At 40.4% G+C, this 65806-nt stretch overlaps 1 protein-coding gene across 4 annotated transcripts; it reads left to right on the top strand.

Annotated features, from left to right (window-relative positions):
• Nucleotides 1–17123: 17123 nt before the first annotated feature.
• On the top strand, nt 17124–50802 carry WASF3 (WASP family member 3). Of its 4 annotated transcripts, none has more exons than XM_083437155.1 (9): nt 17124–17313; nt 31884–32026; nt 33137–33271; nt 36037–36190; nt 37587–37704; nt 40045–40220; nt 42375–42638; nt 43232–43602; nt 45045–50802. In XM_083437155.1, exons 2-9 carry the CDS (start codon nt 31894–31896, stop codon nt 45200–45202), a joined length of 1509 nt encoding a protein of 502 aa, XP_083293281.1. In that variant the 5' UTR covers nt 17124–17313; nt 31884–31893; the 3' UTR covers nt 45203–50802. The 4 variants fall into 4 exon arrangements, with proteins under 4 accessions (XP_083293281.1, XP_083293283.1, XP_083293280.1 ...); XM_083437157.1 differs by lacking the exon at nt 40045–40220 and adding an exon at nt 41576–41742 and having other exon boundaries at nt 17161–17313; XM_083437154.1 differs by lacking the exon at nt 17124–17313 and adding an exon at nt 17347–18164.
• Nucleotides 50803–65806: the final 15004 nt, after the last annotated feature.

Here is a 65806-nt window from a genome sequence, read left to right on the forward strand (position 1 = left end):
TGAATATTTATTATATGATTGCTGTCCAGAACAGTTGGATTTGGGGACATTCCCACAACATGTGGAGGTATGTGCCTGTAGAAGTGCATCCTCTCCAGCCAGGCCCCACTTTTTAAAGCAAAGCCCTTCGTTCCCACATCCTCCAGAATACACCCTAAGCCAACGCAATTCTATTTGCCATATGTATCTTCTTCTTCTTCTTCTTCTTCTTCTTATTATTATTATTATTATCTCTTCCATTGCAACCTTTCTAGGGTGGCCATGCATCCTACTTTACAAAGCACAGTCCTCTACTTGAGCAGAAGTCTTATCCAAGCCCAGTTTAAAGACAAAGAACTAAGAAGGGAGACAACAGGAGGGACCTTGGAGTTGCCCATCAGCAGTGAGCATCTGGAAAGCCGACTGAGCAGCACACGCATCACCTTGTCACTGTCTTCCCCACTATGGTGAGACTGCATTTCTGTTGAAATTGTAACAATTGGGATGGATTCAACTAAGTTGTTTTACTAACAGGACCCTATAAAAGGGCTTCTGCTAGTGCAACAGGACTTCCCCACCTTCTCCCCGTGTACATGCCCCATATTGGCTCTTTGGGTGTCAGGAAGAATCTCCAGAACAGCACGGGGGGAGGGGGAGAGGTTGCTTCATTGGGCAAGGAGAAATGCTTGTTTTAATTCAACGCTGAATTCCTCCATGTTTCTAAACTTGCATGCATGCATACAAATAAGCTTATGCAAAGTTCGTGCAAATCTGCACTCTCCTTTGCGTTTTTATTGGAGGAAGGTAATGCACTTTCCTCTCTCTCCAGTATCAGGTTTAAGGTGCTGGTTTTAACCTTTAAAACCCTATACAGTCTAGGACCCTTGTACCTATGGGACCACCTCTCCTGGTATATCCCACAGAGGACCTTACGGTCTTCAGATAAAAACATCTTGGAGATCCCGGGCTACAGGGAGGTTAGGCTGGCCTCAAGCAGAGCCAGGGCTTTTTTGGCCGTGGCCCTGATCTGGTGGAACGCTCTGTCACAAGAGACTAGGGTCCTGTGGGACTTGACATCTTTCCACAGGGCCTGCAAGCTGGAACTGTTCCACCAGGCCTTTGGCCAAGGCACAGTCTGACCCCCTCTCTCCTTCTGTAATCCTCATAGAACTCTAGCCCAATGGTTGCCATTAATTCGATTCTGAATTGATTTTAGAATGTATTTCAATTAATTTACTGTGTGATTTTATGTACACTGTGCTTTTTTACTTGTTGTTAGCCGCTCTGAGCCCAGCTTTGGCTAGGGAGAGCGGGATATAAATAAAATTGTTGTTGTTGTTATTATTATTATTATTATTATTACCCTTTTCCCCATTATTTTTTGTCTCTCCTGCTGCTGAAAAAGGAGGGCCAAACTAGACAGGAGTGCATCTTCGTACTTAACCTTTAGGGCTTTAAAAATGGAAATAGCAGTCACTGGGGAAGGGGGATAATAGGAGATTTCCTCCCAAATGCGAATAATAGCTTCAAAGGAACATTTTTTGGTTAGGACTGCAGCAGGGCAGGGAAGGCATTAAATCCCCCCTCGAGGCCTGCTGCGATCCTGATTATGATTACAAACACCCAACAGCTGCTACTCCTGTCTAGATTGGCCCTTAGGTTGTAAGCTCCTTAGGTTAGGGGCCTAATATAATCAACTGTTTTATATTAAGAACTGCTGTTTCTATTACTACTTTAAAGTGAACATTTTATACCATTTTATGACCACCGCTTAGAGGTTTGTTTGTTTGTTTGTTTAATTGATTGAGTGGTATATAAATGTTGCTAAATAAATAATCATTTGAAACAAACCTTGCTAAGCAAACAGATTTTGGGGGCTGCTTCTTAAAACATTGTGTACATTGATTACAGAAATATGCTCTGTACAGGATGTTTGAAGATGGCATAGAAACTGCAGCTCAGTTACTGGCCAAGTCTAGTACATAGGTCAGTTGGTTAGAGCATGGTGCTTAGAATGCCTAGTTTGCAGGTTCAGTCCCCATATGGGACAGCTGCATATTCCTGAATTGCAAGGGGTTAGACTAGATGTTCCGCAGGGTCCCTCACAACTCTACAATTCTATGATGCCTTAGAGCAGGCTGAGTGACCACTTGGCAAAGGAGTGAGTACCTGAGAAAGTCAAAGGGATCAAGAGGCTTACAAGTAAATGGCTCCTTGGGTGTACGGGATCCTTCAATAGCAGCACTGAGTGCTTACTGCTGGTCCTGGGTGGAACCTGAGACAGCAGACCATACAACCCCTCATTGAGGTCTGGTAGGTGCTAGAACAACACTCGGCTTTTACCTCCCAGACCATGGCAACCTGACATGGTGGCTTTGCTGTATCCATCTATCTCTTGACTGGCCTGCGCTGTTGACGTCTAGATCTCCACTCCACAACTTTCGCTTTGGACTATGCTCAGCTTTGACCATAGTGTCACCTAGATTCTGCCTTGCTCCTGATTTGTGTTATTGCTTTTTGGAGTTGACCTGCAGTTGACCTTGTTGTGTGGACTTGCCCCAACCAATGCTCAAGAACTGAAACATAACCTGGAGCAGGAAAGCCATCAGTTTTGCTTTATACCTACCATATGATGACTTTCCACATTATTTTCCCTCTGTTCTGCCTACATAAAACACAACTGCATTACCAATTTTCTCACAGCATTCATGGAGAAGAATGGAAAGAAAATCAATGGATTTAAGAACTAAAGTACACCGAAATGTCAATGGCCCCTTTGAGGGAAGAAAATAAGCCAGGCAGGAAGCTGTAGTGTGCAGTTGTTATTAAGATAGATTTTTAAACTGAAAATTTGGTCTTATCCTACTTGATGTTTCAGTGAACTTTCTGTTCCCTTCTTGCTTCATTTTGAGCACTACATAAACACTGACAGATGGAGACTGTCGAAAGAGTAAAGAGATCTGAGGAGTGAGGAAACTGCTAAGAAGCTGAAGAGATGGAAACAAAAGCGGTCTGTGTGTGTCCTGATTTGGCTTCAGGGAATTAACAGCTGATCCTTCACTGAATCCAAGAGCTCTGGCTGTACATACACATACACACTCTCTCGTTCTCTCTTTGTGAGAAAGTGGGAGAAATTTAGACTTTAGGACCCAATCATTGCTTGCTTAGTGCCAGGAAATACTTCACAAAGAAAGCAGTTAATCTGAGGCCATATTGTGCCTGTACATAAATTCATAACTAACAAGAAGTTCATGGTATATATGGATCACTGGAGAAAGGGTTCGACTATCCTCCACTGCTGCACCCCCAAACTGGCAGCCCTTTCTTTCAAGGGGCAGCTGCTTCCAAAAGAAGAAAACAGAATATCCATCTTGTTAAGCCAAAAGTCTCTGATTACTGTTGCATCTAAGGATGCAATATAAGATCATGCAAAACAAGAAGATAAAAACAACTAAGGCTACGTCATTCTCAACAATTTCCCCACACAAATATCTCTTCCATGAAAGGAAAAGTATCATGTGGTGTGGGGAACCTTTGGCCCTCAATTTCAGCAGTGGTCCTTCTACAAATACCCCCCTCCAATTTATTAAGTGTTATGCATTCATTTGTATACTTTCCAGTCAACAAAAGCCTACTTCTTACGCATAAGTTCTCTAGGTGTAGGATGGAAGTTTATCAAGCATCCTGCATCCTTAGGAGTTATGTCTTTCTGTGTGCACCCGAAAGTGGCTCAGGTAGCACCTTATTAAAACCAATTGGAGCATATCCAGGTAAAGCTGGGAGAGAGTCCTGTCTGAAATCCTGCAAAGACTATGACAGTTAGTGTAGCCAGTACTGAGCTAGATTGACCAAGTGTCCGAGTCAGTGTAAGGCAGCTTTCCTCTAATGTTCCTATATCTGGCTGCTTGAGGCAGAGCAGCAAAGGTCCCCCTGGCTCTCCTCCAAATCAAGGCGCAGAGAACACAGTAGAGCCAATTGGGTTATTTAGCACGTGAGAAAGACAATCCCATAAGCACTTCTCCCCTTCCCCGGCAATAAATTAAATAATTGACAATTTCCTGCCATTTCATGGCACCCAAAGTCAGGTGCCTCAGGCAGCTGCCTCACTCTGCCTATTGGTATGGCTGGCCTGTTCTCCAGTTTCACTCACTGCTCTGTAGATTAGACACTATTAGCTGAGCCAGAGATTAATGTCTCTAAAGAACACTCAATTAATCTGAGTGACAAGCAGGCATTTGTAGGGCTAGAACCTGAAGAAGAAGAAGAAGAATAGATATAATACATGTTTACATATTGGTAGTTCGCACTTTGATTGAAACCAATGCTAAATGTTATTTTTAAATGGTGGCAAAAAAAGAATGAAAAATATGCCCACAATCTTCATGTTTAATGCCTAGGAATTTGAAACATTACAACCCTTTGCACAGCTGCTTCTTAGGATCTCTCTCTCTCTCTCTCTCTCTCTCTCTCTCTCTCTCTCTCTAACTTCCCTAGAGATCCCTGGCATGTTACTGTAGGTTTCCACTTCTCGTGCAATGCTGCGAGATTTTGTATGACAAAGTGGAGATGCATCGTTTCTTTGTAATATTTTTATTTTATTTACAGATGCAGGACTTGTGGCAAACAAGCAGGCTCCTAAAAAATAGGCAGGAGATCTGCTAGGTGGACATCAGATTTCCAGAGTGTAATCTTCAATCAACTCACAGCTTTCTATTCCCCACATCTTTCCTTCCAAGTTGAAATGGCAAAACAAGCATTAAGCTATTTACCTGCCCATCCCCTTAGCTCTGAAGAGTGTCAGCATCCCAAACTCTGATGGATATTGCATCCCAAAAGAGAGAGGTGTCCCAGATCATTAATGACTATGTAGAGGTGAACAAAATCTAGGCACACCTTTGGACTGGTGTCTTTTTCTTGGGTCTAATAAATATCTGGTCCAGAACCCACTCACCACCCTTAGGTCCAGGATGCAACTGCTCTTACTGGCTTTTGTGTACAGCCACACAGTTAAATGAATGGTCAAATCAAAGGTTGCATGCAGCCAGTTGTAGTTCTGCAGCACTCTACTGGATGAGCATCACTCCGACTTCCTTCAAATTTTGTAGCAGGTGATGACCTCAAATGCACAAAGTTGATTTTGCTTGACACCACTTATTTGACCATTTTGAGGCAACTGTGGCTTGCAATTTAAGACAAAGTGGCTGACAGAACAATTCATAAAATTCCTCCCTTAACCTTCTTGTCTAAAGCATTAATACTTTTAATCTTGGAAAGCTCTCTAAAGGATGAGCTGCCAGGAAACAAGTGGAGCTACAAAGCCATTTGCACAAATTGCAGAGTTCTAAAAGACTATGCTTGACAGTAAAATTGCAGATTGTCTACCACTTCCCTTCTGCAGCTGTGAGCCATTCACTATTTAAATGTACACGGCCAGAGAAAGGATGAGAAATACAAGCAGGTAATTGCAAGAAGCTACAAAGGTTGGGCTGTGCGTATGCTGTACTGCTTGTCTTTCTTCATATAATACAAATTGTACCTATGCAATTGCAGATGGTGAACAAGATCCAGCAAGTGGCTATAAGTGTGGTGGGATTTTTGACATTTCCTCTTTGAATGATAGATCCATAAACACATAAAAAAATGCTTAGGGAACTTCGCATGAGAGGCTCACATTTGATAAATATCACTGACATGTACAGAACTACTTGTGTGGCTCTTCAGCTAGAGAGATACTTCATAATTAATAGACTATATATTACAAAGTAATAATGGCACTTAGAATTATAATAGGTCTTAGGATAATCAAAGGAAGAAGGTACTTAAAAGATAATCAAGTCCAACTCCCATAATAGGAATACTCCTCAGACATAAGTGAGTCCTGATTATGCTCCTTTCAGTGATGCTTTAAACATTATTATTATTATTATTATTATCATCTTAAGGCATAGCAATCATTTCCATGGAGAAAATCTGAATTGAGGGTAATATGCAAAGTGTGGTGTTTTGGGGGTTTTGTGCGTATGTTCCTTTGTATAGTGACAACAAAGATTGATTGTCTTGATAATGTATTAGTTATCGAGCTACAGATCAATCCAATTGTAGTGAGGAGGGGAATATTCATAGTGAAAGAACTGTCATATCCAAGCTCTGCTTGGCTTGTAATGGCCAGCCAGAAGCTGGAGGAAGACAGAATCTACTTTGATAATTCTAGTGTCCTCATGTTTCTTTCTTTTTCCATTTCCATTCTAGGAGCATGCTGGGGGAAGGAGCTTTGGATCCTGTGGATTCATCCAAGACTGGCTGGTTCAAACACTGACTGGTATTTATCGGTTCCAAATGAAGGTACAGTGAAGGCAAGAAAAAGTTTTGAAAAATAAACTAACTGAATTATTTTTTCAAACCATTCCACATTCAGCTGACCATCTGCATTCCCTTGATCTTTCCCCAGCATGCTCCCTTTTCCTCCTTTGTGTTGTCAGAGCACCAACTCCAGGGTGGGGTGGTTGAATTCCTGTACCCACTTATCTGCAAGCAAGCAAGTCCCAGTGAGCTCAGAGGGACTTACTTTTGAATAGAAGAGCACAGGCCTTCACAGTCTAGTCTTTACAGAGTGAAAAATGCTTGTTCACATACTTCAAGTTGCATCAAAGCATCAATCCATGACAGGAAGATTTTGCTTTCGAAAAGGCTGAGCTCTGTGCAAAATATTTAGTTTCATTCATTCAGTGCTCATATATCACTCCCAAGCCCCCCCCCCCCAAGCTGCAAGATAAGCTCCTTTTAACTACATCTTTTCACAATAGCCTTTTCAAAGGGCATGACAACTATGTACAATATAATGAGCTTTGGCTGCTAAACCTCCGCCGTAAATAATGATGCATGCTATAAAATCTGACCCTCATGTCATGCAAGAGGGCATGTGTTTCCAAGGGCTGGGTTAGGAAAATATGTGGCTGATAAAGCAATGTTTATTACAAATGTGGATGGTCAGCTGAATGTGGAATGGTTTGAAAAAATAATTCAGTTAGTTTATTTTTCAAAACTTTTTCTTGCCTTCACTGTACCTTCATTTGGAACTGATAAATGCCAGTCAGTATTTGAACCAGCCAGTCTTCTTCCAGTATACAGTCCATCCACAACCGCCATTCTCTGTCCCTGCCCAACAGGCACTCAACATTCTGGGGCCACAGAGCATGCTCAGTCACCAATGGGTTGGTTGGGGATGGGGTCCTTTAAAATTTTCCCCAAATATACCGTATTTTTTGCTCTATAAGACTCACTTTTTCTCTCCTAAAAAATAAGGGGAAATGTGTGTGCGTCTTATGGAGCGAATGCAGGCTGTGCAGCTATCCCAGAAGCCAGAATAGCAAGAGGGATTGCTGCTTTCACTGTGCAGCGATCCCTCTTGCTATTCTGGCATCTGGGATTCAGAATTTTTTTTTTCTTGTTTTCCTCCTCCAAAAGCTAGGTGCGTCTTGTGGTCTGGTGCGTCTTATAGAGCGAAAAATACGGTACATCTACTTCTGCAAACTTTAGTGTTCCTCCCAAGCATGCTGATGTATCTTGTTTTTCAGTGGTTCTGTTTGGGCTACAAATCTATCAGCACCCACCAGCTGAGTTTACTATTAGAGGAAATAATTAGTCAAGTATTGTCATTTACATGGTGTTTTATAGCAGGTTCCTGCCTGGCTTAAGGAGCTTATTGAATAATGACTAAACCAATCCTTATGTTGAGTAGCAAGCAGCACCTAAGAAACTCAGAAGAGAGGCAAAATGTGAGGATTCTACCATTTCACCTTAACTCCCTCTGCTATAATAGCGTGATTTATTTATTTACAAGAATCTTTATAAACCATCAATTCACAAAAAAAGTATCAGGGTAAAATAATTACAGCATCATCAAACTTTAAAACCTTAAAAATAGAATCAAGAACAAATGGCCAAAACTGAATCAAAGTAATTCTTTAAAAATTTGCTTGATGATAAAATATAAGGATTTGAGGTGCCTGTCTGCATTCAATAAACACAATGATATGGATGCATTTCTATTTATAGTTTTTGTTACAGAATTTGTGGAAGAATGATATACATTCAATAGCTATTTTTCTGGAGAGTTGTTCATTTATAATAGATCCAAGGCGTGTTGAAAAAACATTTCTTTTAACCCGGGGATAGAAAATTAACATGCCTGATTTTAAGGCTTATGCTTAAGCAGGAAAGCTTGTGAGTAGTTTGCTGCATTTGCATTAGGTGAGCCACTCACAAGAGAACAATTTTTCCTCCAAATTTTAGAAGACGGCAAAGAAAGAATGCCACTATTTCTGCTGTCTGTTCTATGGCACCTAGGTAATGGAGGTGGTACTCTCCATGGTGCTGAATAGATGCTTGTACTACTATTGAATGATCACTTGCTTGATAAATGAATGGAATGCACTTTAATCAAACACACAATTACATAGTAAAGCCTTGGTGCTGTTTTTAAGCCCCATAAGTAATTAGCCTTACTGCCATTGAAGTATTGATTTCTCAAAGGTCACCACAAATTAAAGGGATACATATAATATTGTTGTTCTCTCTTGGTTATATGTAAATAAGGATATCTGCTAATGGGTTAATCACACAGAATTTGCCACAAAGCTTAGACAAAATGATATATTCTATTGACCATAGGTGTTCACCACAGTAACAAAACACAATTTGGGGGGTGATCACCATTAAAACCATTAATTACTAATGGTAGTTCTGCTGCTGACTTCAATGGGGATATTTCATACTAATGGCTAGCCTCTGAAGCCTTGTTGAAATAAATTGACTGGAGGGCAGTAATTTCAAGTAATTTATCAGATCCAGAAAAGATGGTACAAGAAATGCCTTGATTTAGTAATGCTCTACAGTGACCGTTATCAGTATTCCTGATGCTACTCCAATAATCTTTTATCACATACCCGTAAAAATGCTGAAGCAATTTGCATATTTCCACTAAACAGAAAAAAAAATCTGAGATTTACATGGTGGATGAAGTCATATCACACAATACTTTAAGCTTGTTTGTATTTTAATGATCATTTACCACAAAGCTTTCCAAACTTTTAATGTGGGTGACATTTTTTAGACATGCAGTATTTGAATACACCATAATTCAGTTTTACTAGCAAACTGGAGGTTAAACTAACCCCTTTCCAGCCCTGGGAGGAACACAGGGAGCATTCATGTAACACACCTACAGCAGTCGACACACTAACATGTCACAACACACAGAGTTTGGAAAGCTCTGATTTACTGCATATTTTCTCAATCTCTGAGTGTAGGAAAACTGGGTGCAAATGACAAGGAACTGGATATTGCTATTGCTTTAGTGCTCTTTCAGCAACTCAGTCAGCCAGGCCTTTTGTAAAATAAAGTACCAGTCTGGATGGAGAGTGGGTTTGACCTAATAAATTGGTTTTTGTTCCTTAATCTGTTAAATGTGTGTACATTAGTCACTAAGAGAATGTAGATGGTAACACAATGTATCCACAGTGGCAAAACGTGTTATATGTTCTCTTGCAAACACCTGCTACATTGTGTACTTGCAATGCCAACAGTTTTAATTTGGTCTGAATTCAAACCGCATTCCAACAGCATGGCTGCCTCTGACAAGGCAAACTGCATGTGCATGCTTTGAATTGTTAGTTACTTATATGGTTTGGGTCGTTTCTAACTGAACACAATAAATTCCTGGAAAATTGAATGGGTCTCTGGTGTGAACTAGAAGGGTGCCCCTGTGTATCATGCAGAGCTGTACCCACACAGTTTGCCTTCAGTTAGCAAAGGCCATTGATTCATATTTATTTAATAAGATTCCAAGAGTGCCTAGGGAATATCTTTTTACACAATACTGTGTAAACCCATCAATGCACAACAACAAATTCCACCAAAGTCTTGAATACTAGTCTTATAGCTACAACATTATGCAAAGTGCTATGTGTGTAAGTATTCAGCAAATGGTGTGATTCCATCCTAACATGCTGCCTGTTGGTGTCCTGTACATGATTGGTCCCTAGTCTTGCTTCTACCACATCCCTGTACTATGAAATGCCTTTGTGCCATGCCACATCCAGTAATGTTGATTGTTGTCAGCCTAATAGTACCAACCAATGACGGTGCACCAGATATCCAGTTCTTGATGCAACAGTTATTGTTTTGCCCTATTCTAACTACTATTTTCTAGATGTGCGTTGTCAGGACGTTAGGCTATGAACCTAAACACACAAGAGGAATTCACCTAATGAGTCCTGTCAGCACAAGTCCTGTATGAGAGCTTTCACTTGTGCAATGGGTTTTTCTCACCCCAGCCCTGGGGCCCCCTAAAATTTGCTTTGGATGCATTGGGGGAACCCCCAAAACACTGTGCTAGGGGGAATCATTCTGTCTGACGAGCTTCAATGCTTGTGCTGACAGGACTTTCACTGTATTGTGACACTGAATTCCACCCTTGCATTTCTATTTACATAAGTGGGGCATGATGCCCTTTAAATATGTTTAAGAGTGAGACATTAGGTATATAAAAATTCAGTACACTATGGGGGAAAACCTACGTTGATAGTATATTGTATTTTATTATCTTTTTATTATTGTTAGTAGCTTTGGGAGCCTAGTGCAGAGGATATAAATAAATAATGATGAAATGCTTTTATTCATCCCACTAAGAACTATACAACATGCAAGAGTGTAAGTTCCCATCACAATAGACAATGTAAACATTGTAAGGTAAGGATAAATGAGTAGAATGTAGACACATTTGATGGCTAAAGATAATCTTCTGAAATTACTGAAAGGGAAGAAAATGTTTTTAGTAAGCCAGGTATTTTTCTGTTACTTGTCTCCTCCAAGTTCTAAGCAGACCCAGCCCTTCTAGAATGATTTTATTCACCTCATGGGACATCAAATCTATGCTCCAAAACTATACAGCATAAAGTAAATTGAAACAGAATTATTTTGTTTTCTAGGAAATTGCCTGATGTACAGATGATGTTGATGATGATAATAATGATAATCCGGTTTAAAAGTTAAAATTAAACAATGTGCCTTTACCCCTTCAAAGCTTTGCTCTCTGCCTGCTATTTGTGTTGTAGTTACTTTCCTTTTCAGTTTTAACAGCTACATTGTCTTATTTTTTTCTCAAATAAGGGGCTTTCTTTGCCAAAAACGTCTACCTCTACCAGATTAGCACAATTACAATTATTTTATCAGCTAAAGAAAAGATCTGTTACCCAAGACTTGACTTACATTTCTATAGCTTATTTTTCAGTTATTACGTCTTCTATTCTGCAAACAAGGAAGCCGTGTAGAGAGGTTTGTCTATATGTGCCAGCCGGCCACAACTTTCTTTGACTGTGTTGTGTTTCTGGAGCGCTCTAGAAAAAACAAACATGACAGGTTGTTATGTAGACAATCAGCACAAATTATGTTCACATTTTCATTATAATTCTTGCAAGCTCTGGATTCATGTCTGGCTGCATATGTGACATAACTTGAATAGATATAGACATATTTGAGTAATTGGTTTGAATTGCATTGTATATTGATTTGCTTCATCTTAGATATTGCCTTTCAAATTGCTGGACAGAAAAAATGAATAATATGCAGGCCTGTGTAGAAGGGAGCAGCTGGGTACACTTGCTGCGGGCCTCAGAGAGTTAAGCTGACCAGGGACCTACTGGACTTACACTGTCATGCCAAGAACAAGACTCCATGCCTTGGACAAGCTCTGCTCAGGCCAGAGAATATGCATCACTGGAACTATTACAGCATTTCCCTTAGGTGATTGAAGAGTTTGCCCTTAAATAAATGTATGTTTTTTGTATACTGAAATGTTACAAAAATAATTATTCATCTTCATGCAGACTTGATTGCCCCTGAGTATTGAATATATGAGCCTAAGGATATGTATTTTAATAAAGGGAACATATCCTAATATTTGTATCAACACATGGCCAGTTCATATAGGTATCTGGCAGAATGGCCTTTACTGGAATATCCTGCTGCCGGTTCCCATTTTGAATGATTCTGCTTTCCCAAACTGCCTGCATGTAAAACCAAAACAAGTCAAATTAATCCTGAATAAGATACTGAGACCCTGCTCCTGTTCCAGCTGTCTTTCACCCCACCCCCAGCCATCTACCACCAGCTGATTTGTGGGAAGCATTATGACTTGCGCGCGCTCTCTCTCTCTCTCTGAATGTACATTGATGCTACTTATAAGCTACTTTGGAGGGATTTTGTATTCTGAAAGGCAGAATATAAATAATTGTAATATATAAATAACCTTTGTCTCCTCTCTGGTGTGTGCAAAGGCCTGTGATCTTTATCTGCAGCCTAAAATGGTGCAGTCTGGGGAATGCCTATCTTGATTCTAGGGAATGCACTAGCTCTTAATGACCATGCAATGCTACTGCAATGTAGTGTTGTGTGACACTGTGCTCACAAGTGTTTGAAATAGTAGAGCATCATATTTTTTCGATTTACCCCTGCTTTAAGGAGAGCATCATACAAATACCAAGGTCATACCAAATCAGTTAGCTCTTTGGGTAAATTAACTTCACATTTTCTATTAGTACATATTCTCAGGGCTCATACACCCCACCCCACCCTCAAATTCTGATAAATTAGTTGGTTATAACCTATGGATAGCTCAGTTGTAGAGCATGAGACTCTTAATCGCAGGGTCATGAGTTCAAGCCCCACAGTGGGTGAAAAAATTCCAGGACTGAATTGCAGGGAGTTGGACTAGATGACACTATTGGTCCCTTCCAACTATACATTTCTATGATACTGTCAGCACCACCTTCTGAAACCTACCCTTGAACTATCAAAAAGTGATGCTTTCAACTCTAGCCCATGAAAGGTATATCATAGCTCAGTAGTCTTCAACTGTTTCAGAACCCACCATTATGCCTAGCATGCACTGGGACACTCATTGCTTAATTTTTGCCATCTATTTGTATGATGGTAGTGCAGCTGTTGCAACCTACCTCAGATCAGGCCATGACCTTGTATTGGGTCCCAACCCACCAATGCCATAGCTGATGGTATTGAAAGTTGCTGAAACATTATCACACTTCCCTTCCCTTTCTCCCCATCTAGGTGAGCCACCAGGATGACCAAGACAATAAGTGTCACATTCTCTTGCCAGAAGCCAGACTGAACTGGCTCCAGATACCCAGCTTCACTCAGCAGTCTGAAACATTATTTGTGCTCTTTCCAGAAACCGCTTTCTTACTAGCCACATGGCATGGCATATTATTGACCAGAATATAAATTATTCCTTAGGGGTTGTTGTTTTTTAAGAAAAATAAAAAGGTAGATGAAAATGGTCTATGATGTTATGGAATAGCATAAATGGAAAACATTTATTTCGTTAAGCTAGGTTAGGCAAGATACTGCCAACTACATAGTGATCTTTTACTATCTAAAAAGATCAAATAAAACATATATTTCAATTGTGATTATAAAATTAATTTGACCAGTTATTTTCCACATACTGGGGAAAAATAGAATTGCCACAATGTCAAGCAAGTACATGCCATATGTAAAAAATATATTTTATTTCTCTGTTTTCTTCCTGCAAAAGACATGGCTGACAACTATATGCTTGGGCAGCTGCCTTACTCTGTCAAGGGACAAATTATCAATAACTGAGCACTGTGCTAAACAAAGTGAACATTTTAAGCATTGTGATGTTTCATGTGTTCACCCTGTCATTGTTGACAGATTCTATTGATTCTTTATTGGGACCTTTGTATTGATTCTTCTTTTTAAAAAATTAACACACCTAGAAAAAAATATTGAACTGGAATGTCTCACATACAACTCATCCAATATGAAAATGAAATGCACACAGCAAACTAGAATAATACCACAGTGTCTACCTTAGTAATGATACTGGAAGTAACACATCAGTTACATATCATTTGATATTATGTATTTTATATCATCCCTCCCCCATTCAATCATCTCATTCAAGGCATGTAGACATTTTTGAAGAGTCTAGAAGGAAAAGTATTTTTTTCACAAGCTGATTCACCACTAATCTCACCTTATCCACATCAGTGTTCCCTTAATAATCATTGTGATACACTGATTCTGATGGGAGCTGTAAATAACATATTTACTCAAAGGTAACGTGCACCTTTTTTGGCCAAATTACCGTACATCACAAAAATTAGGGTGAGCGTTACATTTGATGGTGCATTAGATTTGTGTAAATATGGTAATTTACTCTATTTTAACACCAGGTAACTCTGTAACTGTTCTCATGATCCAGAAAAAAAATATTTTTATATATTTTTATATATTTTTGAATGCAAGATAAAGTAACCAAGCTCTGCTTAAGTCAGAGGCGTATGCATTAGTAAGCATATAAAGAACTGGGGCACAAATAAGTATAGACTTCAGGCTTTGATAGCCAACAAATCTGCCAAGCTGCTTACTTTTAATCAGGCATGACAGAGGCCTTAATACCTTTTATTGTAGTCATTCTGCTACCTGTCCATCTCCATCTCTATACCCTTCCCACCTGCCTTCTCTCTCACAAATCCCCAGTCCTTTGCCCTTTTACTAAGGTTTACAGTAATTAACTGATGGGCTGTGCATACTGCCATCCACAACATTTATCCATTTGTGGCTGTTTGTGGGTTATTTGATTTTAAGAGAACTTAAATCACCATTACTATTAATATTATTATTTGATATATTTATTTAAACATTCTAAACTGTTAAAAGTTCAACTAGCTGCTGATTTCCACATCTGCCCAAATCTTACTCACAAGATGTCTGACTTCCTTTATTTGTAAAGGAGCCTGAAAAGTACTAAACAAAAGCCTCTGTTAACAGGCCTGGCTGCAAAGGACAAAAAAAGAAGAAAGCGACCAAGGAAAGAGAGCTTTGACCACATTATTCAGGCACTGTTAGCTTTCACAATGCATGCATGATAGGGGCCTCCCTCCACTATTCTCTCCTTCTCTAACCAACATATCACCCCCTCAGATACTCAAAGCCTGGGGTCCTGCTAGCTGCAACAATGCAAGAACCCATGACAGCAGTGCAAAATTAAAACCCTCGCTAAACCCTTTGGTGCTCCAGTATGGTGCTTTTATGTTTTATAGATGTGGAGAAAAAAGGAACATTCTGATCCTGAACATGGTTTACTGGGAAACAAATACAAATGATTTGAAGGGGAATCACTTCAGGTCGCCTTACCCCAATGAGGATAGTATGGAGTTGGAAAAGGTTCAAAAAAGGGCAACCAGAATGATCATAGGGGTGGAGCAACTCCCCTATGAGGAATTGGGGTGTTTAGCTCAGGAATGATAGGTAAGAGGTGACATGATAGAAAGGTATACAATTATGCATGACATGGAGAAAGTGGGTAGAGAAAAGTTTTTCTCCCTCTCTCATAACACTATAACTCGTGAACATATAATGAAACTGAATGTTGAAGGATTCAGGACAGATGAAAGAAAATGCTTATTCACACAGTGCATGGTTAAACTGTGGAATTTGCTCCCACAGGAAGTAGTGCTGGTTACTACCTTGGATGGCTTTAAAAGAGGATTAGACAAATTATGAGGTAAAGTCTATCAGCGGTTACTAGCCATGATGGCTATCAGAGGCTGTACGCTTCCGAATACCAGTTGTCGGAAACTGTAGAAGGGGAGGGTGCTTTTGTGCTCCGGTCCTGCTTGTGGGCTTCCCAGAGGCATCTGTTTGGCCACACTCTAAGAACAGGATGAACTAGAGGGTTGGATTCTCTGTTGACTGCAATGTAATGTAGATGAGCAGAGAAGATGCCTTAAACTTTGAAGAGGCAGTCTAAGGCATTCATAATGCTGAGGCAGATATTTCAACTGGTGCCCCTCATAGCAATAAAAACAAACCGATTCTATATTTGCCTTGCCCTGTGTCCAGAAAAAAAAATGTGTTTCCTGAAGTGAGGTGCTTCATTCTGTCTAAGGTTCTATAAATGGCATTGCATATTCTTTGGATTTTTAAAATTGGTTTTGCCAGCTACGTGCACGGTAAGCTGTTGTTTTACAGTTCTTAGGTTGTGTTTTTGTTTTGATAATATACTGGGGATTTTTAGTCTGTTCATTGCAGCAATGAAGTGAAGCTACAGGGAACCAGGCAGAGGGCCTTCTCGGTAGTGGCGCCCGCCTTTGGAACGCCCTCCCATCAGATGACAAGGAAATAAACAACTACCTGACTTTTAGAAGACGTCTGAAGGCAGCCCTATTTAGGAAAGTGTTTAATGTTTGATGTTTTATCGTGTTTTAATTATTAATATTCTGTTGGGAGCTGCCCAGAGTGGCTGGGGAATAAATAATAAATTATTTATTAATTAGTATTATTAAGCCTGAGCCCGGCTTCGGCTGGGGAGGGCGGGATATAAATAAATTTTATTATTATTATTACTACTACTACAATTCTACTGTTACTGAAGTGATTTTTGAAATATTACGTGACATATAGACGCTTTAAAATTAAACAAATAAACCACACCCCAGCAGGGAGACTACTACTGTGGCTCCCCACCCAGCAGGAGAATCTCTCCTGCAAACATCCCCCAGCCCTGTTTGAGATGCTGGCCTTCATGTTCTAATCCCCTGGCCCCTTTTAGACACAGGTACTGTATTTGACTTCACCTAATTCTAAAGGGTTGCTGCGTTTGAGGCCTTCGTGGCTTGTTCGACTGACTTCTCTCCCCCGAGGTCCTGCCCTGAGGGCGCTCCTGACGGTCCTGAGTGAATAACGGAGGCTGGTGGGAGTCGTGAGGAGAAAGAGTCCTACAGAAGACAAAACTTTAGCGGTCGGGGGGAAGCGATAATGTGCGGAAGGAAAGGAAGCGAAGCTTGTGAGAAGTCGGGATGGGCGAGGCCCCAAGGGCAGCCAATTCGGATCAGCTGCCAGAACTGTAAAGCGAAGAGGAAAAGGGATAACGCAAACGCCGTTTGTGTGTGTGTGTGTTTTAAAGTAATCCCTGAGGCAGAAAGCAGCCCTTCTCTTTTCTGCCCCGCTCACTGGCTACTCAGAATGCCGATCAGTTCTGTTGCTTGGATACAAATCCTCCCTCCCTCCCGCCCTCGCTTTCTGCCCGCCTCCATCCTTAGCCTAGATAGGACCGAGTGGGCGGGGACTAAGTCCTCGACACGCTCGAGGGCGCCGAGGGGGAGGGGATTGAATGGCTCCCGAGCTGAGCCCGCTGCTTGGCCGCCGTTGCCGCTTGTGGGGAGTAGACTGGGAGCCCCGCGCCCGCTTGCTGTAGTCGAGCCAGATGGAATGTGGCGCGCGCGAGAGGTATGCCGCGGGGGCGGGGGCGAGGATTAGAACGCGAGAGGGGAAGCGCGCGCCCACCCGAAAGCCCTTATTTTGAGAAGAAGCGCCCGTTGGGGAAAACCGTAGGGAAGAGAGGAAAGGCGGCGGGGTGGGGGTGGAGGGCGGGAGAAGTGGTTTTAATTCGAAGCGTGTTGCTCCATGGCTTAGGAGCGGAGGCGGCCCGGCGTCTTCCCCCGCCCACCTTCCTTATCCATCTCATAATCCCGAAGAGTTTTGCGACTGGGGAGCTTTAAAGCGAAATGGTCACTGGATGCTTCCCGCCCGGAGAGTGAGCGAGAGAGCGCCTTCATAATCCCCCGAGGCCCCCTTCACACACACACGCCCCGCCTCGCGTGGGTTTAGCGCCCCTTCATGCGGCGTGAGGGGGACGAGGCTCGCCGACCCGGGTCAGACTGACATGAGCGGTATCTGTTTCTTGCGGCCAGCGAGTTGTGTCGCCTTGTCTTTCGGGACGGCTGCCCGCTTGATATATACGGCGTAACTCTCAGAAAGAGTTGAGACTCCCCTTCTCCCGCTCCCCTCCTTCCCAGACAAAGTGCGGGGAGGGGAGAGAGGGAGAGGCTGCGCCCCACCCCCTCCCCTCACCCCATATACACATACATTAAGTCGCCCCCGGGGAATTCGTGACCCGCTTTGCTGGCTGCTTTCTCCATTCTGGAACAGGCGGTTGTTTAAAGGGAGAGATTTGCATCATTCTTCAGGCTGTCTTCCTCCCACTCCAGATCGAAGTTCCTTTATTTTGCTTTAAACCGGGCAAAGGGCTCGACCGCTCCATCTGGCTTAAGTGTGCAAATCTCTAGCCCTGAAAGCAGGTAAACCCACAATCGTTAAGATATTTAGTGTTGCTTTCTGTGGGTTTGTCTTTTCTTCTTTTAATACAATCAACCTCTAAAGAAATTTACTTAGGGTTTTGGTTTGTGTGAGATTAGGATCCTAGATAACGTTTTTAATTTTGTAAGAAATAGTTTGTCTGTGTGTGTTTATTGACTGGGGTGTGTGTGTGTGTGTGTGAGAGAGAGAGAGAGAGAGATCCACTAAGCTTTGAAATATAGGTCCCCCTTTAGCTCCCTAAGAAGACTACACATAATTATGTTTTTAAAACTACTCTGTTCTTCCTTTTGTTGGGTGAGTGAGGGGTTGGTGTTTTTAATTGCCTATTCTGCCTTTGTGCTGGGAAAATGGAGCAAGTGGAGGTTAGTTAGCTAGTGGTGAAGCAAAAAGTGAAGAAAAGTGTTCTCTAAAATTGTCAAAGTATGCAGACTGTTAAGATAACTTGCTATATCAGGATAAAATCCTGATTCACTAGAGAACAAATTTGTATATGATATCCAGTTATCTAAGTGTGTGACTGGACAACCGTAGTTCACCTTTTTTGGAGGTACTATTAAAAACAGACCTATTTAGCAGGCACAAAGCATTCTGGGTCAATTCAGACATGATGCCAAACTGGTTAGGTAAACTTAATTGGTTAAGCATGTCTGAATACAATCATGGTTTGTCAGCTGTTTGCCAGCCACCTTCAGAAACCATGGTTTGGAGTGGTTCACCATCCAAGATCTGTGCTAATGGATGTTTGATACAATATCTGAATTCACAAACCATTATGACGATTGCTCTATTTCCTAAGGCTGCTGAACCATAGAGATGGTAGTGAGTTTATGAAGCTATGATGGTGAGTGCTGGGTAGATGGACAGTGAAAGTAAGACAGTAGCTTTCAGCCATGGTTTGCTTTCTAAACTGGGTAGTGCAAAACATGTTTGGTCATCATGTTTGAACTGAGCCAGTGGATTATTTTTTTGGCAGTGTTGGATCAACGGGACTTTAACACTCCACATCTGTATTGCCTTCTCTACAATCATTTCAAACACCCAAAGCCAAGGGAATAGTTACTATGGGGTATGTGCAAATCTACCAAAAGTAGATGCACCCTTCTACGATTAAAAAATGGCAAACAACTTTTAACACCTTTAATAGTTAACATATTAATACCTTGTATACTCTCTCCTATGCTCATTTGTTGCAGTTAGACTCCCGATGGGATGTGTACATTTGATGCTGAAGTACTCAGAAACATAAGAAAAATAAATGCTAAGTGTATGTGCTTGCCCATTAGTATAAAAAACAGTATGTTGTAGCTGTTGGTGACATCAATAGCAGACAGCACAGATTGATGGTAGAGCTAATGCATGAACACTGTAGATGGATGAGTGCATCTCCCAAGGCACTGTAACAGATATGCCAACATGATCTGTGGCTGCTTTGACATAGTGAGACATTTCCTTTCAGCAGATTTAACTGTCCTCATGTGCGCTCAAAGAAAAGTAGTTTGAAGTTGGTTAGTCAGCATTTTAGGAAGCTTGAGGAAAACCATACACAAAGCTATGGAATAAGGAAGGTATTGATACTTCTGATTTTTTCCCCAAGTCAGGAAAATGTTATAGATATGCTGCCTTCCATTTGATTAATAGATCTGTGTGAATAGATGCCTTGGCTATTAGGTGGAGTCCTTGTTTAGGGGAACATTGTGACCTACTCTCAGATAGAACCTAGAGCATTAATTCTAAATACAGTAGTAAAATTGGGGAGCAAATAGTAAAAGTTATTTTTTACTTGCTATGATTAGGAATAATCCTTTGTTAATCATTAGCATTATTGGCTGTCTCCTGCCTCAGAAAAAATACTTTGGCAATTCCACCTTCCACTGAATGCAATGTGTTCTGGACTATACACAATTTTGGCTTTACGCTGTATCCTGGAACATAACCACTGCCTAAGTTGAGAGTCGCCTGTACTACATTTATTTTTCAAATTATTTGAACAAAGTTAGGGAATCATAAAGGCTGTTATCAGTGTTATATGTTCTTGGTTTGTTTAACAAACCCTGATTCAAGAGATCTTAATTCTTTGGCTGTGGTAGTAAGAAGGTAAAATACGCAGAATATCATAGAAACTAGTTTCTATACTGTGATGTCAGCTTTGTTAGACTGTTGCCTTATGCTAAGTAAACCAGCTTATGTCTAAGGCTGCAGTTCAAAACCCATTTACCAGGGAGTAATTCCCATAAAACTGAATGGGTTTTACTGCTGGGTAGATATATATATAGGCATGCAGTATAATAAATGTGCACCACTTGTCTTAAGGTCAGTGACATAAGCAATCTGGAAAGTTTTGAATTGGAATACAGTCATACCTTGGGTTACAGACACTTCAGGTTGCGGACCACCAAAACCCAGAAGTACTGGAACGGGTTACTTCCAGGTTTTGGCGGTCGCACATGTGCAGAAGCACTAAATCGCGCTTTGCACATGCGCAGAAGCGCCAAATCGCAACCTGCATGTGCACAGACACGCCACTGCGGGTTGCGAACGTGCATCCCATGTGGATCATGTTCGCAACCCGAGTGTCCACTGTATGTAGTCAACAAAACTAAAAAAGTATGTTTTGTTAATCTTGTGTTTATCTGAAAAGTTTTTGTTACTGCAAAAAACAACTATTGAAATATCTCATTAGGGGGAAAGTTAGGAGAAAGAGTGTGGATGAAATGTAATATTCAAAGTGTTATTAGAATACTAGTAAATATATTTATATGCCAACTGAATAGAATGTACATTTTACATTGGGGTCACTGATGTTGTGCCGTCAAGGTGTTCTGAGCTACAACTCCCTTCAGCCCCAGCCAGCTATACCAATTGTCAGGGATGCTGGGAGTTGTAGTCCAAAACATTTGGAAGGCTCTATGTTGGCTCCTTCTGCTTTACATATATATATGCATATACATACACATATATATATATATATATATATATACACACACACACACATATACATACATATATATATATTTGTGTGTGTGTGTATATATATATATATATATATATATATATATATATATATATATATTAACAGTACGATCCTACATCACTCCTCCAAGCTCAGTGGAATTTGGTCCCTAGTAAGTGTGCTTAATTCTTCAGCCTCAGAAAGTGGTCAACACTGTTAGCATACTAATTTTAGCATGCCTAAAGAGCTTTATGCATAAATATATGTGCTTCCTAGGAATAGTCACCTGAACAAAAAGAGTTTGGCTTTAGATCTGTCTGGCATTTTATCTATTCCTGTTGTTCAGTTCAACTTGTATTGTGTTCCTGCTTTAACTGCATTAGTGATATATTGTTATGTGAATGAGTCTCTGGCTTGTGCCCCCCCGCCCCTCTTCCTTGGATGCAGCTGTGCGAAGCAGATCAGAAGCTTTTCCTTCTGTTCTCAGTTAACAGCATTTTAGTATGTGGACAAACTGTGATTAATTTTAACTATGGAAGCAAGTTCAGGAACTATGATTTGAACTTGGTTTGTTTTAGTAAGCCACAGTAGTAACATCAATTTGTTCCAGTTCAGATAATCATCTCTCCCCCATGCCTGATGTTGTTGTTTTTTAAACCCATTAATGTGTAGTTAAGCTGTTAGAAGAATCACAAAGCTTTTCCTATGGCCACCTAATACGACATCTTTGAAAGAATGCGAGCAGTCATCAGTGGCAAGGGTAATTGTTTTAACTTTTGTCTGCTTAGATACCCAACCTTCTTGAGAACAGATTTGGATGGCAGGTTCAGCAGCACTGATAGCGTGAACACAAAGTGGAATATGAAATAGCGAAAGGAATATGTTTCAGGGCATGGTCAGAATGCATGCAAAGCAATAACAGTACTAAAGCAAAACAGTTTTGGTCCTTATCGGTGCTTTGTTAAGTGCACATTCTAGCCAGGCAAAAATACTTAAGGAGTGTATGAAGCAGAGGTGGGGCCTTGGAAGAGGATGTGGCTGAGGAGAGGGTGGGGCCTGAGGAGAATCCAGTGGGCCAGATAATGAGGACTGTATCACCTAAGGTTGCTTTTTTTTAGGAAGACCCCAAAATTGTTGAGCTTTTTTGAGCTGTTTTATCTGCTTTTCCCATCACATTTTCATACATTTTTACATCCGAAAACCAGGACATGTCAGGAATTTTCCTGACGTATGGTGAACCTAGTATCACCACGTTTGACCCCCAGGCCTGAGGTTCCCACCACTTCTGTACATGCTTGCCTGGGATTAAGTCTCACTGAATTTAGTGAAATTACTTCTGAATAGATTACACTGTTTCTCTGCATTATAGTCCACAAAATATTGTGCCATAAGAATTTTTTAAAGTCTTATGGTGCTTTGTTGCAACAAAAGCAAGCATACATAGGTACTCCACTGAAAATTGATTTGCCTTGGCTTATGTTTTTAGGATTTTGGCAACATCTGTTTCAGTGAGTGGTAATTAAACAGGTGTTGGAATACTTTTTATGATGCTGAATTTTTAAAAATTTATTTATTTATATTTTTATACCTCCTTCCCACCTTTTTCTGCAATGAGCTCATCTAATCTCCCCTTTCTCATCTAATCCCCCACAACAACCCTGTGAGGTAGGTTTTGCTGAGAGGCAGTGGCTGGCCTGAGGTCACCCAGTGAGCTTCATGGCTGAGTGGGGATTTAAACCCTCGTCTCTCAGGTCCTAGTATAATAATACCTTTATTGTCAATGTACGACCTGTGTACAATGAAATTCAACAGATTGAATTCCCTTCTCTTGTATACAAGGACATCTCTTTCAACTTTCCAGAGGTGTTGGGATACTTTTTGAAGCCTTTACAGATTTCATATCTCAGTGGATATGAATTAAAATAATGGAGCTTTTCATAATAATAAATTATTTGTTATGTTAAATTGATTTGTCCCCATTTATTTTTGTGGAAAGAGATCCACAGTTCTCATTCATTCTCTTCTCACCCTTTAAAATATATCCAGTATAACCTCATATTGTTTCTGTATTCATGAAGTATGATGGGAATGTGAGGCAGAGTATTCTTTGTGTCTTTTTCTTTTCTTTTTCAGTATTGCGACCCTAAAGTTCTGTGTGCATTGTTGGTAGTAGATAAATAATCATAATAATTAAACATACAGCTTCTATTCATTTGTGGGACAGTCTCTATTCAAAGTCCTTATGGTTCTCGTGCTTGGTTCTTTTCCATAATTAACTGAAAGAACTTGGACAAAATGCCCATACTGTTGAATAGCCTTTGTGCATATTTGGCTACATGCTAGCTTCACAATTTGTCTTAAGCATGGCCTGCATACAAATAGATCCTTTTGAATACTGCCTTCTGTATTTATTGGGAAGTTCTGCTTTGTGGAAGTGTGAAGTGACACTACACTTTTGAAATACTCTACAAATAACAGTAGAAAATATCACTGACTTTAGGAACCCACAGACTTAACAAATGTACTCTAATATAAAAATATAGTGCTACAGTACTGTTACCAGATTTTTTTCAATGAATCCGGGGACACTTTTCAACTTCAGTAGATTTTGCATGGGGACTGATCTGTAAATCCAGGGACTGTCCCCGGGAAACGGGGATGTCTGGTAACCTTATGCTGCAGTGCTCATAGTGTTGCTTCCCTTAAACTGGCAGTTTTTCTTTACAACTGATGGATAAAATCTGTAAATATCTACACAGTGGCCTGATACCTCTTTAATAATGGCTAATGATATGTGTGTGGTTGTTGTTTCTTATCAATCTAGAACTGACAATCATTTAGTTCTATATTGTTGATTAACATCAAATATTAAATACTGTGCTATAGCAACAAAAGTGAAAAATGTGTATGTAAAAGTACTTTACTACACTTTAGTCACTTTTGTAACTCTCTCCCCACTGATTTGTGTCTTGAGCGTTGGTGGCAATCATGGCTAACATTGATAATATTGATAATATTGATCAATCTTGCATCCTTATATTGCTCTTAACTGAGTTAACACTTATGGACCTTCATCCATAATGGAAATCTTTGAAAAGATTGAGTTGCAAAACATTTGGCCCTGAAAAATGCTTATGTATTAGCTTTGAAACGTGGTCTTAGGAGTTAGGCTAATACGAATACTAGCAGTGAAGACCAAACAAATGAATGAATACTATCCAATATTTAGTAAATAAAAGATTGTTACTTCTATTAATAAGCTAGCAAATCATTCTTTTTCTTTTTTTATAAAAAAGCTCTTTAAAAAAAGTTTTAAGTTGCAAAGTAGATTTAATATTTGATGCTTAAAATATTAAAAAAATGATATATCCAGTTTCTTTGCAGGCAGTTGAGTAAGGAGGACACAAAATACAAATAATATGTTCAATAATGTTCAGTTTCCTTGTTGAGTCATGTGCATAGTTTCTACTCTTCAGTTTTACAGTAGTTCATGGTAGCATGTAAATAACAAAGAGAGGCACCTCTGTTAAAAAAGAGAGCTTTGTTTCCAATTGTTCCTTAGTAGTGGGGGAGATGGAAATCTGAGCATGTTTACTATGTAGACCTGCTACTTTCTTTCAGGAACCAAAATGTACCTTCTCTCTCCTCTGAGAGTAGATTGTATTGATTCTGTATCAGGATGTGTAGTTTCAATGCATTAGTGGCTGAGCTGTCTGTTGTCTGTTCTCTTTTTGATTGTGGTTTTCTCCCCCACCCCATTTATTTTGCCCTTTCAAGCCACTTTCTCCCATACAAAAAGCAGTTATGCACCAACAGGACCTCCCTTTCGTTATGGACTGTTTGAAAGATCTTTAGTTTCTTAAGTTGCATTTTTTAAAAAAAGAATTCTTTCTTCTTTGTATGAATTTATATGATCTTGAACTGAAAAGAATTCTAAACATTACTGTTACATGTATAGATTCCATTTGACATCAGCCAGCAATATACATACTTCAAGCAACTGCAAATTATTGTTCTTGGAGCAAAGTTCAGTGTGCATTTTCTTTTAAAAACAGTGGTTGTTGGGAGCATCTATATTGTCTGCCAAAACCATTGCATTTTTGTCATGTGGAAAATTTTCTCTTCAAAACATGTTGCAGCCAAGTGTTAAGTGTTTTGCAAGCACAACTTGAATTTAGAAACAGAATATAGCCCTTGTCTATCTTCTAGAGAGACTAAATCAAACCATGAAGCATTTTGTTGCTGTGTCAGGGGATCCAGGAACAGTGACCTTTGTATTTGGAGCTGTAGATGCTCAGAATTCCCATTGTCAGCATCTTTGACTGGAAAGCAATAAAAGGCTTATGATATCCACATAGAATATAAATACCAGAAGACTAAACTTCTGTCCATACTTTGCCAATGGACCAGTAACACACTGTTCTTTGGGGTTCTTTGCAGTTGCACGTATGGATTTGAGCCTTTGTTGACCAAAGGCTAGCCTTTCTGAATAGTTCTAGAACTTAGCTGATTTCCTCTCCTTGTTGGTGAACTTTGTTGCTAATTTCGTGACTTAAGCCAGCACCTTCTTGCTCAGACCATGTCATAAGGATTGCAGTTAAGAACTCCCTACTCTGACATTTCTCTGCCACTGGCCGTGATGGATGCAGGGGCTGAGATGTGTTATCTGTCTTCCTTCAATATTTAGAAGGATGGAATGTATTGTGCCCTCTGTTCTTTATAGTTGTAAGCAAATGCTGCCAGACAGTTATTGCCTGTTGTTAATAATCAGTTATAATATTGATTATTTGAAGGCATTTTTTGTTAATAACAAAAACCTCCAGAGGACATGCTATGCTTATGTAATGACCTCTCCACAACTTTTTGTAGCCTCTCACCACAATCACTACCAAGCTGTCCTTTCAGTCCAGTTTTTGTTGCCCTTTTCCTTGTCTCTGCACCTGCTACAATATTTATTGTTTCATGCCAGTTGAGAACCACATTCCTTGATGATTAAGCTACTACATTTTTGCTTTTGTTGCTTTCTTCTTAATCTCTGGCATTTTTATTCACTTGGCCTCTAAGTTGATGATCTTTCTGAACATTTCATATATATATGAAGAACAGTTCTGGATCAGACAGAAAATCCATCTTGTGAAACATCCTGTTTCCCACATTGTCCAAACGGATGCCTATGGAAAGCTGGGATGTTTAAGGTGTAAGTTAAGTATCAACAAAATCACTATCAAAATAGTTTTATGCTATTGAAATGCCCAATAAAATAAGAATAAAAATAAATATGAACATTTAATGTGATGAAACACACTGCGGACCACCTGAATGAAACTTACAGGGTGGTCTGTGGTTAAAGTTGAGAACCCCTGAAATAGACTATTGTCACTAGAGCATTAGTGGATAATTTAGTTAAAATTGTGCATATTTTCCTTAATTATTTCATGCTTGTGAAACTAGGATAGATGAATAAGTCAGTTTCAGAGTCTTTCAGTTTGTGTTTCATTTTTCCAATCTTAAGTTTGGTTATCCACTTTTTCACATCAGTTTTTGAATTTTGGGAGGGAAAGTTTTCATGAAAATTCATTAGCATTTTAGGGCAAAATATGCCTAATATACTCACTTTTTTATGTATTTTTGCAGAGTAAACACATTTTTGTGGAGCAGTTTGCCATGATATGCATTTTTGTGTTCTTTTCACCAATATATGCATTTCTATGCATGCTTTACCCTAGTATATGCATTTTTGCATACATTACTTGGTTGGAGAGCAGCATTGCAAAATTTGAAGGATGGCTGTAGTTTGCCTTTAAATATGAACTGAATAGAATTTCTTTTCCCATCCCTGTGTGCAGCCACTGGAGATAGAGCATTACTCCATCGTGTTAGGAAGATAGGAATCAGCCTAAGATCTCAATTCTGTAGGCTCCCACTTGTGTCTTAACTTGTGATCAAGGGAAACGTTTGTGACTTTAACTGCAGTTATCTTTTGATTCTCCTTAACCCAAGGTTTAAAACATTTTAGAAGGTTATTGTTTATTATTTTTGGTTGTTGTTTTTTTAAAAAAGGCTTCACTCCCATTCAAAGGCAGCACCTGCACACTGCCACTGTCAAAATGTGTCAGGGCCAGGATTGAGTTGAATGGTAAGTTAGTGGGTGACAGAATTCCACTGGTGATGAGTTGTTCTTCATATGGGACGGCATATGTCTGCTTACTTGCATTGTCAGCAACAGTATCCTACTGTTAATAGAACTTTTTCTTAAAAGGTTATTAGGTTTAACATGACTATTTGTATTTGAACAACATTTTCAAACTCCCTTCAGGCACCAAATGTAGTAAGTGCACTGCAGGAGTCATAACTATCTGTTTTGTTTTTCAGGGCTTTTAATAGTGGCATAAAGTTTGAATGTTCGGGAAAAACCTGTTTAACATTATAAATATGATTTGCAGTACTTTGCAGTTTGCATAAGTGACTCAGAAGGTAAAATATGGGTATTCTATGTTACTTTTATGATTTAATGCAAGTTGAGGTATGTTTCAATTCAACGGCTTAAAATATTCAGGAGTTCTGGTTGGTAGTCCATTCTGTCTTTGGACAGAGTTCATGGATGGTATAGTACCTGAGTTTCATACCTACAGGCAACTCTTCATGATACAGAATGTGTGAGGAAAGTTCTAGATTTATGTACTCAGTCTGAAGTTCTTTAGTAATGGCTCAGTTCACATGACTTGCTAAGCCAAACCTTGGCTTGACGACAGTACATGAATGTGTGGGTTCCTGGAGGTTCTCCTGGACGATTTTGTGGAGATAAGAATGGAGGTCACAGTCCCTTTGCTCCTTTCTGGTCGCTTTTATTTCTATAGTTTTCTTATCAGGTATTGTCTTAGTTATCTTTAGTTTTATTATTTCTGTTCAACGTTGCTAGAAAAGCTGTTGTATTCAAGTTCTAAGGAATGGGGTAGGTGCAGGGGTATAGTGCATTTGTTTCATTTGCTTGGTTGCTGATGTGGACAAACATGAATTCTCATTTCTATTAAGCAACATGAGTACCATAATGAAGCACTGATTACAGTTGCACAGCTCTTGTTTACAGTTTGTCATTATTTTCATCAGGGGAAAAAGAGAAAGGAATGTTTTGTTCCCCATTCCTCCTCCATGTTTTTAAGGGTCTGTTACTTATTTCCTCTGTTGCCTGTCAAGCTTGGGCAAGAGCAGTGATTATTTGCTATTCCAAGTGGTTTTTCTGGGAAGATGGGGTAGTCATTCTTTTTCAGTTAGGCCAATTACAGTTTTCGTATCTTATTATTTAGATTTGTTGCACATAATGGGAAAATTGGTGTAGTAGTCTTTCAGATACGGAAGAGAAAATAGCATTGAGAGGTCTGTTATTTTCTAGAACAGTAAGTGAATGTTAACAAATGCTGAATATCAACAAGATTTATGGTTTTGTCAGGATGACAAACTATTCTGAGCATGTTTGACTTGAAAAGTGCAACTTCTCTGTCACCCCAGTATCTCTTTTCCATCCCACTCCTGCAAAAGTAGCTGAGTGAACTACAGTTTGATTTGAAAATTTGACTTTCGTACCATCATTTGTGAAAAAGAAGTCTATACAACATTTTGTTGCAGTCTGAAGATCTATATTCTTGGTCCCCACTCATGGTCCAAAAGCATGTGACACACTAAGCTTTGTGCTGGCTGGGAGCCTGTTTAGAAGCCCCACGTACACCACCATAGATTCTGTGAAAGAAAGGAAACACACACACACTCCATTATAAAGGAACCTAAGCAAACCAGGGATGAGAGCAACAAAACTGACTACACATAACCTGTATTGAACAAGACCCTAATAATTTCCATCGACAGCCACTTGTGCCACATCTCATAATATTTCCAAGGCTCCCTCATTCCACAGATGAATTTTGGGTTGGTAGGGTTGTAGTGGGAAAGCCCTAATCCATGAATAGAACAATTTATTATTTTGGCTACATCCCAGTATTTCATACTGATGACCTTAAAATGAGTAAGCTTGGTACACTTAGCTTGGCATCTCTATCAGAAATGCACTGCTTTGGGGATTTTCATTAGCTGTACGCCATAATCATCACAATTATAACAAATAAAGTCTATCTCATATATTAGTTTCACCTTTTAAGTTGAATTACTGAAATAAATGAACTTTTCCATGATATTCTAATTTTTCGAGTTTCACCTGTAAGTGTTTCTTGTTGAAACCAATGGTACATAAGTGACTGACAGGATTATCCCAATTTATTTTATATAGAATTCACAACAACTTGTGAAGGTGTTATTTATGCAATCTGGGTAACTAACATTTAATCCAAAGATCATTTAAGAGTTTCAAGTGGCATAGGATATATTTTGCCTGTCTGCCAGTTTCCATCATATGCATGGAGAGCCATCTGGAAGATAAATACATGCAGATGAGCAGCCCTTACAGTTAAGAACTGGATTAACTTGTTAGCACCTTTTGTTAATTCTGTAATCTGATCATGTAAGAGAACAACAATACAAAGCTATGTTTGTATATTGAGGCTGGGCAGTTAAATAGTTAGCTACCCGCATATTCAAGATTCCATATAGGAGGAGAGGGAAATTGAAAAATGATAAAATATTGTTTTATTTTCTCTACTAGCTTTCCTTTGCAGTCAGGCTATGTCCAGATGATTCAATAGAGAGGATTTTCCCCCCTCCCCTCAATTTATAGCTAGTTTTGTTAAAGCTACTTTGGTATTATTTGATTTCATCCAGGTAGCCATGCCAGTTGGGGCTAATGGGAGTTGTAGTTCAAAACATATGGAGTGCATTAGGTTGGGGAAAAGTAGGATAGGTAACACTACTGGTTCTCTGTGAAAATAAACACACGTGCCCTCGTTATTCAGTGTTTAGCTCTACAACTGAAAGTGTGAGATGAACTATATATGTGAATTATTTGTACATTCTTCCTTCGAAGGGGAGAGGATAGCACAGAAAGGTTGTGTGCACATTTGTTGCACATTATGTTGCAGGCATGCTGGAGGCACAGTAACCTTTTCTAATGTACACAGGCTGTGGAGAGGACTGCCCCAGTGACTGAACTAGCTTTATATTCAAAACTGACTGGTAAGATTGTTTCATTAAATAGGGAGTAGGTATTTAAGAACTGTTGTTCAAATCCTGGCTGAATCTGACACTAGCAGATGCTAATCTTGATGCTATGCTTGTTACAAAGATAAATTCCACTTGAAGTCAAAGGAACTTTGTAATGTGTTTACATTATATCTGGTTGGCATCTGTCAGTTTCAGGAAATAATGGAAGAGTGTGCCTTCAGGGGTAAATTCAAACCATTGGAGAGTTACAGTGCCTGCTGTGACTGTAGAGACATGATTTGTTGCAGCTGGAGCAGATGAAGATGTCTGGTTGTGCTGATGCAAGTGTGCCATAATGTTTCTTCTTTCTGCACTCCTTCCCGTGGTCATTCCTTTTCTGGTCACTGTTGTGGATACACGACCTGACTGATTGTCTCCAGATGTTGTGGTGGTCTTGGAAGGGATTTCTACATGGCAGGGTTAATGTTGTCAGCCTTCATGTCATGTTTGCAGATGTCATTATAGTGCAGAGTTGGTCTGCCAACTGACCTAGTACCTGCAGACCTAGTACCTGCATACTCCCTATAGAGTATATCCTTGGTGATTCTGCCATCTTCCATTCTGTGGACATGACCAAGCCAGCATAGACGTTGCTGGAACAGGAGGGCAAACATGCTGGGAATGTGGGTACACTATATCTGGATAATGTGTACATTATAGTCTACCTAAGGAATTCATTTAAGAACATCACTACTGGATCCGACCAAAGGTTCACTATTCATATCCCAACTTTCCTACATAAGGACATAAAACAATTAAAACATCTTAAACAATTCCAATACAGATGCAGACTTAAAAGATCTTTCCTTAAAAGTCTTGTTGGAAAAGGAAGGTCTTCTGTAGGCACCAAAAAGACAATAGACAAAAGCTATCTAATATCAAACAGAAGAGAATTTCAAAAGCATTCAATCTAGTCCCACATCTGTTTTCCACAGTGACCAGCCAGATGCTTCTGGGAAGCCCACTAGGAGGGCTTATAAAAGCATTAGTTTTGCCTTGTTACTAATTCCCAGCAACTGACTCTAAACCTGGAGGTCCTGTTTCGGTATGACAAAATCCATTGGCTTTTGTTCTAACACTTTCTGCTGTTGCTTTTTTAATAAATGAAAGGTAAATAATACCTTGAGAAGGAAGTAGGACAACTCCTGAACATGTCCTATCCAATACTTAATTTACAAAACATATTTAAAAATATTTAGGGACTTATTTGCTATGAGAATCTTCATTTCTAGTCTAATATTTGTCTTCAGAGGAATGATAGTGGTTTATATTTTTCTTGGGATTTCTCCTGAGAATTTAGTGATACGCAGCAATCCCAAACACCTAGGTGGTGGTTATGTTAGATTGAGCAGAGGCATCCATTCCGCCTGTCAAATGGGCTGGACACCAGCAGAACTCAGTGAAAGACTCCAAAACAAGGCCTTGTGGGGCAGGACTGAGCCAGCCCTTTTTCTTCCCTGCCTAGTAATAGTATTCAAACACCATGAGTATTCAAGCCATGCTGTATTATTCTCATACTGCAACGACAGCTGCCGCCCTTTATAAAAAAGTTTTGGGGAGTATTGTGGTGGGGTGAGACTAATGTTTTATTCTTTTGTTTTGGCAGACACTGAATCATGCCGTTAGTCAAAAGGAACATTGAACCTCGACACCTCTGCAGAGGAGCTCTGCCCGAGGGAATTACTAGTGAATTAGAATGTGTAACCAATAGTACTCTTGCTGCTATCATACGCCAGCTAAGCAGCCTAAGTAAGTAACTGGATGGCTTTTAAAATGTGTTTTTTTCTTTTTAAGGGAAACTTGAAGAGTATACACAGTTTTGAAGCTGGCTTAAGTGGCATGATGACTTTGGGTTTAGCAGTCTCAGCACCTTTGCATGTGAATAATCAAAATAAGTAAAATCAATGCCTTGCCACCTTGACTTCATATCCTGTATGGCCTTGTGTCCAGTGTTTCCCTCTTTCTTTTACCTTCCTTTGTGCCAGTGTGGTGTAGTGGTTAAGAGCGGTAGACTCGTAATCTGATGAACCGGGTTCGAGTCTCCGCTCCTCCACATGCAGCTGCTGGGTGACTTTGGGCTAGTCACACTTCTCTTAAGTCTCTCAGCCCCACTCACCTCACAGAGTGTTTGTTGTGGGGGAGGAAGTGAAAGGAGAATGTTAGCCACTTAGAGATTCCTTCAGGTAGTGATAAAGCGGGATATCAGAGCCAAACTCTTCTAAGTCTAGGGGGTGTAGAGCAGTCTTTTATGGATTTTTAAAGCTTTGGCCATGTGGATCCACCCCTTCTTCCCAAATGCTTGTTTGCCTTTGGGTATCTAAAGATTTGGAGCCAGCACTGGCCCAACCATTAGGCAAAGAGAAGCCATTAATTCATCACACATGCCATATGTAGTATATGGAATTACATTTATAATATTCAGTTACTGAGGGTAGCAGCCGCCTGTTCCTCCTGGGCCATTCTTCTCTGCGGGATATCACAGACCTGTAATATACCCCCTAAACTAGTCTGCTGCTTTCAGGTGCACTGCAAGGGGAGGACACTAGCCTGTTGCCAGTGCTGAAGTAAGATTCAATGGGGAAAACTTGTCCTTTATCACAGGCAGCAAAAGTTGTTGGGCTGGCCCTGCTTATACCTGCTCTGACAGTGTGTAGCATTCCTGTGTGTAGGATTGTGTCTGAAAAGAGCAGTTTTCAGTCACATTGGATAAATGTGGGAATTCTGTGCTTGTCAACTTGCATAAAGCACCAGAAGCATAGTGAAAACTCTCTGAAGAAACTTTGTACTGTTTCTGTGTGCAAATACATGTGCATAGTGTGTGTCAAACACCTGGGGAGATGTTGTCTTCTTTCTCTATAGGCAAACATGCTGAAGACATATTTGGTGAGTTGTTTAATGAGGCCAACAACTTCTACATCAGGGCAAATTCCCTTCAAGACAGAATTGACCGCCTTGCTGTCAAAGTCACCCAGCTGGATTCAACTGTGGAAGAAGGTAGGTAATTGTATTTGAGCATTGAGCCAGAAGTGATATTGACAAGAGCACAGTAATTAATTGCTCAGCAATCACTACTTTTTCCTTTGGAGTTGGTACTGAGTGATATTTCATCTTGGTTGTTGTTTTTTTTAAGGTAGCAGCTTTGGGAGGGGGGAATCTGTGGCAGTTGCAGGGGGGGAAAGGGGAGGAAGAGGAAAATATATTTAATATTTGCCACTTAATATTTGCCACTAGAAGTCCATGCCCTTATCTCTCTTTGCAGGAGCCCTACTTTTAATTGGATCTATTGCTTGGGTATATTTCATGTATTATTAATTTGCAGTAGGTAGATGAACATGAGCAATGCCCATCTCAAACCTCTTATTCCAGAAGAGTAATAGATACATATCACCACTGTAGGATAAACTGTTGCCCAAGAAAACTGATCTTTTGGTATTTTATAACCAGATTGTTAGAACACTGGATGCAGTCTACACTGTTGTGTGCTGATACAGCCCATTGATTTTATTGGGCCTAGGTTACTTCTCAAGATTCAGTGGCTGTGTCATGGAGATAAATTCTGTATCAGTATCAATTGCTAGAGTCTCCATGGTCAGAGTCAGCATGCCTCTGAATACCAGTTGCTGGAAACCGCAGAAGGGGAGAGTACTCCCCTGCTCAGGTCCTGCTTGTGGGTTTCATACAAGCATTTGGTTGGCTGCTGTGAGAACAGAATGCTGGACAAGATGGGCCATTGGCCTGATCCAGCAGACTCTTCTTAAGCTTGTCATGTAGAGCTACTGCCTCACAATTGCAATTTCAGATACCTTTGGTAACCCCTTTCATAACTTATTTCTATGTGTTGGCTCTTTGTATGTTGGAGGGAATGGGATTCCACCACTGACAGTGCCTACAGCTTCCACACAAGGAGCGCTTACACATGGAGGTTGGAGCCAAGGCCAATAGGGCATGGTAGTGATTGATGAGTGTGGGGCCACCAGCATAATACTACTCCCTCCTCGCATAAAATGAATGTGCTGAGGATGAGATATGAAAGGGGTTAGAGTAGCAGCACTACTACCTATGTAACAGAGCACAAATTTATGACCATAATTGTAGCTAGTTTATGACAACATTATATTTTGAGAAGGACTGTAGCTCAGTGGTAGAGCATCAGCTTTGCATGCAGGTCTCAAGTTCAATCCTCAGCATGTCTAGGTAGGTCTTAAAGTGATACCTGGCTAAATTCCTGGAGAACCACTGCCAGTCAGTATCGAAGATACTAAGCTTGAGGACCAATGGTCCGACTTGGTATAAGGCAACTTCCTATGTTCCTGTTTGCATCACTGTCTTCAGTCTTAATGCAACATCTGAAGTTCTAATACTTCACTGAATACAATATGACTCCTTATATCTTTGCTTGCTTGTGTATACTTACAAAAGGAATGCCTAGTTGTGTTCATTGAGGATGCCATTCTAGACAACTGAAGACATTTACAGGAGCAGAAGTTTTGTCATTTGTCTAGAACGGCGGTTACAGAAGCTACATATTTTCTTTGGGTTGTTGGCAGAAGCTGCATAGAAATGAAATTTAGAAGCCTCACTTTCACATTCTGCTTCTGAAAATTGATTCATAGTCAATATAACCCTTTAAAAAGCTTAAATAATAGATTGCATAATTTGTAAATCTAGTGTTGAATACACATTCTAATCAAATATGCAGATGTATAATGCATTTATTTAAAGCTGGTTTCATTGATTGATATATTTTGTAATTAAAAGCAGATGTGTGTTGCATTTTAAGCCAGGTAGCATATTATGTTACAATATAGGTCCCCAAATGTAGTGTCCATGGGGTCCCTAATGTGACACCTTCCAGGGTTTCTGCCCCTCCCAAATTTGTAAAAGAATTGAGGGATTTTTTGGGAGAGGTTGCCTATTTTGTGGACAGTGTTGCATTTCTTTTTCATCTCTTTTTTTGGAGTGGCATAGGTATGTTGCCTGCTTTATTTTCAGCTGGGATAGGAGCTGTTCTGAACAAGACCAGTTTTTCTGTGAAAAGGGTATTTTGTTGCCCAAAATAGTTTTGATATTTCCAAATCTGCTCCAAAAGTTTAATGTCAGGTTGGTGTTATAACAACAACTTACAGTTGAGGTCAAAGGTACTTAGGTCCTATGGATACACAATTTGAACTATGATAAAAAAATAGAACTGTTTGCAACCAAATAATCCCAAACACTAGTTGTGCAGCTCAAATGCATTTTGCAGTATGTATTTATATCCGTTAGGGAAGCAACTGTGAAATTAAGGGTTTCTGCTTGGCTTTCGCCTCACTTGTATGGATGCTAGGCAAAGGCCACTTGAAGAACTTAGTTTGAAAACAAGAGCAAGTTGTCACTGGGCAGATCAGTTTTTCTTCATGATATGCAATGCACATGTTTATGCTGTTTAACATAGCACATAATGTGCATACTAAGTTACTCTATATACAACCTGTTATGTCATACATAATCTTGTGGATTTGGGGGACAAATATTTTTACTTACACAATGTTGTTGGGGAAATATTACCATGTCTGACTTGTTAAGAATCTTGCACCCACAAATTGTGTGAAGGGCATGTTTTGTATTCTATATAGGAACAAGAATTTAATCAGTTTTGCTCCTCACTTCTTCCTCTTATCAAATGTGTTCAATATTTTGATTTGCTTTACTCCTGGATATTGTGGTTAACTTTTTCTCAATTTAGTTCTGTCTACTAATTTTGTTCTTTTTGTCAACAGTGTCATTACAGGATATCAACATGAAAAAAGCATTCAAAAGTTCTACAGTACAGGACCAGCAGGTGGTTTCGAAGAATAGCATCCCCAATCCTGTAGCTGATATTTATAATCGGAGTGACAAACCACCTCCATTGAATATCCTTACTTCATATAGGTAACGCAACTACAAATGAATAAATAGGCCTGCACAAGTAATGATGTAATCAATACTAGATTCAAGCTACTGAATATTGCCCAGTTAGCTTTTCTTTGGAGTCTGATATAGACAACAGCCCTGAGGCATAGCTCAGTTGGTAGAGCATGAGATGCTTAATCTCAGGGTTCTGGGTTCAGCCCCACATTGGGTGATAGATTCCTGCATTGCAGAGGGTTGGACTAGATGATCCTTGTGGTCCCTTTCAACTCTTCTATGATTCTAAGGCTCCATATCAGTAGCCCAAAGATAGTTCAGTTGACTTCTATAAGAAGGTCGGAAAGAGTCAATTTAGCCCACAGTACGCTGACAGGCAGCATATCTTCAAGTTAAAGTATCTCTCTAGTGCTTGAGAGTTTTTGTTTTTTTTAAAATATTTTTAGGTGCAAAGATGCTAAGCTAAGGCACCTCTCAGAGTAAATATGCTAGAATCTCAAAATCTATCTACGTGGGGGGTGGTTTAGCTTGCTGATTTGAACACAATATACCGTATTTTTCGCCCTATAGGACACACTTTTTCCCCTCCAAAAATGAAGGGGAAATGTGTGTGCGTCCTATGGGGCGAATGCAGGCTTCAGGAAGCTATCCACAAGCCTTGGGAGCCCGCGGGAGTTCCCGCCAGGAACTTTGCGCAGCTCTCCGCAAGCCGTGGGAGCCTGGCGCAACTTCGCGCTGGGCTCCCACGGCTTGCGGAGAGCTGCCTGCATCCTGAAAAAATTTCCCCCTTTATTCCCCCCCCCCAAAAAAAACTAGGTGCACCCTATGGGCTGGTGCGCCCTATGGGCCAAAAAATACGGTACTTCTAAGTTTTAAATAATTGTTTGAACATTGCTTCTTGTCATTTTCAATTTACCTCAAACACCCATTCATACTTGGTTTTCCCAATTGATACCTTGGCACAACCAGATGCAGTTTGCACCGGGCCCTGAGTGAAGTGGCCAATGGGTGCTGCACTTACGGGTTTGGTTGCAGGAAAGCCAGCTTCTCATTAAAGTGTAGGTCTGCTCCCTATGATAAACTCTTTTATCCAAACAAATGTAATACGTATTGGGCCTATTCTTAAGTAAGCACCTCATTGTACCATTTGAGTCACCAGAACCTGGGTGCTTATTCATGACAGTTCAGTTGGCAGAGTAGCTGGCTTGCTACTTGAAACAGATAGAACTGTTCCATTTCATTGGGAGGTAGGTCTTCTGTCTGGAAATGGCATCCTATGCAGTACATTGGCACCATTGGAGCCTTTCCCACTAGGTTATCTGCAGAGTCATGAGTACGCTAGAATACTTGCTTGGGTCTCTAAGTAAGCTTTAAACAATAATCCTCCTGTTATCTCAATATCTGTTCATTTTGTTCACAGAGATGATAAAAAGGATGGGCTGAAGTTCTATACGGATCCCTCTTATTTCTTTGACCTATGGAAAGAAAAAATGTTACAAGATACAGAAGACAAACGAAAAGAGAAGAGACGCCAAAAGGTAAACAGGCACATTTTAAAATGTATGCACGTGGTTTACCAGCCATATTTTGGAATAAAAATGGTTCATTGTTTAAATGTTTTTCTTGACATACATATGACTGGAAAAATAGCAAGATTATCTCATACTTTTATATTTCAATCTTAAATGTGTGTCTTAACTTCTTCTCTTAAAAAATTCTAGCAAAAATAGCCTACTAGTTTCAGAAAACATATTTTTGAAAAATAGATTATATGATTATAAACTTATTTCATAAAGTTCTTTGAGCTTTTGATGGTTTTCTTTAGATTGTTTCCACTCTAAAATGCAAATTGACTTTATTCTTCTTATTCTGAGAATATGTCCATCTGCTTTTTATGGGTGAGTCTGAATAAAGAATCACCTAAGGTATGTCATGGAAGAGTATATAATGGAGCAGTTTTAGGAATGATGTTCATTGCTGTCAGTGTGAGTACATACAAATTAAATTCCTGAATAATGTCACTAAGCAATAAATCAGCTATTTTTAAATATAAAATGTACTGGCATTTCTGTGTGGCTATGGTCATACTGGAACTCCCAGACCACCTATCTGACCTAGGCAATGTACAAAAGTAAATAAGAACATCACTAAGAGAAGAAGACTTTTTTGTTTACTACTCCTTCTGAAATAAAGCAAAGCACCACATTCTGTGATCAGAAGACTTGGATGATTATTTGCTTGGTGAGGGAAAGCTTGCTGATTTGGTGAGGATATGTGAAGTGGGGATGGGAGGGCAATGTAACTTGTGTGCTAACAAGGTTGAGTTTTTCTGTATGTAAAATGCCCGTTTTTAGTTTGACTTTGCCTAAGAATGTTGAGGTTTTAATTCCAATGAAATGGTTACTGTAGCATACTTTATCCTCCTTCTGTGAACAGATGGTCTTAAACGGGCTTGCCTGTTGCTGTTATCACTAACCTCGGCTGTCTTCCCATCTGCATAAAATATGATGACTGTAATTTAAGAGTTTGCAACAGAATAAATGTTTGAGTTATAAGCAAAAGCACTGCAAAAAGCTCCCTCCAAACACTAAAAAACAAACAAACAGGCAGAATGTATTGATCACTGGTATCAAAGATTGCTAGGAGACCCAGGACAATTAAATCATCCTTTCTCAGTCTTCATCTAGCTTAGGTCATTGACAAGGTGACCAAGGCAGTTTTGTATCTGAAATCAGCCTAGAAAACGGGTATATCAGGAATAGATAGCCTTTGCTGTCCTAGGTGCCTAGAACTATACAGGAAGAGAAAAGGTGAAGAGATATGCTTTAGGCTTCTTAGTAGCTGTGTGATTAAAGAATATATTTTTATGATTTCATTGCAATTTCTCTTTCATAATTGAAAAGCAATTAATCTAACCGTTCTCCCCAAATGCATGTACAGTCGCACCTTGGAAGTCAAACAGAATCCGTTCCGGAAGTCCAGTCGACTTCCAAAACATTTGGAAACCAAAGCGCGGCTTCTGATTGGCTGCAGGAAGCTCCTGCAGCCAATCAGAAGCAGTGGAAGCCCTGTCAGACGTTCGGCTTCCAAAAGAACGTTCGAAAACCAGAACACTCACTTCTGGGTTTCGATCATTCGGGAGCTGATTTGTTTGGGAGCCAAGGCATTTGAAACCCAAGGTACGACTGTCTTTTTATCATTGATTTTAATATACTCTAATGAGTCGTTTGTGTTGTGATCCATTATCCTTCCATGTGCATGAAACCTATTTGGTATTTGTTTGGCAGGACAGTATAAGTACTGAGCTTTTTCCATTTGCAAGGATGAATACCACGCAGCTCTTTGCTGTAAGGTAACTGCTTAAAAGAGGAAGTCAGTTGATTTCAGAAAAAGTACATGTGGTGTTGAAGGGAAGCCAAGTTTATTCCAGTGCCAGAAAAAACACACCAACTCTTGTTTGTAGATGTATCTTCACATACCCCTGGACTCTGATGGGAAAATATTTCCATGCCACTTGCTGTGATGCACTGTGAACCTTTTTATTTGCTTGTCTGAACACTAAGATTACAGTAGCTCTGTAGAACTACAGTTTAGCATGGTATTGTTTAAAGCAGGCTTTGCAAACCATACAATTTTACAATTGTGAAAAAACACTAATATGTAAATTTAATGTTTGTGTTTGCTATGTATATATTACTGCACAGCTGATAACTTGTCAGATGTATAACCTATGAGCTCTTTAGAATATGGCTTCACTATAATTTGCTTGGCTCACCTATATATCTACTTATTTTCATTCTCTTAACAGCATTTAACTTGCTCTTTCCTTCCTTGTCTCTTCCTTTCGCATGCCTTGCTTTCTTGTTCTGTAACATTAGGAGCAAAAGCGTATAGATGGCACAACTCGTGAGGTGAAAAAGGTTAGAAAAGCAAGGAACAGGCGCCAGGAATGGAATATGATGGCATATGACAAAGAGCTTAGACCAGACAACAGGTTGTCTCAAAGTATATACCATGGAGCATCATCCGAGGGATCTCTGTCCCCTGATACTAGGTCTGTTTACAACAAACCTTTTTGTTGTATTACACATTCAGATATGCATAGTATCCTTATATTCTTAATAAGCTTAACTGTAGAATTGCAATGAAACATTCAATTAATGTTACAACAGGCATTTTCAAAATTATTTGAAAGGCCAGTGTGACTTAAATCTGTTACTTGTTACTATACAACCACATTGCATGTATGTTTGTGTTTCTGTTCTAGATTGCCATATTGTACTGCTATAGGCAACTTAGTACATGGATTTTTTTTTCAATTTAATGATTTTACTGATTTTAAGAAAAAACATATTCTAAACTTTTGTGTAGTACTTAGAAAGCAATGGTTCTTCACATGCAAGGCAATATACTGGCTTCATATTAGTAGATTTTGCTAATTGAATAAAGTTCACTGTTCATACAGTTGGTATTCAGAGAGGAGCTGCAGAACCAGAAGCAATATTTTTAAAAATGGTTTTGAACAGAAACATATCCCTAGTGTGTACAACGGTATTTACCACCGGTATTCTCTCTCTGTGTTGTACTTCTTTGTGCTAAGTGGGAGGTCTGTGTTCAAGCAAAGTGGAACATTCAAGTTGATTGGCCAAGCGGTCTCTAGAGACGTTTTTGTTTTCATATTTGTTCTCCAAATTAATTTAATTGGAAGGAAGGAACAACCCACAGCAAATAATGCAGACTGCCTAACAACATTTCACAATTCCACTAACATCTATTATGGCTTGTTTATGTCATCTTGTAGTTATTTTTAAAGTCCAGGCTGTTAAAGCAAAAGAGGATTGCAAGAAGAGCCCAGAAGCTGACTTTCATAGAAAGCCATGTTTTAAAGAGAATTACTTCTGTATTTCTATGATGCTATTCAGGATGTTTTGTCTGCACTAGGAAAATATTCTTCTTTCATGCTACATAACTTCTTTCCTGAGCAAAACTGTTCTCCAACTTAATAGAGAGGAAAGCATTTCTGTGATTCCCAGTCACTTGTTGAAATTCTACTCCTCTTGAACCATGGGAATCATATTCTTGTCAACTCTGTTAACTGGATTAATTCACTTACTCCAGTCATTTTGTTTCCTTGACTGACATGTACTTTTTTTTACTCCTTTTTTTGTAGCATGAAAAATTGCCTTGTGAATGAATTGTAATAGCAGTATTGTAAACGCAAGTGTTACATTCAAAACAAGCCTACACAAATGCGCTTCTTGTTATAATTTTGATGCACTGCTTATATATGCATAAAAATGATAAGCAAACATAGCAATTTTATGTAACTATTGGAATTTGAAATTCTGATGTTTCCAAATTGGCGAGTCCTATTTACAATGCATTTATGCTATGCCCATTGTGATTCAGAAAGAGAGACACAAGCTGAATCCAAGCCGGCACCAGCAAATTAATGTGAGGAAAGTAAGGACAAGAAGAGAAGAGTGGGAGAGAAGGAAAATGGGCATTGAGTTCATAAGTGATACAAAGAAACAAGAGCAGACAGGAAGCACAAAAGAGGCCAAGATGCCCAAAGGGTTTGTCTTTTTGTTTTACTCAAACCTCTGGTGCTTTGTTGCTTGCCTAGCTTCCTGTCTGAAAAGATGATGAGCATCTATTTTACTGATACCTTTTTAAACCAAATTACTATTTGACACAATTTGTCTTTACTAATGCAGCTTTTTCAGCTCAGGCATGCAAATAAATTGTCTGTTGGCCCTAACCAATAAGCTCTACAGAGTTAGTATCTTTATAAGTTCTGTGTTCCACTAATAGTTCTTTTTTCTCTGCCTCTTTAATCCAATTGTAATTATTTGCAAAAAAAAAAAAAAAAAAAGCAACTTATAAAATATTAAGGTCTTGGAGTTGGGTTGTTTTTGATAAATGAAAATATTCTCTTGGTCTCAGCTTCTAGTTTTGCTTTCATCTTTTGCTTTTCTTGGTAATAGTACTTTTCTATCACTTCTCATAGAACTAATATCGCCTTGTATGTGAGAGAATGCATACCCTGCAAGTTTACGGTTTCTGTGTATTAGGAAAATCGATGAATTTGAAAATTCAGATTTTGTAAATATAAGCTGCACTTTGTAGCTGTAGAAAATTCTTTGCAAAGACAGTGAAACTAATGCATTTCCTCCTAATTTCTGCATCATCTCCGCTTGTATTTTAGATCTCATGCCTCAGATGTTACCAGCTATTCATATCCTGCTACTCCAAATCATTCCCTCCACCAGCAGCCAATGATGCCTTCATATGGAGCAGGAGATGGAGCTCAGTACATGCTTGCAAACCAGGGCCTTGAGCATGAATTTAGGCCACCTTCTACAACAGTGCGGCATGCTACCTTAAACAGACCTCAACAACCACCTCCACCCCCACCCCAAGCCGTAGATGGATCCCTAGGGACTGTGTCATTGGTACCAGCTGATTATGGGTAAAAAATCCCTTTTGTTATTTATTTAAAATGTGTTTACCTTGCTTTTCAGCTGAAAGGCTCCCAAAGCAGCTTACATGAGATCAGTTAACAAGACAGTCCCTGTCCTCAGGCTTACAATCAGCAACGACGTGGAGGGAAGGGATGGGACACATAGACAAAAAGAGTGGAAATAAGAGGTCTTAACTATGGTTAATGTTCAGTGAGGGATATACTTAAGCTGTATTGTTGTAGGATTAGGTTGCTACAGTACTTGAGGCTCACATGCTTAGAGAAAATACTCCAGCAAACTAGGTAAGGACCCTTTACTGCTTCCCAGTGCTATATTTAAACCAAGGTAAAAATGGATGTGGGAAAACTTGATGTTGATATTGAAACAGAGAGATGTGTGCTATGCGTGTTGTGTGTTTAGTAAGAGGCAACTGGAAAAGTTTGAGTTGCCAGAAAAAGTGAAGAAAATCAATGCAATGTAACCCAGTATTTTTTATGCAATCATATTCATTACCAAATGAAGCATATGCTACTGGGTGCACACTGCAAATCTGCTAGCTCGTATGCCAGTTAACAAATATTGTGTTCTATTTTATATATAGGATGCTTGCAGCTCAGATGGTGGATTATTACAATCCTTCAGGACCCCCGCCGCCTCCCCCTCCACCCATGATTCCTTCTGCACAGACCGCTTTTGTTAGTCCTCTCCAAATCCCTGTGCTACCTTCCCATCCTGGACTAGTGACTGGATCTATATATTCTGCTGCTCTTCATCCTCCTTCTACTGGGCTTGTTGTTACAGCTCCCCCTCCTCCAGGCCCGCCTCCTCCCCCTCCAGGCCCTCCTGCTGCAGGATCCTCTCTCTCATCCTCTCCGATGCATGCGCCTGCACTGGCTGAAGCAAAGCGGCATGAGCCCACACAATCACCCATCAGTGATGCTCGAAGTGATCTTCTGGCTGCCATTCGGATGGGTAAGGGTACATTAAGAATGGTCAGGCTTAAACAGACCAGTGTTTGGGTTTTCCATAACTTTGCATAAGCCGTGCTTTTAATTTATAAGTACAGTCATACGTCGGGTTGAAGTAGCTTCGGGATTAATATTTTCGGGTTGCGCTCCACGGTGACCCAGAAGTAACAGAGCGCGTTACTTCCGGGTTTCGCCGCATGCGCAGATGCTCAGAATGATGTCACGCGCATACGCGGAAGTGGCGAAACACAACCCGCAGACACGCAGTCGCTGTTATGTTCACTTCAGGATGTGAACGGGGCTCCAGAACGGATCCCGTTCGCATCCAGAGGTACCAGTGTACAGTGTTGCATCTTGAAAGCTAAGTAATGGCATTCATATTCTTCTTGTTGGGTCCAATGCTTTCTATTCTCCTGATATACAGTAATTCGCCACAATGAAGTATTTGATTTTGTTCTTGGGCAAACATACCTATAGAAAAAACCTAGTTGGCTCCCTACTAGAGAAGAATGGCAGATTAAGTTGGTAGACTATGTCGAATTGGCAAAAATGACTGGAAGAATCAGAACCCAGGAGGACCAAAATTTCAATAAGGAATGGGGGAAATACATGATTTACCTTAAAAACTGTTGTAAACAACTAAAATCATTAGTAGGATTGGAATAACACTTGTAATTCTACGGTAGACTCGTAATCTGGGGAACCGGGTTCGCGTCTCCGTTCCTCCACATGCAGCTGCTGGGTGACCTTGGGCCAGTCACACTTCTTTGAAGTCTCTCAGCCCCACTCACCTCACAGAGTGTTTGTTGTGGGGGAGGAAGGGAAAGGAGAATGTTAGCCGCTTTGAGACTCCTTCGGGTAGTGATAAAGCAGGATATCAAATCCAAACTCCTCTTCTAATTCAATGTTGAACTTTGGATATAATAGAGATGGAAAAGATTTGGATTAATGAAAAAGATGCAGGAGGAAAAGATGCAGTTAATAAAAGGACTCACAAAGGGGAGGAGGGAAATTCAGGAGATTCTTTGGAATTCTTTTTTTATGTTGGTGGTTGGATAATTGATTGTAAAATTTTAAAACCTGAAAACTTAATAAAAAAAACAGCAGATCAAAGTAAATTAATAGCCTCTGGTAACATGAGAGGTATTTGAATTGCCTCCTTTTCTCTTGGGGAATAATGACTGTTTTACATGATAGATGAAGTTGTCATTTCTATTGAAAAGTACAGAGGCCTGTGGAAAAGCCAAAACAATCACCAAGAGCATATTAACTCTTGGAATTCCTTATTTCTGTGAATTCTCATTGTGTTTTAAACCCTAAGATATTTTTGTTAATTTTTCAGTCCTGTGTACTGTACTTGTAAGGTTACTCTTGTTTAAAAAGAAAAAAAAAACACTTTACCCATGAAAATAACAGTGTGATAATTTGTCTCATTGCTTTCTTCAGGAATACAGTTGAAAAAAGTACAAGAGCAGCGTGAACAAGAAGCTAAGCGTGAACCTGTTGGAAATGATGTGGCCACAATTCTTTCCAGACGCATTGCTGTGGAGTACAGCGATTCAGAAGATGATTCGGAATGTGATGAAAATGACTGGTCAGACTGAAAACTGGAGAACCAAAGCATTCTATTAATTTCTTAAGGAAATTGTTCATGTTGTGTAGGCACTGATATATGTTGAAACAGGTTAATTAAATTGATGGTATTCAGGATGCTGTCAGTAAGTTTGGTGATAATATAGAACTCTTTTATTTTCAGTATTTACTGCATAATACTGTATACAAGTGCCACTGAATGTAGCAAATCATGTTCTGCCCCAAGAGAAGGCAGTGTTTGTTCTTGGCCAGGAGTACATGTAAGTTATTTAGATTGTTTGAATATTAACACCAATTTTCCCAGGTACTTGGAAATCTTTCAAAGCAGGTGCTTGATCTTGGAGCACAACATGGCAGAACAATGTCCTCCACCATAAAATGTCACTAATTTGCATTTTTGGTCTAGCTTCATGGAGAATACGTATAAAACTGGTAGCAGTTAAATGTTTCTTGTTTATTTTTAATTCTTACTCTGCCCGTCCCATATATTGTGAGTTTATTTTTAGCATCATAGCTACACTTTAAAATAATCAGGGGTTGGAGCCATACTGACATTGTTAGTGAATAATTGGGTGACATTAGGTTAAGTGCTGAATTCCCTCCCCTTATTTATCTGTTTGTTTGTTTGTTTGTTTGTTTGTTTGTTTAGTTTTCATAATCAGTTTTAGAAAATAATATAATTTGTAACAGGCATATTCAAGCATATTGTTAAATGGATCCTAAAATGGAAATCATACTTCTCTTAGGAGTCGTTGAGCTCAAAAGGTAAGGTTTGTTGAGAACCATGTTCAAGCTGTGTCTGGCTCATGGGTGACTGGACAAATTCTTTATAGTTACAGCACCTAAATAAATTTCACCTCAAGTTGATATAAATAATTTTGTTACCTCTCATATGGTTTACAGTGCTGCATTTATTACATGTGGATAGACATGTAATGCCTTTGTCAGCTTAAGAGTGCAGTTGTGTCATATTTATTTTTGTATGCCCCTTTTTAAAAAAGTGGCAGTTGTAATCTACATTTTCAATCTTATATAATATTTCATTTTTAAAGGCTGTTTTCATGTTTTCTTTCAGTTGCTCTTAGTTATTCACAATTCAGTACTGTATTGAAACTAATTTCCTTTCTTGGCTATGATTCAGGATCTTCTTATGCTTGATTATGTTTCATAGAATTGAAGGTTAGAAGCAGTCAGTGCTGGCTTTGGCTTTTGTTTGTGGGGATTTTTCGAGGGTGGGGGGTGGGGTGAGACCAGGCAAGTTGCCGTGAATGGTCCATGTATTTAAAGGTGCCTGCAGTTGCCTAGAGGGGAAAAGCAAGGTGAGCAGAGGTTGTTCCTCTTCCTCTTTGCTCCTGTCACTATATGCTTGCTTAGGAGACAGATGACTAGGTAGCAATAGCAAAGTGTAGGAGTAGTGGAGGTCTGGGGTTGTCAGTCCTCTGTTGGAGTGTGGGCTTCAGCAGTGCTAGTCCCTGATTCCAGCCCTAGAAACAATCCATTGAAAGCTGTTGCTGCACAATTAGATTTCTGTTAAGTCTGGTGGGCGGGGGTTGATAGATCACTTCTAAATAAGTGAGAAAAATGGAGTAATTCACATCCAATAAGCTTAAGTAATTTTGCTTTGGGACATGAAGCAGTGTCCTTCATCCACAATCTCTTTGAACTCCGGTTTCTTCCATTCCTTAGCCCTATCAAATGAAAGAGAAGACAAATAGTCTCTGAGATGAAGAGAAGTGTTGTGTGATGGCTGTGTTGTTAAATAGGACTCTGGAATAGAGAGTTGTCACCACCAGTCCAAGAAAATGTAATCTTGGCCCAAGCAAGCTTATTTTATTCTCTTCTTTCCCCACCTATTCTACCTTGACTTAAAAAACAGTCTTACAAATTGTAATAACATTCTAAAGTAGCTGTTGTTAAACTTTTATATATGATAAAAAAATCTCTTTTCTGTACAGCAACCACTCAGTAGGAACACAGAATATAAGTTGTTGGTCCCCCCCCCATAAGAACTATGGTAATATTTCACTACAGCACTCCTCCAGATCCACCAGGGCAAGCATTTTGTCTTGCCAGGTGGAATGATCCCCCCTTTCCCTCCCTTTGTGCTGTTCCAGGGGTTCTCCTGACCCAAGTCAATTTCAGGGGCATGTGAAGAGAGGAAGGGGGAGAACCCCATTATAAAAGTGGAAGTCCCACCCTATGAAAAGGTATCTGTATTTAGTGTCCCTATTGAGAGCACAGCATTCATTGTTAACAATCATGGACTTTATATCAGTACCAAGACTGTTTCCTGAAATTTGTAAGGAATAAAGTGACCCTTAACAGGTATAGAGTGCCTTTCCCTTAATACTAAAAAAGTATAGAGAATCACCTCACTCGGGTCTTTGAAGGGTTTCCAGAGAGACTTGAGCACTAGCATGATTCATGAAGGGCCAGGGATCCATAAGCTGATCTGACTCTCTTCAAAACATTCAGTCTGGCATTGAACTTATACCTACAAGAAACATTAAACTACTTGTTTTTTAAAAGAAGAGAACACGTTTTCAGTTAAAATGCACAGAACCTACTCTTTGTGCATTGGTTTTTCATTTCCTTTACTCATGGATATTGCAATAACAGTATAGTCGTACCTTGTTTTGCAACTGGGATCGGTTCCGGAGCCCCATCTGCTAGCCGAAAAGGATGCAGGGCAAAATGCTGCATCTGCGCATGTGCAATATAGCGCTTCTGCACATGCGCGAGCGGCAAACCTGGAAGTAACCCGTTCTGGTAATTCCGGGTTTGCTGTGGACGTTCTCTGGAATGGATGCTAGACGAGGCGGATGTTTGCGGATGTATTACTGTATTTTGCATTTAATACACATGCAAACGTGTACATTGCCTGCAGAGGGATAACGTAATTGGGAAATATGAAAAATGGAGACTGATGGACTGAAATCACACATGACTTCCCATCTCACACATTGAGGGAGGGCCATTCACTCACCACATAGGAATCCATGCGAATTGGACAAAATATGCAAGTAGTATAGCAGGGTGTTTAAAAAGGTAGCTCTGGATTATAAGTAAGCAAGCCACATGGAGCAGGGAAAAGTTGCTTAGGAAGTGTGGCTTATGGCTTGACTTTGAGCGCTGCAACCCCCGAGTCATTTGTGACTGGACTTAACTGTCAGGGGTCCTTTACCTTTACTCTGGAAGAAATTCCTTCCTAATGCAAAATATATTTTTCAACCTTAATTCTGAAGTATAAGGAAATCCTCCTGAAATAACTTTACAGCAAAAGACAGAAATATAAATCCTGAAATCAAATTGCGGTAAAACTAATCTCTGAAATGAGAAGATATTATGTGTGCATATATTGAAATATACTCATATAATAAATAATGGCTGGGACAAATTCACTGATACTGTAGAATGTCAGGGTAGTGTTAGCGCTGGTTATGGAGCAGGGAGTCCTGCAATTGTCTATTTGTCCATGAAGCTCATTGGGGGATCTTGAAAATCAATTCCACATGTCGAGTTGCAAGGTTTTTAATGAAACACTCAAGGAAAACCTAAAATACTTTAAAATATAGTTTCTTGATCTAGAAAATTAAAATACACCCCAAAATTATGCATGTGGGGCAGAACCATGGCATACACCTAAGCATATCTAATGCACAATTTAACTACATGGCTTCCACCAAAGAATCTTGGGAACTGTAGTTTGTTAAGAGTGTTGGGAATTGTAGCTATGTGAGGGGAAATTTTGGATTCTTTGGGGAAGGTGTGTGCTTTAAGTGTATGGTGTGGATCTGCCCGTGGTTATGAATTTCTTTTGGGCAAACCAAAACATTAAAATGAGTTATTTGTGTTGGTGATTTTAAAATACATTCACAGGCCAGTACAGTACCATGCCACTCCTTGCCACACTGTTATTTGCAATGCAGAAAGGCACAACAAATGTTTGTTAAAAGACCTCTTTGTACTTCATGCACTCATGAGATGGAGGTTCTTTTCTGTTAAAGCTTATGCCATCATAAAAGTTTTGAAAAGGTGGCACAGGACTCTTGGGCTCTGTGTGCTTCCTGCAACAGACTAACAAGCTACTGCTCTAGAACAGCTCTCTTAAAAAGCTGATTACACTGGTGTTTACTTGCCAAGCAGGCACTCAGCTGTGGGTAGGAGATGATGACAAAGAGCATGCAAAAGTAGCTTTTTTCATCTTAACTGCAGTGCTCAGACGAGTGAAAAAGCACCTTAACCCTGCGTGCTGTGGAAAGCAAAATACCGGAAAGGGAGAGCAGCACCTTATGCTGATCTGTACATAGCTCATTTTTCTTTCTCCTCTTCTTTCAGAGGAACTGCTAAAGAGCTCATGAGCACTAAGCTGCCTTTGCAGTGCCAGTACCTTTGGATTTAGAGTCCAGTGACTGTGCCACCTCCAGTCCAAAAAACTGCGCAGTCTCTTTGGCTAGCCCTCCTTCTCTTACCACTAAATGGGGTCATTGTTTGTTGCACGTCAGGCAAGCCTTGACGTTACAATAACTGCTCTTGGCTCCAAAGTTCACAAAGCCAAGATCTACCGGTAACTACCTTTCCCCCCAACAAGTTGTTCTTATGTTTGAAACGAGCATTTCTAGAACAATATGACCAAATACAAGTCTACCACCTTGTGCATTTTGTACCTTTAATAGTAAGGGACAGCATAATGGCAAACACTTCTTTTCCTTAATAGATTCCCATTAAGAGTCTGAAGATATATTGAGTAGCACCTAACAAAGCACAATCTCCAACTCCTTTATGAAGACCCCAAGGTCACTCAACACCTTCTAGACTTTGCCTTAAAATGTGAGGAAAGCTGCATTTGACTTTGCATGTGGAATTGAGACATCATGGACTATACAGAAAAGGATCTGAACCTTCATTACTGTTGAGGGTGATCCCACATCTGCATAGTAATGAATTCTGCTATATTCTCTGAATGCTATAGAACTAACCTCTAGGAAACCGAAGGGGTTCATCTGATCTGTGTTCCTAGTCTGTGTACAGTACTGAGAACAACTTGGCCGTGCTAATGGTTGCTTCTGCTTCTGGGGATATTAGTGAAGTTGTCACATGATGCATTTATTGCATGATGATGTTGTTCTCCATCATTCATGATGTGAGAATATGGTTCTATATGTTCATTTGGTTGAACAAATGTAGAGTTGCAAGGCAAGTCATACTGCATGTTTTCTCTACACCCCACCCTGAATAAATGTCAGGATGTTCAAATGGCTTTCTGGAAATGTTTTTGTTTGTTTTTTAATGTTGGAAGTAAAACATCAGTTTCTTCCATTGTAAGAAATGAATATATTTTAGAAGCACAGAAACTGAATCACAGAATATTTGTATTTTGAATTTATTCTAAGCTACTAAATAAGTTGTAGTCACGAAGATTTCATAGTTAGATGACCACCTTTTTTCTTCTAAACTTGAAGTATTTTCTCATCTGCTTTCAGTATTTTATCAATAAAAATGTAAATTAAGATTACTGAGCTAAATTTATACTTTAGGTAATTTTGTTTGTTTATTTTATCCTGGGTTATGTAAAAGCAATAGTTATGAATAAAGCTCACATTTCAACTTTTGTCTTCACATTCTAAAAGTTTTTCTTCAATTTCAATAGATTCTAGTTAACAGGAGCACTATTATGTAGTACTGAACTATTATGTAATTATTAAGATATTGTTAATACTGGCTGGTTTCACTGTTTATTCTTCATTTCCTTAGACATTTTCGTGTAGACAACACTTCATAATTACTATGTCTGCCTGACATTGCACTTCGAATTTGTAACCCAAACAGCATGATACAGTCATAATTAACGCCTTATTTCAGTGGGCAATAGTTTAGCCACATTGCCTAATTCTTCTTCTGAAATAAATGTGGCATGCAGGCGCTTAGCTGAATTCTGCCCATTCCTTGTGCAGTCTCGTTACAAATGTCAGAAGAAGGAAAACATTCAGTATGTTGGGGATACCATCAATGGTAGTTAATAACACTGGTAGTAATGGTAGTAAAAAAACACAGGAAGTTAATAGTAAATTAATTACGGTATACTGTGATACTTTGCTTGAACAACTTGGCCACTCCAGTCTATAGAAAAGAATTGCACAACACCCATCAGTGTATACTGTACACCAAACATTTTCCTTTTCCTTGGGTAGCCCTTGGTTGTGCATCTCACTTGTTGATAAGAGTGCTTTAAACGTGGCAGTAAAAACTTGTTTTACAATGGTGTCTACATAGGGATTACAGTGTTTAAACTTTAAATAGGCTCCGTTGTGTGCAGAAGGCATTAGGAATTCCTGTGGAAAGATATTGACCTCTGGTGGTCACTTGCGGTAATTGAGACTTTGAAAATTATTAAAGTGCTTTCCTTCCTATATCTTGCACCTCCTCCCACAACAAGGAAATGAAAAGCAATCACATTATATAATGCCTACAGCTAAGCCCTAATTAATGACAGTTGAAAATGTATTTGACAAAGAGAGAAACACATCTAGATAATTTGTTCCCTATGGGGAAAAGATCGAAATTGCAATTTTCTTGCACAGCCTTCCCAGCTTTGTACTCTCCTAGCCCAGATTCATGTCTTTGTTCTCATTCAAGCCTACAGTTTATTGGCTATTAATGCTGATCTGTGAAGCAAAAGGACAAAATCATCCTGTCTTTGTTCTCAGAGCTGCCTTTCATTTCTGAGTGAAAATAACTTATTTACGCTTGGCGTATTGGAAGAACAAAAATAGTTCATCTATCCTGTTTTCTGGCTGCTGAAACAGAATGCTAGCTTGGGTGCCACTTAGCCTGATAAATTGGGGCTGTTCCTAAATCTTAGGCTCTAAACATGAGTTCAGAATTCTGGATTCAATCTGGTGAGACTGGCATGATAAAAATTTCTTCCCAAATGTCACCCTTTAAAAATCCTGTTTCCCTCGTTGCTGCTTCTCCCCAAATTAATTTAAAAATAATGATCCATAATACATATAGAACAGAAAGTAAATATGAAACAAGAATCATTATTCCTGAATTATTCACATGGGTGACCACCCAGTCAGTGATTGTTAACTGAAGGTTGCCCCTACTTCTGATGTAAAGACATCATATGTATGTAAAGACATACAAATTATCATAATCCGAACCAATCCAATTCACCGATAAGACGATGTAACTGAGCACAACTGAGAGTAAAGGTGAATGCTAGCTGCTTAAATGAGTAAATTAACATTACAAGGAGTGCTGGGGGGGGGGCAATTTAAAAAGGAGGTGAGTTTTTGTGCTGTTCACTTAAAAACTGAACAGCCAGGCAAGCACAATCAAGGATGGTGCAAAACAGGGCTGGGGAGAATGTCAAGAATCCAATAGAAGCCTAAATGATGGACACATTTAGACCAGAGGTTCCCCATCCCTGATATTATATAAAGTTCATCATGCATGGGAGTCAGTTTCTCTCTCATCAAAGCATCAAAGGACACTAGGAACGTGCATTATACTGAATTAGACCATTGGCCCATCTTGCTCAGTACTGCCTGTATCAACTGGCAGCAGCTTCTAGGGTTTTTGGCAGCCATACCTGAAGATGCTGGGGGTTGAACCCAGGGACCTTTTGATGTGCAAATTATGTGCTCTTCTACTGAGCCATAAGCTACTGCTGGTGGTCATGACAACTGTTCAACCCCATTGCGCATTCTGCCAACCTCCAGAAATACCCTTTATGGAACTAAATTGGGTTCCTTTGATCTGCAAAACAATTGGGCACCTGGATGCGGGGATGCTGAGTTTCATCTAGTTTTGGCCCACTGTAGCCTGTTGCACCGCCGTGGAGCAAATACACAAAGGTAGACCTGATCCCGTGTGCAAGTTGCTCTTTCTATAAATGGCTTTGTACACTATGGCCCCTTATAGAGTACCCTTCTGCTGGAGTCATAATGTGCAGAATGATGCTTCTTTTCATGTTCGTTTGCCTCTAGCTGTGCAGCTGCAGTCATACATTCTATCAGGGACATCTTTTCCTCTGTGAAAACACTTCCAATAGTAGCAAAGCCCCACCTCCACTTTAGCTGTCTTTTTATAGCAGTTTGCTTTGATGCAGGGGCGGAGGTGGTGATATTGCTGCTGAAATAAAACACTTCCATCATAGTAAGTGCCATCCCACAAGGCCCTGTCGCAACATGAAACACAGTTAAAACTGAGTCGGCCACCCACGGTATTCCTTCCCATTTTACACTGATTCACAGCTAGAAGAATGGAACTGATGATGTGCCTTTAGAAGGATGAGCTTGTTATGGAACAGAATTTATCGGATGATACTAAATGTGGAAGGCTTCATACAATGGGATGACGTACAAGGACTTTTGAAAGAACTTTTTAAAAAGCTCATTTGCAATAAAACATCACAGGAAGTGGAAGGGCCATAGCTCAGTAGTAGAGCCTCTGCCTTGCAAGCAGAAGGGCCTGGAGAGCTGCTGCCAGTCAGTGTAGACAATATTGAGATAGGACTCAGTATAGTGTAGCTTCCTATGTTCCTAAGCAGTGCAATAGTGAGGTTAAGAAAGGTAGAGGTGCTCTTAATCAAAATCTGCAAGCCCCTTTGTATCTCTTCTCCTCCTCCTCCTCCTCCTCCTCCACCTCCTCCTCCTGTTCTGTATTGCCTTTTTCAAACAGCAGACGCAGCTAGCAGTAAGGCAGGCCAGCCCCCTCTGTAATTCAAGCACTAGTAGGTTTTGTTTTGTTCCTTTCTGCTGACTCCCAGGTCCTAGCCCAGCACTCTAACCACTACACTACATATGCCATCAACCTTATGTCATGGATAAGGCTGGATGCAGAGGAATAGTGGGATTCACCAGCTGGGGAACCCCCAGGGGAAGAAGGCTCAGAGCCAGGGGATTGGTGGTGGGACGACAGTGAGTGGTCAGAGGGAGAAGAGAGGGAAGACTGGGAGGAGGATGTGTCAGAAGCTGAAGAGGCAACAGGGTTTAGTGAGCAGGAAGAGGCTCCAGCAGAGAGCACTGCAGACTCAGAGGCAGGAGGGGAGGAGGGCCAGGAGACAGAGATGTTGAAGAAGCCAGGGGATCTCCCTGCTGTGACCAGCTCCCCTCCCCCAGGTTTTCCAGAATACGCAGAGAAATGAAGCGGGTAGAACAATAAGAGGCAAGACAACAACAACTTAGGTTTTGGGGGAAGAAACCAGGGGAGGAGCCTTAGAGAGTGGTAGGAAGGTCAGGACATTGCCTCATTGGGGCAAGACCTACTGGGAAGAGTTGCTGTGACCACTAGGATTGAGCTGTTTTGTTTCTTTGAATAAAGAGTTCACTTCACAGACATTTGGTGCTCTACTGTTTTATTGCAGGCCTACGCCTGTCTCCAGCTCTTGACACTTTATAGCCCAGCACCCTCCATAGAAATAAAACAGCTAGGCATTCCCAGTGATGGTTCAGCAATTACAGTTTTGATCACGCTATGCTTGACCATCTGTACCTGGGTAGATGTTGAGAGAGTGAACTTGCAACAGGGAAGAAATGAAGGAAAGATGCCAACGATGCATCTCAAAGCTGTGGGGCAGAACAGTCGGCTGGGAAACACTGCAATCATTCAAAACATACTCAACTTTTGTTGTGTGTGCTACTCATTCCCATCTTGCAACAGTCTGCGCAGCATCATGGAATTCCACAAAGGAATGCAGCTGTCATGGTTGCAAACGGAGCATTCCTAACAGAATAATGTGGCTGAAGGATGGTGTGTTGAAAACATCTGTTCTAAGAGGCATGGGGAATTTGTGGCCCTCCAGAAGTTGCTGGACTTCAACTCCTGCCAGACCCAGCCAACATGGCCAATGGTTAGGAAGGGTGGGAGTTGTAGTCTAACACCATCTGGACTCCCCCATCTCTGTAGTAGAAGATGTTGAGATTTCCATTCCACCTTAAGGAGCAGACGTGTGGAACTGTTGTGTGTCACATGTCTGTTTACATTCCAGCACAGCTTGCTGGGAACGTCCATTGTGTATAGCTTTTGCTTTTCCTGTTCTGAGAAGACGAGAGAGACGACATGTTTCTTTGTCCTGATTTATGATTAATAAATCTGTAGTTGTAGTATGCTTCCACAAGCCTCACGCCTATTCTGTGTGTGCAGTTCACTCTGCTGACAGTGTGCCTTGGCTTTGAAGCCCGGTCGCTGATTTACTTCAGGGTAGAGGCCGATGGTCTTCACAGCGGGATGGCTGGAAGGAAACAGCCCAGCTGGGTTTAGCCAGCTGGCCTACCGGCCCTCTGCATGTCAACAGAAGACTGGTAACATCAAGGGAGTGGCTAGGTGACTTGCACTGGGTTTGTACCATCTTTGACTTGGCCTTTGGGTACTATTTTACTTCAGAGGACATCAGCGGGTACCCACCTGATTTATGCTACTCTAAATTGTGACTCCCAGGAGAACAGGAAGAAGCTCCTTTTTGTCTGACTGCATTTGCTGGATGAACGTGCGCCTACTATCTCAGTGTCAGCTACAGGTTTTTTTTTTGGGGGGGGGGGGTTTGAGCAAGGCACTCACAATAAGCTTCCTTCCTAGTGACTCCACCTCCTCACTGCCTTTACTACAGCCGTCTGCTGCTGCTCCTCTGCTGCCCAGAAGAATATTGACAGAACGTAACTCCCTGCGATATATGGATCAACAAGACATTTTAAAAAAGAACGGGGTCTTGCTCGTTCCTTGCAGAAGGAACACCATATGAAGAAACAAGATGCAGTGCTGTGATTCTCAAGACGATTACTGCTTAGAAAAGTATCAACAGTAAGGGATCTATCTAAAGATATATATTTGCGGCTTCTGCTGACACATCGCCTCTGAATCTGACTCGCTGAATGTCAGCTACGGTGACTCACATGGGATACAAACAGCAGAGCTTTGCACACGGAGAAGAAGAAAGCAAGAGGGTACAAGTCATCTCTTCTTTGAACATCTCCCTTCCCCATCCCATTCCCCCTTCTTTAACACCCAGCCAAAGGAAGATTCCAATGAGACAAGTATCAGATAACGTTCATTCTATATTGACAAGGAATCTGTATTTCTGTCTGGCAGCACTAATTATTGGAACTTAAGCAGGCGTTTTCACTGTAGTGCTTTCATCACCTGATAAAACCCCTTTTCTTTCAGCAAGCCACCTAATCAGGCAGGCAATTTTAACATGTAATTTTATTATGAGCCTGTGTCTGATGCTCTCAGAGTTATGTTGTGACTTGTAGGAAGGAGTTAGTGCATATGAATACACGTCCATTGATAAGGAAGGGAATTATGAATTGTGAATTACCGCCCCTCTCCCTAACTCACGCCCTGGACAAAGTTGCAAGGTCACAACTCTTACTTTGTCGGGGATGGCTGAATGATCTCTCATGTATTTGTGTCCTTTTTATTGCACGTTTATCCCACTTTGTGCTCATTATGCCATTGGGGCAGTTATACACAATTGTGTTTTCACTACCATTTGAACTGCAAACAATGCAGGGCAGTTGTGCTACTTTCACTTGCAACGGACGCATGCCATGGAGTTTCCTGCTAAAATCATGTAACTTTTCATACTACAAACCTGGGGTGTTTCGTTGTTGTCGTCGTCCCACTTTTGTTGTGTTTTACCACAAGAATGCCCCTCCAAATGGTAATCATATGGTAACATGAGGGAAGCATCGAAGAACAATTAAGAATGTGGGATGATGTGTGGATTGTCTACCACTAATGCACTCTTTTTGTGTCAATGACAAGTTGCAATATGCACCGCAACCACCACCATGCCAAGTCTAGAGCAGCCCATCACTGTAAAATGAAAAAGTTAATAAAACTAAGGCTGAGATTCAATGTAGCATCAGCAGGGACTCTGCTTGCACAACAAGGCTCCTCCTTCCTCTGTTTCCCCTGCGCTCCCAATTTACTCTGGAGGTTTAGGACTTTTCCTTAGAAGACACTCTGGAGTAGATGTGTGGGCACAGAGGGCTGGAGGGCAAGGAAGCCCCATTATGCAAGCAGACTGTCACAAATGGCTCTCACCCTATGCTTTTATAAAGGGGCTAGGTTAGGACAAGTGTACCTACTGGGTTTTGTAACCATACACTGACTTGCAGAATTTCCTAAACAAAGAGGCTTTTAATGTTTGCCACCCTGAATCCCAACAGGGGAAAAGGTGCAGTATGAATAAATGATGATGTTATTAGATAATCATGTCCTATTGTTAAGTTACAGCCTTTCAGCCAAGAGAATTACACAAAGACAGCTTCCCACTTCCATCCTATCCTGACCTAATTTTTTAGGCTCTCCAATTATTTCTTTTATGAAAAATACAGCCTTGCCCTTATTATAACTAAAAACATAATTAAGAAGCACCTGCTATGAACTACTGAAATCCTTTACAAGAGGTTCACTGTGCAACCCTATGTGCTTGCTCAGAAGTAAATTATACTCTCTAAGGACATAGCTTCCTCAATTTATAAAGTTCTAATAACACTAGAATATGGCAATCTATTGTACACAAAAATGCCATGGGGAATGGATCTCGATGTGCAAATACCAAATGGAAAATAGATGGCTTTGTGGTCTGGGAGATGGTTGAAATCGGTTTCTGCAAAAATAAGGGAAGCCTCATTAAAACTTCTGCATAGGTGGCATTATACACCAGTGAAGCTATCCCAAATATGTAAAGAAGTCAATCCCAGTTGTCAGAGGGGATGCACAGTCAAAGGTCCATATGTGGTGGTGCTGTGACATCACCAAACCCTTCTGGAGTACTGTCTTCAAAGAAATAAGCTTGATATACAACAAAACAATTGAAATGTCCCCCTGCAGTAGCACTATTTGGGCTTAGGATTCCGTCTGCTCATGATTATCCTACAGATGACCTCTTAGCCTTTCTATTGACTGCTGTCCATATGGAGATAGCCAGATGTTGGAAAACTGGTGCCGGGCTGAACATTGATCCTTGGTATAACAGAGCATGGTCAATAGCTTTGGCTGAAAAACTAACATGCCAGGTGAGAGTGGCAAGGGGCAAACACAATCCATATTCCTTTTATAACATATGGCAAATGTTTATTGAAAGCAGGAAGGAATCCAACCAGCGCTTATGTGATGTGATCTCTTCAAATGAAACTTAAACACATCACATGTGTTTTATCGGGACAAGTTAGTTGTTGCTTACTGTTGTAACGGTTGTTTTCTCAAAATTTATCTTCTGTACCATGAAAATAAATAAAAACAATATTAAAAAATAATAATAAAGAAGTAAATTCTACTCAGTAGAATGAATAGTTCCACAGCACTGAGAAGTTAACTTGTCCTCCCAATTATGTGAAAACCAGTTTTCTGTTGCAAAATGAGGAATGCTATAGGCTGCTAGGCTGCCAATCCAACCCGAAGCACATTTGCTTAGGTACATTTGGTCTTACTTCCAAATAAGTGTACATAAGCTTGCATTTCACCTTGTTTTGCAAAACACCTTAAGACAAATTCCTCACTGTGCTTTGTTTATATAATCCAATATGAATTTTATTATGAAAACACAAACATCTTATATAAACCTCCTGTAAGAAGCAGCACAGTGACAGTTCTAAAATGCATGTAGTCATTTTAAGGGGAAGCATCTAGTTACATATTAATGCTATTCATAACTTTTCCTGTGAAAACCATAAAAATAACTTCCTACCTCAGAAAAACATAATTTGAGACTAAAATGAAAATTTCACTGCAGCCCTGTGCAATGAAAGAGATGTGTACAGTAAATAGACAGCATCACAGTGCAATCCTGTTCATGTCTATTCAATGGAACTTGCTCCCAGTTAGCTTTGTAGAGGAATGCAGCTGCATAATTGTTTTCCCTGGGGTGCTACAAGCAATCTTGGTAATACCACCCACACTCTCATTTCAACTCAATCCTTCTTGTCCAAATACTAATCTTTGTGCTGCTGATCTATACACATCTCTGCACCACCTCTTCTAAGAATGATGGGCTGCTTGCAATTCTGTCTGCTGCTGAACTCAGGCACACACCAGAGATTATGCTGCTGAACTCAGGCACACACCAGAGAAGTGAGGTGGCAACCTTGACAGGATTCCATTAAATCAAGATTGCGCAGGGGCAGAAACGCCTCCCCCCCCCAAAACCCCCCACCAATATTAGTAGAAGAGATTAGTTCATAGTGAACTAACAGACTGATGCAATTTTTTAAAAAAATCAGCTGAGTTGCCAACCCCAAAGAGCAGCCAGTTTCCAGACACAGAGGAAGAAACAGCTGAATCAGAAGGGACAGTGGTACCAGCTGAGCAGAAGTTGAACCCAGACCCAGGACACAACACCAAGCCTGGTTAGGAGCCTCTCAGCTTTGGTCTTCTGAAGTCCAAGACCCCTGGGATCCCCAGCAACAGCACACCCTGAGAAACTGACCCCTTTTACACCAGGGGCCTCACATTATCAAGTGGCTGCTGATCGACACAGACCATGCTCATGGCAGGAGATGGCCCAAAACAACTGAATGCTAAACTCCAGGCTGGAAAACTACCCTGACTCTGACTCTCCACTCTTCAGGAAGTGGGCAGAACCTGGGAGGTTTGGCCAAGAGGAATTCCTGCCAGCGCAAGATGACATCTAGGAGCTGTCCAAGGTGCTGATTATCTATCGTGCTCCCTAGACTCCTGCTCATGTCAGGACAGAGAGCACAGTACAGTACAGAAGTGAGAATGGTCAGGGAGCACTGCAATATTTTAGACAACACAAGTTAAAGGATGCAGCATTGATTTAACAAGCACTTTTCTTTGAAGACACCAGGAAGTGGGGTGCAAATCAAGGAAATGGATGCAAGGGCAGTGGCAGATTGCATGAAAATGACCTGAAGCACAATAGCCTAAGAATTGTGATGGCCAGGAGTCAAAGACCTGAATATGTGGGGGCTTCCTGCATCTATTATGGGAAAAGAATAATGAGGACAGTGCCTTGTTTATTTGTTTAAGTATCATTGCCTTTTCCTTTGTAAAAAAATCATTTAAAAATCTCAACATAGTTTAATAAAAAATGGGAGGGGGGGGAGAGAAATTGAGATTGAAAAGCAATTCAATACTGCTGAGAAGGCATGTCTGTGGATGTGACCTTGACCGGTTTTCATGTCATCAGCTGCTTTTAATAATCAGAATTCACCTGGGCTGTTTATAGCACATCACACGCTTGGCTGTGTTGACTGCCTCTTGACTGTGTCGCTCTCTTGGTTGCTAGTATTTTATTTATTCATTTGATTTCTTACCTGCCCTGCACTGGAAGTCCCCAGCGCTGGTTGGAGCAATATATTATACAATGATAAAAAAAAAAGGATCAAACCGTTACAACTGCAAAACAAGTAAAATAGTTCTAGACAGATCAGAACAGAAGAAATTCAACACAAGGGGTGAATCCCACAAAATTAAATGCTTCAACAATCACAGACCAGTTAACGACAAAATTGCTCTTTATTGTAAACTCTTATTGTGAACCCTCTATGAAGGGTGGAATGCAAATAAACAACTTTAAATATGTAATAACACTTAAATGTATACGAGCTGTTTCATTCAGGATTTGTTTTCATGCCCTGAATTCCCACAACCCCTACAAGTGGGCAGAAACACTGCCTGCTTGGGCTGCCTGAGGTGTCGTTTTGGTCCTCCATTACAGCTCTACTTCTTGTTCATAACATACCTTCATTTTTTTCACACCTTTGTAGGTCAGAGTACTTGGTATTCAAGGGCTGATCAGACCCATTTTTCTTTCTTTCAAATGTTTCAGACAATTGGTCCATCCAGCTCAGTATTGTCAACACTGACTACCAGCAGCCATCCCAGGATTCAGATGGAGGACATTCCTTGGAGATACCAAAGATAGAACCTTCTGCACACACAGCAGTTGCTCTACCACTGAGCTATGATCTTTCCCCAAGGCTGAGGCCATGACACCTCTTTGTACAATATGAAGGCTTCAACGTGTATTTTCAATATGCATTTAACACAAATTCTGAGAGACTGGTCTGTTACTTGCATTCATTCTGCCTTGTGTGCCCCCAGTACATGATGTATGTTGCGTGATGACATAGGACAGGGCCAGGGCCAGATTTACCGTATTTTTTGTCCCATAGGATGCTCCGTCCCATAGGACGCACCTAGTTTTTTTTGGGGGGGGGAAATAAAGGAAATTTCCCCCCCTTTATTTCCCCCCCAAAACCAGGTCAGGGAAACCAAACCAGGTCGGGGAACAGCGGTATGGTGGCACTCCGCCTCCCCGCTGTCCCCCGAGCTTGTGGAGCTGGCCAATGTCTGCCCAAAGTGCGGGGCGCTCTGCTTCAGCGCGCCGGGCGGCAGGCTGCTATTCACAGCCTAGGGAGCCCTGCAGGAACTCCTACATACACCAACTCCAGAACCTACATACTCCAGAACCTACATACACCAACAGTGTTTTGTTTTGTATAGGCTCCTATGATGTAAGTAATGGGCCCACCTGCTAGCCTGCTCCCTAAAATATCACTGGTTTGCTCTATTCTATATATATGGTGCCTACATTCTGCATGGACTGGTTGCATGGCAACATGTAGCATGCAGCTGCAGACTGCAATGCAGCACAGTTGAGTGTAGGTCAAGCTGTTGTACCTGTTATCTAATATTAAAAAATGCTTGTAGACTGATGATCAGGCAACATAGACTAAGGGTATGAGTCTTATGCCTACTGATTGGTTCCATGTAATACGTAATTTATTTATTTTGATCCCATTGTGGCTTTAGATACCTATTAGGTCCATAAATTACCATATAGCATATATGCAACACAAAAAAGCAACAATTTGTTGTTGACAAAGGACAGCTGGACATATAAAGGGCCCCATTACCTTCAGTAGCTTAGGGCCTCATCAAACCTAAATCTGGCTCTGAACGGGGCTTTCTCTATGGTGGCCCCAAAGTTCCAGAACTCCCTCCCTCGAGATGCTTGCTTCACTCCTTTCTCATTGGCTTTTAGTCAAGGTGTCTAGATGGTCAAGGTTCCTCTCTTCCAGGAGGCTTTTGGACTGCCCCAATTTCCTCCCACCCCCTCACCCTGTAGTTCTGCTGCATTGACTAGTTTTATTGAGTATTTGAAAGAAGTGGTATGCTTTTAGAAACGATTCCACGTTGCTTTTTGATACGTTTTATTAGCTGCCTCGGAGACTTTTAATCAGAAAGCAAGCTATAAATATTTCAAGAAATCAATCCCTCTTGTAAACCTGACAGCGTTTCTTTCGCTTGCGGAATGCTTTTTAACATTTTCACGGTAAGCCACCTTGTGAGGGCTTTCCTCTCTGCAGGGCAGAGATATGCTCTGTCAACCTTATGTCAACCGTTTGTGCCAATAGTCAAGCATACTGGCAGCTATTTGCTGGCCACTTCTCTAAAACACGAGGGGGGCTAGAAAGCAGCCCAAAGGAAACAGCAACAGAAAAGAGGGTCAAGTGAAAAGAAACTCGCATATATAAATACAGTACTTTAAAAATCAAGATGTGACTCATGCTTTTGAACATCTGGGGATACACAGTGCTGCAAAGGCTCTTAGTCACTCTCAACAGGCTGAAAGACTCAGCTGGTAAGAAAAAGGAGTTTCTCCTTTTTTAACCTGCTGAGACTTTGTATTTAAAATGAGTGCTATACATACAGTGCAGAGTTATGGATGCACAGCTCACATTGTGCTAGCTCATGATCCTCGGGCTCAAATCTCTTCCCCCCCAAAGACTCCCATATGCATCTTTTAATGCAAATTGCGACTGATATGCAAAAATTCAATGTCAGTAAGCCCCTCTCATGGCATTGCTCCATCTCTTTTTCACAGCAAGCACATTTCTGATTTGCATTTAGAGATCTATGTGCAGTGGGCAATGGTGCTGGATGTACTCATGTGTCTAACTTACATCCAGGAGCTGTTTGCAACCCACACAGGCACCAGAACTGGCCTACAGAAAACAAACCCTAGTGCACAGGTCTACAGAATCTCTTCTCCTTGGATTCAAACAATCTTCTTTGCATATATTACAAAATACACTTGATAATCTTCAGGTAACTTGGATGGATGGATGGATATACACTGACGTGTGAAAACTTCCATGGTTGTCTTAATAGGACAGCATGTTGTACCAATTCATTGACAATCACTTTCTTTCTTTTTTTAAAAAAAAAGAGTTCTAAGAATTGCTGCTTTTGGCCCCAGAGGAAATGGCACATTTGTCCACTACATTTGTACAAATTGTGTCTAGGTAGCATGTGTAAAACAGTACTAATAGTACTACTAATAATAAATTGCTGCAGTTTCCCAGTTTGTGATATTTGGTGGGACTGAATAAGAGCACGTTACATCCAAACCAGGGTTTAGTGTTACATTCAAACAGAGTCATGTTTTGAAAGAAAGGGATAGTAAAAGGAAAGAACCAATTATTATCTAATTTATAGAAGCTTTCCTCTCTGGTCAGCTGAGAGGGATTCTTACTTGTCCTAGGCAAGGAGGCAGGTACACAAGTTTGCACACTGAACCCATCAGACTCCTGGGCATGTTAGAGAAAGACAGAGAGAACAAGAATTGTTTTTGGCAACATTTGAACAAGATTCTTTCTTTGTTTTACTAGGGCAATACAATCAAAATAAATTGACTTTTTTATTTTAGCAAACAAGCCTAACACGTAGTTGTCATACATTGTATACACTTTGTATAAAAACCAAGAGCATTCATTCTAGAACACATTAGGAGATGCTTCCTTATTAATAGTGGGAACCTGGAGACAATCAGAATTGCCTTAATATACAAATGTAGACAAAGAAACGCATTATAGTATTTCGAGATGTAAATCGTTGCTCAGATCTACCCATCTGATGAGTCTGGAAGAAACAGCGGTGTTCAATACACCAGTCTTGATAAGTCCTTGTAGTTTTACAAATTAAAACTTTAAACAAGATAGTTTACATTTGGCATAAAAACTAAGTTATTGCAATTGAAACCCCTACGGCCTCAGACAAAACGAGACCTATGCACACACATGAAATTCTGTTCTGTGTTTCGCTTACAAATTGTTAAAAACCACAGAAATGTGCCACAAAAGCCACAGCCGTCAAAATAGCCACATGATAAGACAGGGAGCATGGACCGATTCAAACACGTTTCACTGAGGAGGTACAGCTTGGACAAAGTGTTTGTACCATCTCAACTTTCCACTGAGTTGTTCTGTTGACAGTTCTCCCTGCGAAAACAGCGCCACAAGTGAGAAAGTTTAGCACCCCAGACAGGAGGCTAGGCTAGAAAGCTCCCCACCCAAAAAACAAGGCAATAGTTCCTACCGCACAAGAAGTTTGTGCTACAACAAACCCATAAGATTGAATCAGCCCTTTGATTAGTAAGATACAGTGTCAGCAATATGGAATATTCTTCCATCAATATATATCATACAGTGCTTTTTTAAAATATAACTTTCAATGTTTCTTTTTTCACAACGGAAAGGTAATGGATTTATACAGAGAGACGTCACTGAAACAATAAGGTATATCGCTTTGACATTCAGAAGATGTGTAAACTCCTGTCAATGCATAGCAACCACACTCTCGGGGAGACATTCTGGGTCCAAGGTCAGAGGCTTTTGCTCCCCGTTATATTGCACCCCACCCCTGCAAGCAGTTCCATTCCCTTCTTCTCTCCCCAACCATTCCTGGGTTTTGAGGCAGCTCTTCTCCTTGGTCGCTCAGAATGCTTGCCAGCTTTTCCCTGACAGAGGTTTGGTGCTTCGAATTGCTCTGCAACAGGCAGAAATCCATCAGGAGCTGCTTTGTCTGGCAGCGGGATGCAATAATGGGAGAGGTGGATTTTGTCAAATTTCTGCGTGCCGCTGTTAAAGAAGGGGCAGCCAACACGGTGTTCTTCAGATGTTCTGAATTCCAGCTGCCATCAGCCACCATCAACATGGCCAGTGGTCAAGGAGGATGGGAATTGGAGGTCACAACATCCAGAGGGAACCACATTGGCTGCCTCTTTGTTAAAGGCACAGAGTCTCAATTAGAATAAAAGAGAAAAGAGGCTCTCATTCGAGTTCCGTAGAGCTGCTCAGATATTCCCCTTCCTAGCCTGAAAACCCAGATTTGCTCCCCTCTGATGGCTTGGGAAATAGGGCAGAGATGTCTATGGCTGGGCCTCTCATGGATTCATACCTTAAGACTCTCCCCTCCTTGGCTCAGAAAGCAATACAAATGCCTACATTTCATTAAAACAGGCCAAGCTGCCAGTAAAGCAGTAGTGGGCAACCTGTGGCCCTCCAGAAGCTATTGGACTACAGCTCCCGTCATCGCTAACCATTGGTCATGCTGGTTGAGGTTGACAGATGTTGAAGCCCACCATCTGCAAGACCACAGACTGAAAACCACTGCATTCTTAAGTCCACGTGAAAATACTGCTTAATTATTATTTTTTTTACTTTTTATAGATTCTTTTATAATCCAAAACTTACAATACCCTTTCTGGTATGATCAACCCCCTCATAAATGTTTCCAAGTGCAGAAAACAACAACACGTTGTCTTGCATTACAGCCCATCACTTAACTATTCA

The sequence above is a fragment of the Podarcis tiliguerta genome (genome assembly GCF_965153285.1).
Source record: "Podarcis tiliguerta genome assembly, chromosome: 4".
NCBI classification, from domain to species: Eukaryota; Metazoa; Chordata; class Lepidosauria; order Squamata; family Lacertidae; genus Podarcis; species Podarcis tiliguerta.

Bases quoted from the DNA above. Each gene is read 5' to 3' on its own strand.
- WASF3 (XM_083437155.1), top strand. From the start codon at position 31,894: ATGCCGTTAGTCAAAAGGAACATTGAACCTCGACACCTCTGCAGAGGA. The intron at 36,191-37,586 runs GTAACGCAACTA...TTTTGTTCACAG, and splicing joins AATATCCTTACTTCATATAG to AGATGATAAAAAGGATGGGC. The intron at 43,603-45,044 runs GTAAGGGTACAT...TGCTTTCTTCAG, and splicing joins TCTGGCTGCCATTCGGATGG to GAATACAGTTGAAAAAAGTA.